Source organism: Miscanthus floridulus, chromosome 8, assembly GCF_019320115.1.
Source record: "Miscanthus floridulus cultivar M001 chromosome 8, ASM1932011v1, whole genome shotgun sequence".
In the NCBI taxonomy this organism is placed as follows: domain Eukaryota; kingdom Viridiplantae; phylum Streptophyta; class Magnoliopsida; order Poales; family Poaceae; genus Miscanthus; species Miscanthus floridulus.
The window spans coordinates 88068266-88140354 of record NC_089587.1 but is presented as its reverse complement, the minus strand read 5'-3'; the positions used below and the strand labels follow the sequence as shown (position 1 = coordinate 88140354).

The 72089-nt window shown below is 47.4% G+C and overlaps 3 protein-coding genes and 2 pseudogenes across 4 annotated transcripts; 3 read left to right on the top strand and 2 right to left on the bottom strand.

The window, feature by feature from the left end:
- Window positions 1-7361: 7361 nt before the first annotated feature.
- LOC136469544 (BTB/POZ and MATH domain-containing protein 1-like) lies at window positions 7362-16018 on the top strand (annotated as a pseudogene).
- A 10234-nt stretch (window positions 16019-26252) lies between these two features.
- LOC136469543 (vegetative cell wall protein gp1-like) lies at window positions 26253-26870 on the bottom strand. The gene has a single exon (XM_066467700.1). The coding sequence runs from the start codon at window positions 26868-26870 to the stop codon at window positions 26253-26255; it is 618 nt and encodes a 205-aa protein (XP_066323797.1).
- Window positions 26871-29806: 2936 nt separating this feature from the next.
- LOC136472874 (BTB/POZ and MATH domain-containing protein 1-like) lies at window positions 29807-43457 on the top strand. 2 transcript variants are annotated; one of them, XM_066470581.1, is made up of 2 exons: window positions 29807-30015; window positions 42228-43457. In XM_066470581.1, coding segments are annotated over exons 1-2 (1017 nt in total). In that variant the 5' UTR covers window positions 29807-30014; the 3' UTR covers window positions 43244-43457. The 2 variants fall into 2 exon arrangements, with proteins under 2 accessions (XP_066326678.1, XP_066326677.1); XM_066470580.1 differs by lacking the exon at window positions 29807-30015 and adding an exon at window positions 41726-42050.
- Window positions 43458-54376: 10919 nt separating this feature from the next.
- LOC136475358 (protein FAR1-RELATED SEQUENCE 6-like) lies at window positions 54377-55634 on the bottom strand. Its single transcript, XM_066472883.1, has one exon. It carries the CDS (start codon window positions 55517-55519, stop codon window positions 54377-54379), a length of 1143 nt encoding a protein of 380 aa, XP_066328980.1. The 5' UTR covers window positions 55520-55634.
- Window positions 55635-57402: 1768 nt separating this feature from the next.
- Window positions 57403-59069, top strand: LOC136472873 (BTB/POZ and MATH domain-containing protein 1-like; annotated as a pseudogene).
- The last annotated feature ends 13020 nt before the right edge of the window (window positions 59070-72089 follow it).

Sequence of the window (72089 nt, the reverse complement as noted above, 5' to 3'; positions counted from 1 at the left end):
GTTCCTTATTTTTACCCTAGCATAACTTTGTTTTTTATTCTTTCTTTTTTGCACCTACCCATTTGAACCATAGGTTGTAACCTTAAGAACCTGGGCATGGCCTGCGAGGCTCAGCTGCTCATAACCATAGGTCTTGACAGGGTGTGGTCGGTCGGAATGTTTAAAGCAAAGTTACGTAAGGTAATTAAAGGAACGAAGTACCCTTTCGTTCGGGTAAAAAGGTATTTACCATATGATAGTAAAAAAAGAGAGATGATATCGCACCCCCATGGAGCCCCCTAGCGACTCGGGCTGAAAGTGTTCGGGCCAGGGGCTTTGTCGGAGCAAACGTTGAATGAAAGAAAGCGTTAAGACCAAATTTTTAGGGGAAGAAATGAAGTAACTGATCGATGATCCAAGTGTTGGTGAGAACGTTGCCGTTGTCGTCCTTCAGTTGGTAGGCACCCGGTCGGACCACTTCGATCACCATATAGGGTCCTTCCCATGGTGGAGAGAGTTTGTGTTTCTCCTTGGTTGATTGAGTCCTTTGAAGCATGAGGTCTCCGACCTCGAGGGTTCTCCCTCTGATTTTTCTTTCATGGTACCTGTGGAGAGTTTGCTGATAGTGAGCGAAGCGGATGACGGTCATCTCGCGGGCCTCCTGGAGCAGGTCAGCTGCGTCTTGCCGAGCCTCCGTAGCTCAGTCGTGGTCAAAGGCCTTCACTCTTGGGGTGCCATGGTTAAGGTCGGAGGGCAGCCCCGCTTCAGCTCCGTAGGCTAGGAAGAAGGGTGTGAACCTTGTGGATCGGTTTGGGGTCGTTCTCAGGCTCCAGAGGATCACTAGGGCCTCTGCAACCCATCGTCCGACGTACTTATTGAGTCGATTGAAGATGTGTGGCTTAAGGCCTTGGAGGACCATGCCATTGGCCCGCTCGACCTGACTGTTAGTACGTGGGTGTCTGACCAAGGCCCAGTCGATCCTGATGACGTATCCATCGCAGAAGTCTAGGAACTTCTTCCCAGTGAAGTTAGTTCTGTGGTCTATGAAGATATAGTTAGGAATCGCTACCACCTCCCCGTCGTTGCTGACGTTACCATACCGCCGTGGTGCACCACTGCATGGCTCGGTCGCACGTGACCAACCCTCCTCTATCATCCTTTGCCCCAACTGTCATGTTGGCCTGGTCTAGGGTAGCCTCTTGATGCTCACGTGCTAACCAATTAGGTCTGTAGCTACCCTAGCCCATCGGAACAGTGGCGCCACCGTCGTGGATGACCGCACGCTGCTGCAGCCTTCCCCAGCCAGTCGTGCCACCCTGCACCATCGCTTAGCATAACCGCTCGGGTCAGAGATGGTGATCGACCTGTTAGGTGGTCCCACACAGGTCCTAGGTGGCCGGCGTAGGCGCTCAGTGCCGCCGCTCGCTATGCCGCCGTGCACTGAGTTGCCGAGGGTGTGTGCGGGTGAATTAGGAAAAGGCTACGGGTTAACTGAGAAGTTCTGAGAGGGGGGGGGGAATAGCATTAGGACTTAGTTGTAATTTAGGAGAAGTGTGATGTCTCTTTTGCAAAGTCGTTGACATGCGTGGGATTCCCCAGCGCGAGCTATCTCCGTGTGGGCCGCATCGCGGGCCGCCGTGCGCTCGCGTACGAGCGCACTGCATCGCGTGGGCCGCGTGTGTGGGCTGCACGGGAGAATTCACTTTTCTTTTTCATAAGGAATTAGAAATAGTTTTCTATTTTAATTTTTGAGCTAATCTTTGGTAAATCATATAAAATCATGTAGGTGTTCAAAAATTATGAAACAAATTTTGTTAGGTTCCTAAAATTGTGCTCTATCTGTTAGTGTATTTAGTTCATATATATACATGTTGATACCAGGAGCTTTTAAATCATTTGAGAGTGCTCAATATTATTAAGTTAATTATTGTAGGAATTTTTGTGGTAAATTGGTGATAACTTTAGTCCTAAAAATTTTATAGTAGCTTCATGGTATTATTATGTGCTCACTGTAATTTTTGTAGCTTTATAATAGACTAAGCATTAGGGTAGTGAAATGCTCCTTGTTTCAATATACATTAAATCATTAGTAGAAATAAAGATATATCCTTCATTTGTAAAGCTAGGTGTTTGTTAGTTGAACCCAACACTTTGCTTGGTAAAGATGATAGTTAGCTTAGTACCTTAGTCATTAGAGATAGCTTAGTGGCTTAGTGTGCATTTTCTTAAGTTTAGGAGTTGTTATTGCTTAAATGCTAAGTGTTGCATCATCATCGCATGCATGTAGAGAATGAGTTGACGGAGATCGTGACCACTGACGATCACGAGTTCGAGAAGATCATCGAGGAGTACGAGGAGGATATTCTTGTGTAGGATGAGGTCCCGGAGCTGCTACTGACTGAATCAGCTGACACCGCGCCTGCCCAAGGCAAGCCCTGGTGCATAACCCCTTATTTTTAATCACTTTATATATATGTTATGTGCATTTATGTTACAAGAATTTTATGAAAACCACATGCATAGATATAACTGTCCTATGAGTCCTACTAGTATAGGTTCAAGTAGCTGCTATGCTTAGGTTTTTGGTAGCGTGAGTAACCTGCCGCTACTCACAATAGGTGATTATTATAATTACTCTCATGATTAAATGATGAAAGGAAAAATGGAGACAGGGCAGGGATATGGTATGGGTATTGGTGGGTGTTATAGGTTGTGTCCCGCGGCCAATGGAGCTTAGCTTGGTTATACTGTTTTCCCTATTCGTGTCAATTAAGGACCATCTGTTGTTGTGGATGGTAGTCAGGTCACATACTTATTATCCTAAGCACATACTTGCTTATGGGAGCGAGAAGGCTCGTTACGCTCTTGTCGTGGGTTCTGGCTCTTTCTGGACTAACTGATTAGAGGTGGGGAAAGGTGGAGGTCTAAGCACTATACTGAGATCGAGTCTCAAGTGTGAGGACTTAGAGTCCAAGTTTGGATGGAGACCTGGACCCCTTGACAGGAGTGGAATGGGTTGGTCTTGTTTGTGCCTAGGGTACAAATGTGGCGTATGTTTTGGGGTACCTAGCTGGGATACATTGGTTCACGAATTGCCATTTCCATGAGATGGTACAACTTGGCTATGGTCTAGCACCATAGTAAGAACTGAAAGACGAAAGATGGTAAAATGGTTCTGATGACTCAACCCTTGCTTGAAAGTAGAATAGGTGCTTACCTAAAATGGTTAGCTAATGAAGTAATCATGACTCCTAATAAAACTTGACTGTAAGGATGAACTATTAGTAATGCTTTTCGCAAACAAAAAGAAAACAACAAACCCATATTGCCTATCATACTCCTCTGAGTCGGGAAACTATTCCCACTAGTCGGGTAAGTCTTGCGAGTACATTGTGTACTTAGGGTTTATTTTACCCTAGTTGCAGGTGTAGCTTGAGGAGTAGCTCTTGTGTGGAGGATTCTTCTAGTGGGCATAGACGGATCCTTATATCGATTCCGCTAGATGTTTATTTTCATTCCGCTGTTTAATTATCGTACTTTGAACTCTAGTATTATAATAAATAATTTCTAAGAACTCTTGTTGTATGAAATGGACTAAGTATTATATGCTCGTACTCATTATTGGATTCTAGATGTAAAACATGGATTGTTTTGAGTTCTCCCTTGAGGTGTGCTCAATGGAACTGTCCGATGTAGCTCCCTTTTGAGGTGCTTAGTGTCTAGTGGAAGATGAGCGCCTTCGAAAACGAGTTATTTCGGGTGGTTCTACCACATGGGCTCTATCTCGCTCGACCCCTCAGGCGCGGGCTCCATCTTGCCTGACCCCGAGGGCATGGGCTCTGTCTTGCTAAAACCCTCGGATGCGGGTTCTGTCTTGCCCGACGGGGATCCATACCGCCTCCAACCACGACTAGTCTAAGAGTATGACCCTAGGATCAAACTTCTAACACCAGGAGGGAAGCAGGCGCTATGCTGCCTAATCCCCACACGACTTCAGACAGGAGTACCTGTTGATCGGCTGACGACGCCTACATATAGCGCAAGTGATGAACAAGGCCACGATGTGGAGCCATCCCCATCATCATCTACAGGACCGGCGGGACCCGCATAAAGGAGATAAAGGACGCCACGACCTTGGAGTCCTTCTTCTCCCTTGGATGGTGTGCTTAAAGGACACAAGGTTATGAACGGCGCAAGAGAGGGACAAGTCCCAAGTCTCTAATGGAAGGAATGAACGGGTGCCGAGAGCTCGGTTGCTCCTTAGCCATGTGCTTGTGTTATGATTGGTTCGAGGTTCGATGGGTTCATGATGGTTCAATCGGGTCTGGCCTAGATTGATAGTTCGATTATTTAATGGTTAGATGCCCCTCATGTTACGCCCTACTTTCCCTTTTATAGGCCAAGGGAAAGCATGAGTTACATCAGAGGAAAAGAGGAGAACGAGAGAGAGAAATAAAGTCCTTCAGGATCTCCGGGTCCTTCTTATCCTTCATGCGAGTCCCGCTGACCCTATAGATGTCAACAGGGATGGCTCCATGTCGCGGCCCTATCTGTCACTGGCGCCATGCGTAAGCATCGTCTACCAGTCATGGTGCTCCACTTTGTCCTGGCGGACATCGTGGTGAACTGATGCTCCTATTAGTGTTCGTACGAGGGTTAGGCAGAATAGCATCGGTATGCCCAATGTTGTTCCTGATGTGAACCCTCGGGTATGGCCCGTCGTGGCCATGGGTTACATCGGGGCATGCCAGTCTCTTCCCTATTGTCAGAGCTTTGACCTAGGCCCATACACTTAGACCTAGAGTGGTTGGCGGTGGCATGGGTCTCCATTAGGCGAGATGGAGTTTGCCGACTCAGGGTTAGGCGAGGCGGAGCCCTCGGCCTCAGGGTTGGGCGAGGCAAAGCCTATGGCCATGGTGTCGGGAGAAGTGGAGCCAGCCCTCAGAGGTCGGGCAAGGTGGAGCCCGCGACCTTGGTGTCAGGTGAGGTGGAGCCCGTGGCCTTGGTGTTGAGCGAGTCAGAGCCAGTCCTCTAAGGTTGAGCGAGGCGGAGCCCGCGGCCATGCTATCGGGTGAGGCGAAGCCCGTGGCCTCGGTGTTGGGCAAAGCAGAGCCCTAGCCTAGAGGTCGCACGAGGCAGAGTCCGCCCCCAGAGGTTGGGTGAAGCAGAGCTTGCACGACTGGGGGTCAGTTGGAGCCGTAGTCGTGCTCTTGACTACTCGGATGTATCAATGTTGATGGCCATTAGCTCCTCCTCTTTGGGTACCCTAGTATTGGTCCCCGATAGTAGCCCTCGAGCCTACAGAGGAGTAGAATACTCCTTCGGAGGCTTTTCTGAATGGTAGAACTCTAAGGGCCTTGGTCTTCTATTGTCGCCCACGGTGTGACCTGAGGACGGTGATTCCCTTTCATTGAGATCAGACCGCTTGAGGGTATAGCCTTGAGATCTGGTAGGTCAAAAAAGGTCTTTCCTAATTTCAACCCCTATGGGGGTCTATCATTCTGCGACTGAGCGTTTGGCCTTTGCGCGTGTCCAACTTTCCTCGAGCCCCCGCCCGGAGTAGGGGTTCGTTTTTCCTCAAGCATTTTTTCTGATGAAAATGGTGGGGCCGAGCCATGTCATGATTTTCTTCCATGGACGAATCATGGCTCTCGGTGAGCTATCAACGGGCTAGTCCGAGTAGGGCCCCAATATCCCATTCGTGGGGATCCAACTTTGGTCAGCAGGTGACAAGCTCCAGATTCGCAGCGGTCAATCCATATAGTTCTCGAGTATGTTCGATTGGTCCTGAGGGTTCTACGCCTTTCTTCAAGGAAAAACCATGGATCGTATTCGACCGAGACTCAAACGTGGGCGGGGATGCCCGCGGTGCTCGCGCGCCTAGGTACTGGCCGCTAGCGGGCCCATCCCTTTCCACCCCTCACTCTAAAGGTGCCTAGAGCGGTTGTCAAACCCGTCGGTGGGCCAACCTTCGAACTCCTAGGCCTAGATAGGCCATAGTAGAGTTTTTAGCTCCGTATCCCTTACCTATGATGGGTTGTGGCCCATCCGGAGAGGCAAAACGTCTGGTGAGTTTTCTAAGGGAACAAACAGAGGTTGCGTGTGTGCATCCTATGGCGAGACATGGTGGCAGATCATGGTAGGCACAGAGATCTAGGTGGGCGGTTGGTTTCTTCACACCCATCACCCCTATAAAACCAAATGGTTAGCCCTCGGGTTCCATACCTTGCATCCTATTCTCCACAGCCATGACCACCGCCGCCAATCGCTTAGGTTTGCTGCCTCCACATCCTCTCCACTGCTGAGCCCGCATCCATCCACCCCCACCTCCAATGGATCCATGGTGCCATTCTGACATCACCTTCCAGCGTATGGAGGGCCTCGTCCATCGTAGTCTTCTCCACATGCGGACCTCGGTAGAGGAGTGGTTGTTGCCCGACGAGGGGGACTTGCCATCACCGCTCAATGGCTATGTGGTTTTGTTCAGCCATTTCCACGAGCATGGGTTCGCAACCCTCGCCCATAGATTTCTTCGGGGGCTGCTGCACTACTACAAGATCGAGCTGCAGCATCTCAATCCCAACGGGATCCATCACATGGCGGCATTCGTCGCCCTGTGCGAGGGATTCCTAGGGATTAGCCCCCACTTTGATTTATGCAGGCACTTCTTTACCGTGACCCTCTAGAAGAAGAGGGAGAAGAGCAGTAGGCAGGAGCTACACATGCTGATGGGGTGCGCCGACATCCAGCTCTAGAACAATTGGGTCGGCGAGTACCCGTCCATGTGGCTTTCCACATCCAACAAGGGGTGGCACTTAAAGTGGTTCTACCTCAAGAACGCCGTCGTCGCCCCTCTACCGGAGTTCACCGAGCGCCTGATCGAAGAGGCTCCAGAGTCATGTAGGAAGTGGGGCATCCCGAAGAAGGACAAGAAGAAGATTCGAGACCACATCGCTGCTATCCACATCCTGAAGGAGAATGGCCTGAGGGGGTCGGGCGTCATCGGGGCCTACCATGCAAGGAGGGTGACACCATTGATGATGTGCGCGCTCCCACTATATGCGATGGTGCCTGAGGAGTTGTTCAACGGAACAACGCTCGTCGAGGGGATGCTCCCCAACTTCGAGATCTAGCAACGCATCACGGAGGCTATGGAGCCTTTGTGGGATGATGTGGGTGCTACCCTTGACTTCGTTTACACGGTGTCGGGGCATCCTCCGATGCGGTCGGAGCCAGTCCATGTCATCTTCATAAGTTTTCTTTTTCTTGCCTTCTCTTCAATTGATTTCCTGACCCCTTGATACTAACTTTGAGAGGGACGGGACTAGCCGAGGGACCTCATCCTCATGAATCACCAGGCGCCATTGCCGAGGGATTCGACCATGAGGATGGTGAATCATGCCAAGGATGAGCCGCTGAGGAAGGCGAAGGAGGACATGAAGAGGATGAGGCAGCGGCAGCTGCAGGCGCAGAAACAAGGGGAGGACACTGACAACGATGATGATGATGACGATGGAGATGACAACGAGGTAGTCGACGATATCGAGTGGGACATCCTAGAGAACGAGTATGCGCTGACAGGTATCAGTTTGTTCTTGTAGGCGTCGGGACCCTTTCCATTCCTTGGAGGGGAGGGTACGTCTAGGGAGCCAGCAAAGGCAGGCCATACCGTCGGCCTGCCCCAGGAGTTAATAGGGGTGAGGGGCTCTGCCCTCATGCCCGAGGTGCCATCGGAGGTGGGCGGCTCTGCCATCATGCCCCAAGAGCCAAGGGGAGCGAGCCCCTCTGCCCAGGAGCAGGGGCTGGGATCAAAACGGTTTTGCTCCGATGAGGAGGAGCAAAGGCCGGGCGGTTCACCCCCCAAACGCATCTGCCGCCCAATGGCGCTGAGGTGAGTTACCAGTTCCACTATTTTTTCTGTTTTGATCGGATTTTATCGTGACTTATGTTTTTCGTCCCTTGCAGCGTCGGTAGGCAGCGGAATCCTTTGGTGTTGGCGTCGAAGAAGAGCATCACCCTCCAATTGATGTGGCGGCCGTCGACTAGTGTCATGCCCATTTCGGGTGGGAGCGGCGGCGCTATTATCGCGTTCGCTCAAGGGGCGCCTTTGGAGGTTGTGAAGCAGCCGGTGATGGCTGTGATACCGCTGCTGATAGCGGGGCGGATGGGGCTGCCTACCATGCTTGTGGCCCTGACCATAGTGGGCATGATGCAGTCGGTCGTGACCTCGCCGACGTAGGTGGAGGTGGCGGTGGCTGTGATAGACAGGTCATAGTCAGCGCAACAGCAGCGGTGCCTAAGGTACCGGCATGACCTGTGCCATCGGCGGCCCAAGTGATGGTGCCTGGCGTGGGTATGATCGAGGGGGACATGGCTGAGGGGTCCCTAGGAGTCGTGGTGCTGGGAGAGGGGTCAGCGTTCGTACCGCTGACCCCTTCCATCACCAGAGGGGGCGTCCCGGCGGGGACGTCATGGCGAGAGGGACCAGCGGTGCTTAGAGCCGGTGGGGAGTCATCCCTAGCCATGACGTCAGTGGGCAGTGGCTCACTCATGCGGGGCAAGCCCCTGCTCCGGTGGATGAATCCGTAGGATCCAACGTCGACGTTGTTCACCCTTGATGCCACCGCTGAGAGCATGGAGCGGGAGAGCCTCGACATGGTGATTGCGTCCGTGATCGAGGCCCTAAACCATGCCACGGGCGCATTATGTGACATCATCGTTCCCTCTAGACGGGTATTGTCTGGACCTGCTTTTTGCCCTTATCTTCCTTTATAAGCTTTTTGTATGTTGACCATCGTCTTCATGCAGTCCCTCATAGCTCGTAGCTAGGAGAAATCTTAGTTCCTTCATCAGCAGAAGGAGGCCTAGGACCACCTCATCAAGGAGGCATGGCTATGTGGGGAGGTAACAGCTTAGCTTGTCGCCGCCCAACAGAGGGTGGCTGAGTTGACTCCCCTTGCCGAGGAGGCAGACAATCTTCGGTCATGGGTGGCCGAGGCCTGTTGGGATGCTGACGAGGCTGAGAAGGTGTTCGAGGCCCTGTTAGTGAGGTCATGGAAGGACGACGAGGAGGCCTCCTAGGTCAGTAAGGAGTGGGATGAGCTGCTCTAGAAACACGCCAAGACCCGCTAGTGGATCCTTGACCTTTTGGCCGAGGTTGAGAAGGAAAGGGAACTGAAGCTAGGGGCCGAGGAGAAACTCGCGACCCTAGAGAAGAGGGCGAGCCTGGATGCCACAGTGATCACTCAGCTGCACAAAGTGTGAGAGTGCTTCATCATCCTCGATGATCCTCTAAATCAAGTCGTGGGCCATGGAGCGTGCATGCCCATCGTCTTCGTGGCGCTCGATCTCTCGATCAAGCTCCACGCATTCCTGCTTGAGCTAGAGTCGTGCTTCCTCGAGCTCTTGGTGTTGGGCCTTCAGCTGCTCCACCCGCAGGCGAGGTGGGGCCCCTGCATCCCCCCTGACCTCATCATCGAGGTTGTTTGTTGGGGTAGCCTCTTCCTCGTGGATGCTTTCGACGTGTCCCTTGAGGGTACCTGCCATGAAACAATCACGAGAGGGGTGATGGCTCCCTCTGCTGGAGTCAGAGCTAGAGGGCGACTCCGATTCTTCTACGAGGAGAATGTGGAAAGACTCCATGATATATTTGGTCATCCCCACGAACTCATCGTTCGTAGGGAATGGGGGAGTGCGTTGCGCCACAAGGTGGCCAATGGTCTATGCAGCATTGCGCAGACCGAGCAGGAGCATCGTCGGGATGCTTCGGATGAGGTATTCCAGAGAGAGCGGCTCTCCTCCGGCAAGCTACGTCATGATGTTAGCGAACGAGAAGGTGAGGTGGCGCAGGTCCTCCCGGATTGGTCGGGGTCCTAGGAAGACACCGAGCTGGCGCTCTAGCCTCCCATAGTCGAAGCCGAGGAGCTGGTCGCTCCTAGGGGCGTGGGCCTTCGGTGCGTGCAGCTGCAGCTTCTCATGCGCCTCGGCGATCGTGTTGAGGCTGGTGAAGTGGAGAGGTTGGGAGGCGGTGGGTGCCAGCACCAACCCTCCTTCTGTCATAATGGTGAGGTCTAGGTCCCTGAAGCGCATGTGCGCACCCGGGACCCAGCTGATGTTGTGACTAGCCATTTAGGGCCTGGTGTGGATGTCGAAACGCACAAAAGGCCCCTACCCGGCGCTCCAACTATCGGTGTTTCGAGTCACCACCAACATGTAAATTTCTAATATTGCACGTCTAGCTCGGATGGTGTGCTTAGAGGACATGAGGTTTATACTGGTTCAGGCAGAATGTCCCTACGTCCAGTTCATCGCTGCTGCTCGTGTTACTAGCACTGAAAGTTTGTAGTAGGGGTTATAAATGGGCGAGAGAGGGATAAGTCCCAAGTCTCTAATGGAAGGAATGAACGGGTGTCGAGAGCTCGGTTGCTCCTCAGCCATGTGCTTGTGTTGTGATCGGTTCGAGGTTCGATGTGTTCGTGATGGTTCGATCGGGTCTGACCTGGATCGATAGTTTGATTGTTCAATGGTCAGATGCCCCTCATGGGATGCCCTGCTTTCCCTTTTATAGGTCAAGGGAAAGCACGGGTTACAGCGGAGGAAAAGAGGAGAACGAGAGAGAGAGAAAGGAAGTCCTTCAGGATCTCCGGGTCCTTCTTATCCTTCATGAGGATCTCGCTGACCCTATAGATGTTAACAGGGAGGCTCCACGTCATGGCCCTATCCGTCACTGGCGCCATGCGCAGGCGTCGTCTACCGGTCATGGCGCTCCACTCTGTCCTGACGGACGTCATGGTGAACTGACGCTGCTGTCAGTGTTCGTATGAGGGTTAGGCAGAACAACACCAGTACGCTCGATGTTGTTCCTAATATGAACCCTCGGGTATGGCCTGTCGTGGCTATGGGTTACATCAGGGCGTGCCGGTATCTTCCCTAGTGACAGAGCTTTGACCTAGGCCCATACACTTGGACCTAGAGTGGTTGGTGGCGGCATGGGTCTTGGTCGGGCGAGACAGAGTCCGCGGCCTTGGGGTCGGGCAAGGCGGAGCCCGTGGCCAAATGCCAGGCGAGGTGGAGCGCAAACCCAAGGGTCGGGCGAGGCGGAGCCCGTGGCCTTGGAAGTCGGTCGAGGCGGAGCCAACCCTCAGAGGTCGGGCGAGATGGAGCCCATGGCCATGGTGTCAGGCGAGGCAGAGCCAGCCCTCAGAGGTCGGGCGAGGCGGAGCCCGCGACCACGGTGTCGGGCGAGTCGGAGCCAGCCCTCAGAGGTAGGGCGAGGCGGAGCCTTCGGCCACGGTGTCGGGTGAGGTGGAGCTCGCGGCCTTAGTGTCGCGCGAGGCAAAGCCCTACCCCAGAGGTCGGATGAGGCGGAGCTTGCGTGCCTGGGGTTCGGTTGGAGACGTAGTCGCGCTCTTAACTACTCGGATGAGTCAATGTTGATGGCCAGTAGCTCCTCCTCTTCGGGTACCCTAGTATTGGTCCTCGACAAACCCCCACTACAAACTAGTGCCGGTAATACGAGCAACAGCAGACTGGACGTAGGGACATTCTGCCCGAACCAGTATAAATCCTTGTGTCCTCCGAGCACACCATCCGGGCCAGATGCGCAAACTAGAAATTTACTAGTCGGTGATCCGAAACACCGACAGTTGGCGAGCGAGGTAGGGGGTTTTTGCGCATCTCGACGTCCACATCAGACCTCGGATGGCTAGTCACGGCGTCAGCTGGGTCCCGAGCTCGCACGTGCGCTTCGTGAGCCTAGACTTCGTCGTCACGATGGAGGGAGAGTTGGCACAGGCTGCCGCCGCCGTCTAGCCTCTCCACTCCACCGGCCTCGACATGATCGTCGAGGCGCTTGAGGAGCTACAACTGCACGCGCCGGAGGCTCGTGTCCCCTGGAGCGACCGGCTCCTCGGCTTCGACTACGGGGGCTGGAGCGCTAACACGACGCCTTTCTGGGACCCCGACCGCCCCGAGAGGAGCTGCGCTGCCTTACTTTCTCCTTCGCCAATGCCATGGTGTAACTCGCTGGAGGGGAACCGCTCTCCCCGGAACACCTCACCTGAGGCGCCCCGACAGCATTCCCGTTCGGTCTACGCAATGCTGCGGGGACCGTTGGCCACCTCGTGGCGCAGCGTGTGTACCCATCCCCTACGAACGACGAGTTCGTGGGGATGACCGAATACGTCAAGGAATCTTTCCACGACCTTCTCGCGGGAGATGCAGAGTCGCTCTCCGACTCTTCCAGCAGGGGGAGCCATCACTCCTCGCGAGAATGTTTTATGGCAGGTACCCCCGAGGGACGCGTCAATAGCGTCACAGGCAAGCAAACACTCCTTCACACAAACCACACATTAGGTTTTTATTCCTATGTGAAACTATTTCTAATAAATTAACACCTATGCTAGCGGTATTTATTAGTTCCCATGCTAAGTTTTAAAAAGTTTAAATTTTTAGTGATTTTAAAATTAGGTCAAAAATTTAGGGTGTTACATAGCGGCCCACACAATCTTTTTCCTTTTTGTGAGCATGACGGCTGCCCACACAATTAGGGTGCGTTTGGTTCGAGGACGAAGTTGGATGGGATATGACGATGCATAAATATTGGGATAAGGATATCCGTGATGCATGTTTGGTTGGATGGATGGAATGGGCCATTTTTCTGTTTGGTTGGATGGATGAAAGTGGATGAGACGAGAATAGTTGACTAATTATATCTATTATTTAAAAATAATAACAAATAATAGACACTAATAAATATGCACTAATATAATTTTGTCATGATAATCACTAATTTAAAATAAAATATGTTAATTAGCACCTCTAATATCTTATTAATTAGCACATGAAACATGCATTAATCAACGTATTAACACTTATCAAAACTAATCCTATCATCATAATAATAATATAACATACTAATAACCCTTAATTTATTTACTAATGACAAAGATCAGAAGACATGGATAAGCTAGTCCGCTAGATTTTTTCGGCCCATAAAATTCAGTATCTGGGATTATATTCCCTGTACATGGATTTGCTTGTTCTAATGATCCACCCAACCAAACGCTGCATATCCATATATGATCTCATCCCATCCATGGATATTCGAGCAACCAAACACACTCTTAATCCACGTGAACACGTGATGACCTAGATAAACCGAACGCGGGACGACGCACCACACATAGCAGATCGCACGCCCTCGCGCAAGTCGCAACGACGTACGACGGCCATTGCGTCGCCACACCCGCCAAGCTTAAGCACCGCGAAAGTGCGAAACGCAGGTAGGTTGTTTGTTTGCTTCTTTTTTCCGTTGCTTTCAGACCTACTGGATTACTCAATCCTGGTGAGTAAATAGGATACGGATACGGGAGAGATGGTCGATCTGGCTAGCAATTTGAAGGGTAATTTACAATACACTTTACAATCTGTTTTTGAGATCGATGAAGTTTATGTTCGGTTTGTTGCTAGCTTCAGCTATAACTCAGCTAGGCATGCATGGGAATTGATTTTGGCAATCCCAAAAACTAGCTAGCCTGGGCCAATCGTTTGGTTTGACACGAATAATTTTTTGTCTGGATCGAAACACCCACCCTAGATGCTTTGCTAGTTTCTTTTAGTAATTATTACCCCTAATTTCGTGGTATGTATGATTTGCTAGTTTTATTGATAATAGGTAGCTTGAAACTTTTTAGGTACACATGGTTAAAGAGAAACCTAGTATATTTGTCAATTTGTCAAAAAGAACAGTTGTTTTATTTCAACCGGAATATTTTTTTTGATAACCCTGTTGTATTTTTAGGACTTGGAATTTCAACCGGTTGTTATTTGTACTGTTTGTAGTTTATTTTGTTGTATATATGTGCTTGTCTGATAATGGTCACTTGCATTTGTGAATTAAGACCTAAATGTCGACCTTATATTCATATGCATTGTATATATAAGTTGCCATCCTTAGTGCTTCCGGTCTTAATTGAGCCTTGCTATGGTAATAATCCGATTATCTTCTACTCGCTCCGATCCAAATTATAAGATATTTTGGCTTAAATTTTCTAGATACATAGTTTCTGCTATGCACTTAGATATATGTCTAGATATATAGTAAAAACAATATATTTAAAAAAGTCAAAACGTCTTATAATTTGGAACGTGGATGGAGTAGGAGGTAAGAGTTCAAATGAATTGAGTCCTTTATTTTAAGAAAGGGTAAAACAATTAACTAAACATTAAAAAAGAAAATAAACAGCAAATTATTAGTTTTAGATGGAAAATTATGTCAACATTATTGTTCATTCACCTAATTACGGGAATGAAGTACGTATGATTTGACATGTGCACTGCAAATGCACCTTCACGTAATCTGAGTATTGGAAAATTATATTACCATGATTGGCCATGCACGACTATTACATCCCAAATACCACCCGAATTTTCTCAACCAATTTATTTGCTCAATGTTTTTTTTTATCTAGAAACTGTTAATGATGAACTATCTGTTCGGACAACTGGTTTGATCACGAGTCAAGGCCTATCTACAATCATGTCACGTTTCCTGTTTTGATTAGATCTAATCTAGTTAACATGTTTCTTGTATTTGCATTCCAAACTGTAACATACATAGTTTAAATATCACTTCCTCAAAAACTTGGATGTAAGTGACATTAAAAAAAACATTCCAACTAGGACTGGCGTTGGATCAGTCAAGTATATTACTTTAAAAAGATGTTACAACTAAGACTCTGTGCTAGTGCTACGTGACGCATGCATGTATGTTAGATCTAATTGCAAGATATTTTACCAAATAAATCTAATTGCAAGATGTTTTTTTTCTATTTTAAAAATATGTAAATATATATTAATCCTATTTCCTTATAGGAGATAATATATGATAATTGCTATTCAGATTGATGGTTCACATTATTTAGACCATAGCAAAACCGTCTAAATTACATTAAGACACTTACTGATCTGACACTTGTGTACATATTTGTTGATTCAAATAGGCAAATCGCCACTTGACATTTTGCTTCAGTCTCTGCCAATGGGTGTGAGTACCAGCGCGTTTGATACTTAGCTTGTTCCACGCATCAATTCAAACTCAACTATTTGGAGACGGAGAACGTTGCCATCGGGCACTCAGTCAGCTCGGAGGACATCTCCGCTGGTGGGCACCTCTGGAGGATCATCTGCCTACCCGCATGGGGAGAAAAAGGACAACTATGAGTACTTATCTATCTTCCTCTGACACGAGAGCAAATCCAAAGGAGTCAAAGCTGTCTTCGAGGCCTTCATCTTGGACAGAGATGGTACTCCATCATCGTCACGTTTTCGCACCAAAGGGCAGCAGGAAGAGCACCTGGGGTTGGGGTCATTTCGTGAAACGGAGCGTCCTCCAGTCATTCTTTGTGACGAATGGTTCATTCATCATTGTGGCAGAAGTCAAAGTTTTGCACGGCGATTCTCTTGATGTGCCCCCCTCCAACATCAGAAGCCATCTCGGCCTCCTACGGGACTCCACAGATGGTTCTGATGTTTCATTCTCCGTCAACGGCAGGGTGTTCCCTGCTCACCGGACACCGGGCTGTGCTTGCCGCTCGCTCGCCGGTCTTTAAGGCGCAACTCCTAGGATCCATGGCGGACGCTAAGATGCCATCCATCACATTGCATGACATAGCACCGGCGACGTTCAAAGTCATGCTTCGGTTCATATACACTGATGCTTGTCCTGAAGAATCCGAACTCGGAGACTCCCCGATGCTTCAGGACTTGCTCGCTGCCGCTGACCGGTTCGCGTTGGACCGCTTGAAGCTTTTTTGTGCTCGCTAGCAAGCTGTGGGATAAAATATCAGTGGATATGGTAGCTACCACTTTGATGTGTGCTGAAACATACGACTGCCCGGAGCTGAAAAAGAAGTGCATTGATTTCTTCGGAGAGGGGAAGGACTTCAAGATAAAGGATTTTTTGACCGAAGGCTTTGCTCAGTTGGTGCTAAATTTCCCATTGATTGTTGATGAACTGAAGGAGAAGATCGGAGCATAGACCATATATAGGGGTATGTATGCATGCCAACCTAATACCCACTACAAATAAATATAATAGCCTTATGGTATTTTGTGCTCGGTGAATGCTAGCCAAATCTATTAAAAAGTGCTAGTGTTTAAACGGTTTGCAATAGTGTGGCGACTATTACTACTATCTTGCAAACTTTTATTATCCGATTAACAGTTTGCCAAATGAAGTCGTTTTGTATATTATTCGCGCTGTGCCTTGCATTGTATCACAATGCAACTCCATATGTAATATATTTTTGTTTTTGTTAAATTCGTTTGAAATGTATTCATGGTAGCATGATTAGAAAAGATTTCGAGCCATGTCGGCATTCATTGCTGAAAAACAATTTTTGAAGGCAATCTCTTTTTAGTTAATAGAGGGGCATCCATGGAAGACGTATCTGCAAATGTTAAAACGACCCAGCCAAATGCCCCCCTCTGTTAATTATCTCAACCATTTACAATGTCACATGTTTCTCAAAACAAAACAAAAAAAAATACAATGTCACATTGTTAGAAGTGTATGAATTGCAATTGTTTTAATTTCACATGTGTGGACCTATTGTTGTCATCGATGGTGTTGAGAGAATTGTGTGCATGCAAGTGATCGAATCTCAAACTACAAAACAAAAAACAGTCTCGTAGAAATCGCAGTCAGAGAATAATCAAAACCCAACTAGATAGACAACTTTGGCCCAATACTTGAAAGCGTGCTAGGATACGTACGGGGCGGGTGGTCGGAGCATGACTTGGCTCCAATCAATCAGCCACTGACAGCACCCAGTGCACCATCTCATCATTTAAAAGGGGCAAAAACCATAGCAGCCTCTCATCTCTCCAAAAAAGACTTGTCACCGCCCGCTTACAGAGCAGGTACACTTGCTGTGTATAGCTTCTTCCCTTTTTGTCTAACACCGCTATACCAGATTGCCTCAGTATAGTCATGCTAAGAGGGCTTACATCATGGTGGCGTGCTGTCCTAGGATCCACCTATGGGTTTAGATTCCATGTCACATAGAGTGATGGTCTGGTAGAATAGCCTACAAAAGTACCGGTGCTCGTGCCTGGTATTCAGCGGAACATAAGTCTACAACTGACAATTGTTTAAGTCTACGTTGCTACTGACCTAGCTAGGCTCCGGTTTCTTTTAGCTAAAAGACACAGTGCATCGTCTTTTCCCTTAGAGCATGATAATAATACAGTCTATTGTTGGCTATATATACATTTATAGCCTATCTATCAACATACACATATAATAGTTGACTATTTGACATACCCATCCTTAATACACGGCCTATTTTTCTTTTTATAAAACTTCGGTCCACTTTTTTCTCTGTTCTCCACCTCAACATAAGGCTATCGTTAATACACATCTTCAAGATTCATGTCAACAATCCTCCCAAGGCGACGGCAATAAGAAATTAAGGGTTACTTATAGAGCTTTTGTGTTCTTTCTTTTTTGGGCCTGAATGCCTTGTATTCCCCTTCTTTTTTTCAGCCTTTGTACATAAACATTCTTTCATTTAATTGAAAAAGAAAAAAATAGGTAGGGGAACTGCTATTCATGACCACGGCTATTCTACCGAGGCTCCTGCCGAGGCTCCAACGGCTATTCATGACCAAGGAATCCGCGAAACAGATGACATGGCACAAAAACGGCACACGGTACAATCCTGAGAAGATGGTACATCCATCCGATGCTGATGCATGGAAGTACTTCAATTCGCGGCATCCTCTCAAAGCAGAGGAGGCTCGTAATGTATGTGTCACGCTGGCAACAGATGTGTTCAATCCATATGGCATGATCCTGCACCATACACATGTTGGCCCGTGTTCGTCACCCCCCTGAATCTCCCCCCGACGTCTCCTTTCAACGGCATACCGTGTTCCTGTCGTTGATAATCCCTGGACACCCAGGGAGTAATATGGGTGTCTTCATGGAGCCTGTGATAGATGAGTTGATCGATGCTTGGGTCAAAGGGGTGTGGACATATGACCGAGCTACGAAGACTAGCTTCAAAATGCATGTCTGGTACCACTACTCCCTGCACGACTTCCTGGCGTACGGGTTAATGTGCGCCTGGTGTGTTCAGGGGAAGTTCCCATGCCCAATATGTAAGGAAGCTGTGAGGTTCATATGGTTGAAGAAGGGTGGCAAGTATTCGTCGTTCGATAAACATCGTCAATTCCTCCCTCTTGACCATCCATTCAGTGAAGACGTCAAGAGCTTTACGAAAGGTGTCAAAGTGACGGACCCTAGACCGCGCTTGAGGACTGGGGCAGAGGTTCGTGCTCAGATAGATGCTCTCGTGCCCAACGAAGATGGTGGTTTCGTGGGATATGGTGAGCAACATATGTGGACTCATAAGTCCGGCTTGACGAGGCTCCCCTATTTCGATGACCTCCTACTGCCCCATAACATTGATGTCATGCACACTAAAAAGAATATCGCCGAGGCACTTTGGGCAACGCTCATGGACACTGACAAGTCTAAGGACAACCCTAAGGCTAGAGTGGACTTGTGGACTTGAAAGAGGGGAGGTGGGAGCCGGCCTAGTCGTGGGACAGGTACAAGCTCGGCTCGGATGACGAGCAGGACAACAAGCAGGAGCGGGTTTTGGTGGACTTTTGGGTAAGTGTCTCACAACATAGCTCAATACATCTCCTCCATTGGTTAAGTCTTTTATTGAAATAATGAACGAATACATCATGTTTGTATGCAGAGGTACTTCAAGGCCGAAGAAGGTCGAGAGACCCTGGTGAAAGGTCCTTGTTGGTTTTGGTAATTGAGTGACAACTTAGGTGGACTAATTGTGTTTATATGAGATACACAGGTGATTAGTCCACAGGTACATGTGTGTGAGCAACATATGCCATGAAGGTGAAAATGGCTTGGAGATGTTGCAAAGCTCACACATGTGATGATGAAGAAGCTTAAATGCATATGAGACATGACATTGAGTCATGTGATCAAGGTGGAGAAGATCAAGACAAGACTTGGCTTGATGGACCAGTTGCAAGCGTGAAGGGCAAGTCAAAGGCTTTGGAGTGATGGACCGCGTGGCGGTGAAGCTTGAGCAAGACTTGGCGCCGATGGACGATGGCAACGGTGAAGAGCAAGTGAAGTCAAGATCGATGAACCAATATGATCACGTGATGATATGAAGTGGATCATATCATTGTTGATCGTGTTGGTGCATGTGTTGCATCGACATTGAAGGAGATGGAATGGAATGCGCAAGGCAAAGGTATAACCTAGGGCATTTCATTCCACCGGTCATAGGTGTGTAGAGAAGTTTATGACCGGGTTTAGGATAGATGGCCGTACTATCAAGAGGGGCAAACTTGTTTGCATATCGGTCATCTAGTGCCACTCGAGTGATCTAACTTTGCATTGTCGCTAGGATCGAGTGACGTGGCAAGTTGAGTGGCTAACATCCTTTGGGAAATGATTGTGAAAATGCTAACACACATACACATGGTGGTGTACACTTGGTGGTGTTGGCACATTTACAAAGGAGGTGGTGTTTGCAGGGTTGAGATGGGTTTGGGTCCCTCTCTCTCTCCCGCCGAGCTTGTGAGGTGGGATTCGGCGCTTTTGGGAAAATGGAATGTCTATTTTCTATTACGCCGGATGCAAATTCTAGTGGTTAGCACACTTGAGCGAGGGTGAAGAGAATGGAGAAGATGCTGGCGTCGGTCAACTGACCGGACGCTGGATCTGAATGCACCGGACGCTGGAAGGCTGCGTCCGGTCGCGCTGTCATGGAGTGTAGCAGTAGCTGGAGAGTGACCGGACGCTGGCTGCGTCCGATCGCGTTCGACCGGACGCGTTCGGTCATGCTCGGGAGCTTACTGGAAACGACCGGACGCTGGGGGTTCAGCGTCCGGTCAGTTGAAGCTGGAGCGTCCGGTCAGGTCAAGTGACCGTTGGAACCGGGACACGTGGTCGTCTGTGGGCGACCGGACGCTGAGGTCCAGCGTCCGGTCAACACGACCGGAGCGTCCGGTCGGCCCGACCGTTGCCTAGTGAAGGGGTAACGGCTAGTTTAGCCCTTGGGGCTATAAATAGAAGTGGCCCTCGGCCATGGCTGGTGCTGAGCACCTCAAGGGACTTAGTGTCCATGCTTGTGAGTGCTTGGGAGCCCTCCATCACACATATACTTGATAGTGATCATTCGATTGTGTGAGTGAGCGATTCTAGTGCGATTGCATCGTGAGGTTGCATCGAGTGGCACTAGGTGATCGAGTTGCAAGCTGGTGGTGCTTGTTACTCTTGGAGGTTGCCACCTCCTAGACGGCTTAGTGGTGGTCTCCGTCGAAGCGCGCAAGAAGCTTGTGCGGCGCTCCGGAGAAGTGCTTGTGAGGGGCATTGTGCTCACCCCGCGGGAGCCGCGAAGAGCAACTCTAGTAAAGCGAGACGCGAAGGGCGACAAGTGGTCCGGCCGGGTCAAGTGCTAGAGCTTGTGGTAAGCACTCCACGTGGGAGAGTGTGACTTGCGAGTCACCACTAGCAAGAGGACCGGCGGCAACCTTGAAGCTTGTCTCAACGGGGACTAGCGTGTTGGCAAACACGTGAACCTCGGGAGAAAAATCATCGTGTCAACTTTGTTCTTCCCGTTGGTTTGCAATCCCCTTACACAAGCTTGTAATTACTTTCACATACATTGTGCTTGTGTAGTTGCTCTTGTAATTAGTTAGCTTGTGTAGCTCACTAGTTACCTTCTAGCTTGTGTAGCATAGAAGTAGCTCCCTTGAGTGGCTAATTTGGTTTTAGTAACCTTGTTAGTCACATTGCCTAGTTTGTGTAGCTAAGTATTTGCGCTCTCTAATTAGGCATTGGTTGCCTTGTTATTGAGCTTTGCTAGTGAGCTTAGTTGGCTTTGTGCTTTTGCTTACTAGCATGTGTAGGAGCTCCCTTGTTGCTTAAAGTACTAGTGGCATAGGTTTGTGTGACCTTGCTCCTAGAATTGTTTAGGAGAGCTCTAGCTAGCCCAGCACCTTAGTGGCATAATTAGTATCTTTGCAAGGTGCTAGGAAACATATATAGAGGGGTGTAGTCTTGGCTAGACCGATTGTTTTTATTCCGCATTTATATCGGTTAGCCGACGCGATTAATTTTAGAAAAGACTATTCACCCCCCCTCTAGTCCGCCATCTCGACCCTTCACCTGGCGGATCAGACAGCACACAGAGCCTGTAAGAAGTACGTCGGTGACATGATTCACGAGGCGCGACTCCAGGCCCACGTCGACTACTACAGGTCCATCAAGAAAGAGCCCCTCAACAAAACCGGCGCAAGAAATGTGGCGCTGACCAAGGAGCAGTACCTTCAGGTAGGTGAATAATATTGATTCGTTTTGAGATTTAGTAGGTCCAGAATTGATCTTCTTATATGTCAAACACTTGATGATGTGTAGGTACCGGCCTCGTGGTGCATGTCGCATAGATCGGCATGGTCGAGGATCGTGGACAGGTACCTTGACCCAGCGTACATCGCAAAGCACGAGCAAGGCAAGCGGAAGCGGGCACTGACCGGTCCAACTAACCACCAAGGCAGCCGCAACCTCCCCGCATTCAAGCGGGCACTTGTACGAGATGTCATTTATCTATTCTAACGCTCAATTTTGCCTGATTTCTAATCATCTTGCCATCTTTCTCGTAGGAGGTGGCACACCCGGACGTGCCGGTGTCAGAGTTTGGGGCATGGGCTGTGTCCCACATGGGCCCGATGAAATCTGGTGTCGTCTTCAACCCGGATGCCACTGCCCAGGCTTACTCTGACCCGAGCGTCCACGCTAAGGTCAGAGACTACGCGGAGGCGGTTAGGGCGCTCCGTGGCTCAGATCACAATCTGAGCACTGAGCCCCTTGAGACAGAGGTGATCGTGAGGCTGGGGCAAGGCAGGAAGCACGGGCGGTTGTGGATTACAGACGACGCTGACTCCTCGAGCTCTGCACCCTCTCTCTCTTACATGAGGGCACAGAGCACGGCCAGAAGCCTTCCCATACGTGCATGGCCTACTCCAACACTGTCGCGGGTCGACGAACTTTAGGTAATTCCAGTTTCACTTGTCGTACATTGAACGTTACACATATTGATCAGATTTGCAATACTAAAACATGTGATTGAAACACTGCATGCCGAGCTGGCAGAGACAAGGGAGACGCAGGCGCACCTGACCGCAGAGCTACAGGCCACGAACAAGCAGATGGCGGACATGTATCAGATCATGCAAACCATCGGGCAAGCATCGGGTGTCCAAGTGCAGTTGCCAGCTCCAGCTCCAGTTTGACACTTCACTCCTGTGAGTATGAAAGTTTAATGCGTTCGTGCCGTTGGGATTGTCGGCCTTCGTGCCGTTGTGATTTTCGGCCTTTGTGCCGTTGGGATTGTCGGCCTTCATGCCGTTGTGATTGTCGGCCTTCGTGCCGTTGTTTCTTGCAGGTTAGAAACCTCCCCGTGCAGGGGAGGTGCTACCGAAATTTTCAATTTTGAGTCTAACACATGCAATCTCTTCTCTTTTGTGCAGCCTCCGTCGACGGGTTCAAACAATCCTGCTACCGTGTCATCGGCGGCTGATCGCGTCAACCCTTCACCGCAGTTTGGTCCTTCACCGTAGTCCAGGGGGGCACACCTATAGTCTGCGTTGCCGCAGTAGGGATGTTGAACTTTATGATGTTGAACTTGTAATAATAAACCTGTGATGTTGAACTTTGGTCATTTGTGATGGATTTTCGATGGATTTATTAAATATGCGTGTGCTTGTGATATATAATGCATGTTGGTGATATAGATGTGATGATTAATGTATATATATATTGTCTGTTACAATGGAATGTAAAAAAAATGTAATTCTCAGGGTCTTTACCGAGTGCCATGGGCAAGGCACTCGGCAAAGATTTTTTTTTTAAAATATATAAAATTTCTTTGCCGAGTGCCTTGCCGCGGCACTCGGCAAAGTATTTTTTTAAAAAAATCCAGAAATTCTTTGCCGAGTGCAAAGGGCTCTTTGCCGAGTGTAAAAAAACTCAGCAAAGAATTTCTGGATTTAAAAAAAAAATACTTTGCCGAGTGCCGCGGCAAGGCACTCGGCAAAGAAATTATATATATATTTTTTTTAAAATCTTTGCCGAGTGCCTTGCCCATGGCACTCGGCAAAGACCCCGAGAATTACAATTTTTTTTACATTCCATTGTAACAGACAATATATATATATATACATCAATCATCACATCTATATCACCAACATGCATTATATATCACAAGCACAAGCATATTTAATAAATCCATCGAAAATCCATCACAAATGCACCAAAGTTCAACATCACAAGTTAATTATTACAAGTTCAACATCACAAAGTTCAACATCCCTACTACAGCGACGGAGACTACAGGTGTGGCCCCCTGGACTGCGGTGAAGGACCGAACTACGGTGAAGGGTTGACGCGATCAGCCGTCGGTGACACGGTAGCAGGATTGTTTGAACTCGCCAACGGAGGCTGCACAAAAGAGAAGAGATTGCATGTGTTAGACTCAAAATTGAAAATTTCGGTAGCACCTCCCCTGCACGGGGAGGTTTCCAACCTGCAAGAAACAACGGCACGAAGGCCGACAATCCCAATGGCATGAAGGCCGACAATCCCAATGGCACGAAGGCCGAAAATCACAATGGCACGAAGGCCGATAATCCCAACGGCACGAATGCATTAAACTTTCATACTCACAGGAGTGAAGTGTCGAACCGGAGCTGGAGCTGGCAACTGCACTTGGACACCCGATGCTTGCCCGATGGTTTGCATGATCTGATACATGTCCGCCATCTGCTTCTTCGTGGCCTCCAGCTCTGCGGTCAGGTGCGCTTGCGTCTCCCTTGTCTCTGCCAGCTCGGCATGCAGTGTTTCAATCACATGTTTCAGTATTGCAAATCTGATCAATGTGTGTAACGTTCAATGTACGACGAGTAAAACTAGAATTACCTAAAGTTAGTCGACCCACGACAGTGTTGGAGTAGGCCGTGCACATATGGGAAGGCTTCTGGCCGTGCTCCGTGCCCTCACGTCGGAGAGAGAGGGTGCAGAGCTCGAGGAGTCGACGCCGTCTGCAATCCACAACTGCCCGTGCTTCTTGCCTTGCCCTAGCCTCACGATCACCTCTATCTCAAGGGGCTTAGTGCTCAGATTGTGATCTGAGCCACAGAGCGCCCTAACTGCCTCCGCGTAGTCTCTGACCTTAGCGTGGACGCTCGAGTCAGAGTAAGCCTGGGCAGTGGCATCCGGGTTGAAGATTACACTGGATTTCATCAAGCCCATGTGGGACACAGCCCATGCCCCAAACTCCAACACCGGCACGTCCGGGTGTGCCACCTCCTGCGAGAAAGACGGTAAGATGATTAGAAATCAGGCAAAATTGAGCGTTAGAATAGATAAATGACATCTCGTACAAGTGCCCACTTGAATGTAGGGAGGTTGCGGCTGCCTTGGTGGTGAGTTGGACCGGTCCCTAGTGCCCGCTTCCGCTTGCCTTGCTCGTGCTTTGCGATGTATGCTAGGTCTAGGTACCTGTCCACGATCCTCGACCATGCCGATCTATGTGACATGCACCATGAGGCCGGCACCTACACATCATCAAGTGTTTGACATATAAGAAGATCAATTTTGGACCTACTAAATCTCAAAACAAATCAATATTATTCACCTACCTGAAGGTACTGCTCCTTGGTCAGCGCCACATTTCTTGCGCCGGTTTTGTTGAGGGGCTCTTTCTTGATGGAACTATAGTAGTCGACGTGGGCCTAGTGTCGTGCCTCATGAATCATGTCACCAACGTACTTCTTACAGGCTCTGTGTGCCGTCTGATCCGCCAGGGTCTCTCTACCTTCTTCGGCCTTGAAGTACCTCTGCATACAAACACCTCCTCCCTGATACGATCGGCTTCACCATGGTGGATCCACCGGTGGTAGCCCGAAGTAAATCCAAACTTCACAATATGTTTACCCATGGTTAACCTATCTTTCCTTCTTCTGTTGTCACAACCACTGCACTGACAAACCACTAGAGAATGGCCTCCAGCACTCTCGCCAAATGCATGCTATAAGAATTCTTCGACCTTGACTATAAACAGCAAGTCGTAATCGTGCTCGTCTCTCCGGAGCATGTACATCCACTCACGGTCCTCCATCCTTTAACAGATGTATCAGCACATATGAGTCACCATCAATTGCATCTACGCGGTGTCTCTACTCTTTAATAGGTGAGGATAGGTCTTAATCCCACCCGCAGATCCGTAGATGAGGTTAGTTTCCATGCTCCGCTCCTATCCGAGACGGAATTTTGGCAGCACCTCCCTGCTGTTCTCCCGATACACGTCCTGCAAGGGAGAGTGTGTATCCGGAGAACAACAGGGGGTGATGCCGAAACACCGTCTCAGACCAGAGTGGACCATGGAAACTAACCCATCTACGCATCCACGGGCTATCCAAAAAACGTCTACAATCCGAAACAGAAACGCTCGCAGATATGCAAAGATCTGCATACCTCCAAAGATAACTCTTTCGGACGGGAGACGTCTAACTAGGCTACATCGATCTACGACGACAGACAAGCGGAAAAAGAGATGATTTATACCTAGGGTGTCGGTGAAGTCAGGCTAGCGAGGCAGTGGTGAGTCGACGCAGTGGCGAGGCGACGCAGTGCAGGCAGACCCGCGACGCCAACGAAGACGATCGGGGACCTCCGGGTCACCTCCGACAGGTCCTCCTCTACAAAAGAAGAAACACGACACTATAAGTTCAAAATTTCGGCAGCACCTCCCCTGCACGAGAAGGTTTCCAAAACCTGCAAAAAACAACGGCACGAAGGCCGACAATCACAAACGGCATGAAGGCCGATAAGCACAGCGGCACGAAGGCCGACATCACAACGGCGCGAAGGCCGACAAGCGGAGAAAGGGTGGATATACCTTGCCCACGCTCGTAGGCGGTTCGGTGACGGTAGGGGCGTCGGCGGGATAGGCACGTGGAGAAGACGGCCGAGGCACCTCCTCTTCCCCTCCACCTCGGCTTCCTCCCCCTCTCCCCTCTCCCCTTCTCCTCCTCCTTCCTCTCCTCCTCCTCCTTCTTCCTTTTTCTTCTCTTTTTTCCTTCTCCTTCTTCTTCCTTTTCCTTCTCTTTCTTTCTCCTCTTTTTTCTTCCTTCTTCTTCCTTCTTCTCCTCCCTTCTTCTTCTTACTGCTGCTTCCTCCTCCTTCTTCCAAGCCGGCGGCAAGAGCAAGGGAGCACGGGGGCGCGCGGGGCTAGCGCGTGCAGGGGAGGACGGCCGCGCGCGCCGGCGGTGGCAGCACGCGTGGACGGGCGGCACAGCCGGGCTAGGGGGTGCTCAGGGGCGGGCGATGCAGGGGCAGGGGCGCACGGGGGTGGGGGCTCGTCGGGGAGCCATGCGGCCGGGTAGCGCGGCCGAGCAGCGCGGCCGGGCAACGCGGCCGGGCTGGGGGGTGCTCGAGGGCGGGGGCACGCGGTGGCGGGGGCTCGCCGGCGTGGGCACGCCGGGGAGCCGCGCGGCCGGGCAGCGCGGCCGGGCTGGGGGGTGCTCGGGGGCAGGGGCACGCGGTGGCGGGGGCTCGTCGGCGTGGGCGCGCCGGAGAGCCACGCGGCTGGGCTGTGGGGTGCTCGGGGGCGGGCGATGTAGGGGCGGGGCGTGTGGTGGCGGGGGCTCGCCAGCATGGGCGCGTTGGCGCGGCGGAGCGGGGGTGGCGGGCTAGGGATGCGCGGCGGGCGTCGGGACCAAGCAGAGCGGGCGGGCGCGGAGGGTTCTGGGGTGGGGGGGATTTTGGGCCGGCGGCCCATCTTCTATTGGGCCTTTGCCGAGTGCTCTAGAAAGGGCACTCAGCAATTTTTTTTAATTTTTTAAAACTTATTTTGCCGAGTGAGGCACTCGGCAATTTTTTTTTTACTTTTGAAAATCAACTTTGCCGAGTGCCCCCTGGGCCGGCACTCGGCAAAGCCCACTTTGCCGAGTGCCCCCCATGGCACTCGGCAAATTTTTTTTTGATTTTGGGCCCAAATTTTTTTCTGTGGCCTTGTGACAGTATTTCAAACTGTATTTTAAAATTTGGGGCAATTTTGACTTTTTTTATATATTTCATTAGTTTATTTCGTTTCGTCGAATTTTTTGGGATATTTCAAATTTGAACTGTAGGTACATGGAATAATAGACTTTGGTCATCCAAAAATTGATACTCATGATATTTAGGGTATGTTTAGGCCGTATCCAGGAACTTACATGAAATCTCGAGCATCTCGTTGACGTAACATGTCGAGGTACTTGCCGGAAATATGATTTTAAATTATATAAAATGCAAACGAAGTCCGAAAATCACGAAACTTGTCGAGGCGTCGTGTTATCGCATGTGGAGGCTGTGGTAAAAAAATTGTGAAGGTTTCGAGCAAGTTGTGACGTCGGATGCCAAAAACCCAGACATCTCCACATGGCCACATGCGATAACACGACGCCTCGACAAGTTTCGTGATTTTCGGACTTCGTTTGCATTTTATATAATTTAAAATCACATTTCCGGCAAGTACCTTGACATGTTACGTCAACGAGATGCTCGAGATTTCATGTGAGTTCCTGGATACGGCCTAAACATACCCTAAATATCATGAGTATCAATTTTTGGATGACCAAAGTCCATTATTCCATGTACCTGCAGTTCAAATTTGAAATATCCCAAAAAATTCGACGAAACGAAATAAACTAATGAAATATATAAAAAAAAGTCAAAATTGCCCTAAATTTTAAAATAGAGTTTGAAATACTGTCACAAGGCCACAGAAAAAAATTTGGGCCCAAAATCAAAAAAAAATTGCCTATGCCATGGGGGACACTCGGCAAGGTGGGCTTTGCCGAGTGCCGGCCCAGGGGGCACTCGGCAAAGTTGATTTTCAAAAATAAAAAAAAATTGCCGAGTGCCTGGCGCCGGCACTCGGCAAAATAAGTTTTAAAAAATTAAAAAAAAATTGCCGAGTGCCCAAGGCTTACACTCGGCAAAATAAGTTTTTAAAAATAATTTTTTTTTGTCAAGTGCCATCCGTTAATCACTCGGCAAAATCTGACGGCAGGTGGCCGCCGTCACGGGCCGGCCACCTTTTGCCGAGTGGGACTTTTGCCGAGAGCCAGGCACCTTTGTCAAGTGCTTTATTTTGCCGAGTGCGGCACTCGGCAAAATATTGCTTTGCCGAGTGCCCCGATAAAAAGCACTCGGCAAAGTCTCAGTCACTCGGCAAAGTACAGTTTTCTAGTAGTGGACCCCGGGTTTATGAACCCGACACTTATGGTGTCTAGCTTGAAATTATTTTGAATCTTAATGGACTCATATTAGTGTTTATTTGCTAGTAAAAGTTTTCATTATATTATAATTAGTCGATAATGATCGTCCGGACTATGTAAAAGTGCTGATGAAGTGTCGTTACTACAGTGTGCGATAGTTCCCTGCGCTGGATAAATTTTCAAAGTACATGTGTTAACATGTGTGGTTGCAAGCACTTGCGTTTAATATATTTGATTAAATTTTATGAATTTAATTAAGTTTGAATACAATGACTTATGGAGCGTAGTGTGGCAGAAAATACTAGACGGTAGCATACTGGACACAATAATGTTTGTACAAATAGGATCAACTGACATGAACATGATCGAGTGGCACTTATGTTTCATACTAAATAGTATTAAGCATGAGGTGGTTACATGGCAATTGTGTTGTCATCAAGGTCACTTGGTCATTAACAGAGACTATCTATAATAGATAACTAGAGCATCTACTAGCAAATAAGCACCAAAAGGAGTGTATATAATATTTAATTAATCCCAATTTATGCACCACAATATTGAAAATGATTTTAGACAAAATATTCTGAGATAACTCAAATTTTCTATGAATTTTTAATATGATTATACGGGAATTAATTGCATAACTTTTCAAAAAAAATCTGGATGTTTTTTTGGAAAAAAAAATATAATCCTAACTTACCCTTGAACTATTAGCTTAGTTTGATTTACCCCTCTCCTACTCTCTCCTCTTAGCTGATGTGACATAGGGAAAATATGAGACGATTTTATTTATTTATTTACTCCATGAACTACCAAAAAACGGTTTTAAGAATAGGAAGTTTTATAGATGAGGAAGAAATCGAACGACTATAAAAATTGAGGGTGAAAAGGACTTTTTCCTCGTCGAAGTCATGTCTGAAGTCTGATCATTGTCATTGTCCAGCCCAGCCTACCTAGACGCCTTGGACTGAAAAACTTGGCAGCCGGTAGGCTCATCCAAGTCACATCTGAGTTTCTTATTTGAAAAAAAAAGTCACATCTGAAGTCTGAACATTGTCCAGTCCAGTTCAGCCCAGCCTGTCTAAGGCCCCGTTTAGTTCCACCTAAAAGTCAAAAAATTTTGCATAATAACCGTCACATCGAATCTTGCGGCACATGCATGGAGTACTAAATGTAGACGAAAAAAAAAACTAATTACATAGTTAGTTGAGAAATCGTGAGACGAATCTTTTAAGCCTAAATAGTCCATAATTGGACAATTTTTGCCAAATACAAACGAAAGTGCTACGGTAGCCCAAAGCCAAAAAATTTTGAACTAAACACGCCCTAAATGGTCCGTGGGGTTTAACGCTTCTCTCACTCGCACGGCCCCCCTACTCTTGCGCCGGCAGCCCACGCTGCCGCAAGAGGATTAGAAGAACCCTAGCGGGCGGCGAGAGACACGAGGTCCGGCGAAGGTTTGCTGCTGCGGGGGGCAAGGCATTCGCCGTGAGACGCCGTGGGGGAGGTGCCGAGGGTGGGGACTGGGCCGTGTACGCGACCGGAAGACCTAAGTTGGGAGCCGGGAAGACAGAGAGGACCGGCCGGCGCAACATCTCCGCTGCTCGGTCGATTGAACCAGCAGACAAGCACCTTTCCACCGTCACCTCCGGCGGCTAGATAGTGAGTGCATCTGCCCCTTCTTGTTCTCTTCAGTTCTTGCAGCTTAGGGGATCGGAACTGGGGGTTTAGTTTTTCAGTCTGAATTTCTGTTACATTAGAAATTGCTGACATTGTGATGCTTGATCGTGAAAATTGTGGAGTGGACAAGCGACTCCACTAGGCTGTGCCTGTGTTACAGGGCCGGCATTTCTGTTTCCACGAATTCAGATTAGATTACGAGCAAATGAAGAACCTCGCTGCTGGCAAGATCGTCTACGGTCCCTTCTCTGCTGGCGGCCACATGTGGAGGATATGCTACTTTGGACATGGAAAACTACGTTCTGACAGTGACAACGACGACTGTCTTTCTGTGTTCGTCCAGCTAGTGAGCCAACCCAGACCCAGGAGCGTCAGTGCCATCTTCGAGGTCTTTTTGATGAACAAGGATGGGCAACCATCTTCAACTGCTCAGCAAAGGACAAGGGTTTATTATCTGTTCGAACTGCGAGACCAGGCTTGTTCTCGGTTTGTCGCAGAGACTGATCTAGTAGAAAATCACGTAACAGATGGACACATCAGGATCATATTTGGCATTATGGTCGTAAATGACAGCTCTATTCCTGTACCACTACCACCTTCGAACATTGTAGAACATCTAGGCACCCTGCTGGACAGTGCAGATGGGGCGGATGTGTCCTTCATCGTTGGCAATGAGACGTTCCACGCACACCGAGCATTGCTTGCTGCTCGCTCGCCAGTCTTTCGAGCGGAGCTCCTTGGTTCCATGGCTGAGGCTACGATGGCATCCATCACCTTACATGACATTGCTCCTGCCACATTCAAACTCATGCTCCAGTTTATGTACACAGACACCTACTGTCGGGGACCAATACCAGGATACTCGAAGAGGATGAGCTAATAACCATCAACGTTAATTCATCCGAGCGGTCAAGGGCACGACTACAACCCTTGCTGACCCCAGGTACACAAGCTCCGCCTCGCCCGACCTCTAAGAGCCGGTTCCGCATCGCCTGACCTCTGAGGGCTGGCTTCGCCTCGCCCCATCTCTGAGGGCAGGGCTCCGCCTCGCTCGACCCTTGGGTCCGCGCTCCGCCTCGCCCGACCTCTGAGGGTCGGTTTCACCTCGCCCGACCTTCGAGGGCAGGCTTCGCCTCGCCCGACCTCTGAGGGTAGGGCTCCGCCACGCCCGACCTCCGAAGGCCAGTTCCGCCTCGCCCGACATCCGAGGGCCGGTTTCACCTCGTCCGACCTCCGAGGGCTGGCTTCGCCTCGCCCGACCCTTGGGTCCGCGCTCCACCTCGCCTGACCCATGGGTTTGGGCTCCGCCTCGCCCGAGCCTTGGGATTGCTCTCTGCCTCTCCCGGCCTCTGGGGAGGAACTCCGCCTCGCCCGACCCCAAGGCCGGAGGCTCCGTCTCGCCCGACGAAGGCCCATACTGTTGTCAACCACTCCAGGTCCAAGCGTATGGGTCTGGGTCAAAGCTCTGACGCCAGGGAAGTGACTGGCACGTCCCGATATAACCCATGGCCGTGATGGGGCATACCTAGGGACTCATATCAGGAACAGCGTCGGGCGTACTGGTACTGTTCTGCCTAACCCTCGTAGGAACACTGATAGACGCGTCAGTTCACCACGACGTCCGCTAGGACAGAGTGGAGTACCACGACCGGGAGACGACGCCTACACATGGCGCCAGTGACGGACAGGGTCGAGACGTGGATCTATCCCTGTTCACGTCTACAGGGTCGGCATGACCCATGTGAAGGAAAAGAGGGACCCATCGACCCTGGAGGACTTCTCCTTCTCATTCCCCTCTTTTCCTTTCGCTGGAACCCCTGCTTTCCCTTAGCCTATAAAAGGGAAAGCAGGGCGTCCCATTAAGGGGACCGATCCGGCATCCGAACATATCGGAGCTCGACTCAAATCCAAACGGATCGAAACTCGTCGCAACACACCACCAGAGACTTGGAACCTGTCCCTCTCTCACCCGTTTGTAACCCCTACTATGAACTTTCAGTGCTAGTAACACGAGCAGCAGCAATGAACTGGATGTAGGGATATTCTGCCCAAACCAGTATAAACCTTGTGTCCTCTTAGCACACCATCCAGGCCAGACACGCAATATTTGAATTTTACTTGTTGGTGGCATCTCGAAACACAGACAGTTGGCACGCCAGGTAGCGGCCTTTTGTGTGTCTCGACATCCACACCAGGCCTCGAATGGCTAGTCACAACCTCAGCTAGGTCCCGGGGGCCTACGTGTGCTTCAAGGACCTAGACTTCATCGTCATGGTGGAGGGAGAGTTGGCAATAGCTCCCGCCGCCGTCCGACCTATCCACTTCGCCGACCTCGACGCAATCGCCGAGGCGCTTGAGGAGCTGCAGCTGCATGCACCGGAGGCCCGCGCCTCCGGAAGCAACCAGCTCCTTGACTTCAACTACGGGAGGTTAGAGCGCCAGCTCAGCGCCTTCCTGGGACCCCGGCCATCCTAGGAGGACCTGCGCCACCTCACCTTCTCGTTCGCCAACGTCATGGCGCAGCATGTCGGAGGGGAGCCGCTCTCTCCGGAATACCTCAACCGGAGCGCCCCAACAGCGCTCCCGTTCGGTCTCTGCAACGTCACAGAGACCGATGGCCACCCTATGGTGCAATGCACGCCTTCATCCCCCGCGAACGACGGGTTCGTGGGGAAGACTGAATATGTCGCGGAGTCTTTCCATGGCCTTCTCGCGGGGGAATCGAAGTCGCCCACCGGCTCTGACTCTAGCAGGGGGAGTCATCACCCCTTTCGTGAGTGTTTCATGGTGGATAACCCTGAGGGACACTTCAAAAGCATCCATGAAGAGGAGGCTACCCCGACGAACGACCTCGATGACGAGGTCGAGGGGGAGACAGGGGCCCACCCCGCCTGCGGGTGGAGCAGCTAAAGGCCCAGCACCTAGAACTTGAGGAAGCACGACTCTAGCTTGAGCAGGAACGCATGGAGCTCGATTGGGAGATCGAGCGCCACAGAGACAGTGGGCGCGCGTGCCATGGCCCGCGACGTGAATCGGAGGATCATCGCGGACGATGAAGCCCTCCCACACTTCACCCGGGCAAGCCAGAACATCGCCGTTGTGGTAGCCTTGCTCCATGGGCTTTCGGGGTCTGCAACGCTCAAAGATCGTTGGACCCACCGCGAGATTCGCACGCTACTCGAGCGTGCGGCGGCGCAGCAGGCCAAGATCTCGTTGTCTCGGCGATACGAGCTCAACGCTAGCCAGCGCACGCCCTTAGAGCGACCTAACAAGGACGCGTCAGTCCACCAGGCAACACAAGGCGACAGGCAGTGCACCGTGATCCTGGTGCATGAGCGTCTCGGCCACGACCGTGATGCGCGCGACATCCTCAATGCCCACAGATGTACCCGCGATGATCCGAGAGAGGGAGCTAGCCGTGGCTATCACCCTCATCATGGTGGACGCTATGACAGTGGCGAGCTCCGAAGCCCAAGCCTCAGCCTACCGGGGTCTTAGGCCTTCGACCGACACATCCTTATCGCCACCTTCCGGCCAAGGTACAGGCCACCAACCAACATCCCAAAATACTCTAGGGAAATGAACCCTGGATTGTGGCTCGAGGATTATCAGCTTGCTTACCAAGATGGTGGAGCGGATAATGATGATTTCATTATCCGCAACCTTCCATTGTTCTTGGCCGATTCGGCGCGAACATGGTTGGAACACCTTCTGCCCAACAGAATCCAAAGTTGGGCGGACCTGAAAGATATCTTTGTGGGGAACTTCTAGGGCACGTACAAGCGCCCTAGGAACCCATGGGATCTCAAGAACTGTTGATAGAACACCGAAGAAACCCTTCGTGAGTACATCCGGCGCTTCTCTCGACAGTGCAACGTGCTGTCCAACGTCGTCGACGCCGATGTTATAGGAGCTTTCCTGTCTAGGACCACCTGTGAGTCCCTGATTCATAAGCTGGGACGTAAGGGCCCATGAACCACCAAGGAGCTCCTTGACATCACCACCAGCCACGCCTCAGGCGAGGAGGCGGTAGGAGCAATCTTTGACTGCCTCAAGGGAAAGGCGAAATGGGACCAGGACGCCGGTGAAGGCGCCTCCAATCGTCCCATCAAGAGGAAGAACAAGCAGCGGCACAAGGGCTCGCTCGTGGCTACCGCCAACCGCAGGGCGGTCGGAAGCCTGCAGAGGGCACCTCGAACCACTTTGAGAAGCTACTTGAGGGGCCATGCTCGAACCATGCCTTCCCCATTAAACATCTGTACAAGGACTGCGGCCTCATGAATCGGTTCTTGTCCGGAGGTTCCAACAAAGGGGAGCATGGGAAGGACCCCGAGCCGACCGCGGATGACGCCAAGGGGAGGGACGGTGGCTTTCCAGTGCTGGATGGCTGCCTCATGATCTTCAGAGGGTCGATGGCCTATGACTCCAAGCGCCGCTAGAAGCTTACATGCCGCGAGGTTTATACAGCCGAGCCGGCCAAGCCTACCTTCCTTCAATGGTCGGAGTCCACCATAACCTTCGATCGGACCGACCACCCAGAGAGCGTCCCACAACTGGGGAGATGCCCGCTCGTGGTTGACCTGATCATCGGCATGAAGCGGCTCACTAAGGTACTGATGGATGGAGGCAACGGCCTCAACATCATGTACGCCGAGACGCTCAACGCTATGGGCATGGACCAAGTGCACATCTGACCGACTAGAGCGCCTTTCCACAGCATCGTGCCTAGAAAGTAGGTCGTGCCACTTGGGTAGATCGATCTGCTCGTCACCTTCGGGGGTCCATCCAACTATAGGATGGAGACCCTCACCTTCGAAGTGGTTGGGTTCCACGGAACCTACCACGCCATCGTGGGATGACCATGCTACGCGAAGTTTATGGCTATCCTCAACAACACCTACCTAAAGCTAAAGATGTCGGGCCTAGGTGGGGTCATCACCATCGGCACCTCCTTCTAGCGCGCCTATGATAGTGAGGTCGAGTGCTGCGATCACGCCGCGACAATCGCCTCCGAAGAGCTCACGGCCATCAGAAAGGAGGTCGCCGAAGAAGCACCCGACCCCAAGCGGTCGGTCGGGTCTTTTGAGCCAGTGGAGGGCGACAAGGAGATCCTCATAGACCCTAGCAACCCTATGGCCAAAGTGGCGCGCATTGGCACCACGCTTTCCTCCAAATAGGAAAGTACGCTCATCGGCTTCCTCCGCGTCAACAGAGACATCTTTACAAGGAAACGCTCGGACATGCCGGACATTCTGAGGGAAGTCATCGAGCATGCCTTGAAGATCCACCCAGGCTCCAAGCTAGTGAAGCAATGCCTGTGTTGCTTCGATGAGGGGAAATGTAGGACCATCGGCGAGGAGATCACGAAGCTTTTGGTGGCCGGGTTCATCAAGGAAGTGTACCACCCCGAGTGGTTAGCCAATCCCGTTCTTGTATGAAAGAAGAGTGAGAAATGGAGGATGTGTGTTGACTACATGGGTCTCAACAAAGCATGCCCAAAGGATCTGTTTCTTTTGCCACGCATAGAACAAATAGTCGACTCTACCTCAGGGTGCGAAACCCTTTGCTTCCTTGATGCGTACTCCGGGTACCATTAAATCACGTTGAAAGAGTCTGACCAGCTCGTGACATCTTTCATCACCCCCTTCAGATCATTCTGCTATGTCACGATGCCGTTCGGTCTGAAGAATGCTGGGGCTACGTACCAGTGTTGTATGCTCAAGTGTTTCGGAGACCTCATTGGGTGGACCGTTGAGGCCTATGTAGACGACATCGTGGTCAAGTCCAAATGGGCTGACCAGCTCGTAGCGGACCTTCGCAAAACTCTGAGCAAATGGCATTAAGCTCAACCCCAAGAAGTGCGCTTTTGGGGTCCCAAGGGGCATGCTGCTTGGTTTCATCGTCTCCGAGCGTGGCATCGACGCCAACCCAAAGAAGATCTCGGCCATCACGAGGATGGGCCCAATTTAGAATGTAAAGGGGGTATAGCGAGTTATAGGGTGTCTCACCGCACTCAGCCGCTTCATCTCGTGCCTCGGCAAATGAGGTCTCCCCCTTTATCAACTTCTAAAGAAGGCCAACCACTTCGAATGGACGTTCGAGGCTCGGGAGGCACTTGACATAGTCAAGCAGCTTCTAACGAAGGCCCTGATCCTGGTTCCTCCGATCAATGGAGAACCCCTTCTGCTCTACATTGTGGCCACCATGCAAGTGGTCAGCGCCACCGTAGTAGTGGAGCGAGAAGAAGAGGGACACGCCCTCAAAGTACAACACCCCATGTACTTCATTAGCGAGGTCTTATCTGATTCTAAGACCCGCTACCCCCAAATCTAGAAGCTCCTATATGCCAAACTCATCACCAAGAGGAAGCTACGCCACTACTGCGAGTCACATCCGGTGATGGTCATGACGTCCTTCCCCCTTGGTGAGGTCATCCAAAACCAGGATATCACAGGAAGAATCATGAAGTGGGCACTCGAGCTGATGGGTCAGGGCATTACATATGCCTCCTGGATGGCCATCAAGTCCCTGGTGTTGGCTGATTTCGTTGTAGAGTGAACCGAGGTTCAAATACCACCAGCGGTCGTCGACCAAGAGTACTGGATGATATACTTCGATAAATCGCTGATGAAGAAAGGCGCTGGTGCGGGGCTGGTCTTCGTTTTGCCCCTCGGGGTACGCATGAGGTACATGGTCCGCATCCATTTCCCCTCCTCCAATAATGTGGCCAAATATGAGGCGCTCATCAATGGCCTACGCATCACTATCGAATTGGGCATCCAACACCTCGATGTCTAGGGCGACTCCTAGCTAGTCATTGACCAAGTCATGAAGGAGTCGACCTGCCACAATGCCAAGATGACTGCATATTGCTGAGAAGTTCGCTAGCTGGAGGATAAGTTCGATGGCCTTGAGCTCAACTACATTCCAAGGCGTCTCAACAAGGCAGACGACGCGCTGGTAAAAGCGGCGTCTGGCCAAGAGTCAGTGCCAACGGGCATCTTCGCCAGCAATCAGCACAAGCCCTCGGTTTGCTATGAGGAGCCGGAACAAGCCGGTGATGAGATGTTCACCCTAGGCTTGGGGGCTGACCAACCATCGACTCCATCCGCCCCTGAAGTCATGGAGCTCAAAGAAGACCCAGCGACAGAGCTCGACCCTCTGGTCGACTAGAGGACGCTCTACCTCGACTACCTCCTCCATGAGGTGCTGCTGACGGACAAGACAGAGGCTCGATGGCTCGCGTGTCGCGCCAAGTCCTTTGTCCTTGTTGAGGGCGAACTCTACAAGTGAAGCCACGCCGGGATCCTATAGCGCTGCATCCCCATTGAACAGGAGAAGCGTTTGATGAGCGATATCCATGGTAGGGTCTATGGTCACCATGTCATGCCTAGAACCCTAGTCAAAAACATGTTCCGACAAGTCTTCTACTGGTCGACCGCAGTAGCCGACGCCGAGTAGATTGTGCGCACCTGTGAAGGGTGTCAGTACTACGCTCGGTAGACTCACCTACCGCCCCAAGCGCTCTAGATGATCCCCATCATGTGGCCGTTCATGGTCTAGGGGCTCGATCTGGTCGGACCTCTCAAAAGGGCGCTCGGGGGCTACACCCACTTGCTTGTCACCATAGACAAGTTTACAAAGTGGATAGAGACTCGGCCGATCTCCGTGATCAAGTCCGAGCAAGCCGTGCTATTCTTCCTCGACATCGTCCATCGCTTTGGGGTCCCAAACTCCATCATCACGAACAATGGCACGTAATTCACCGGAAAGAAGTTCCTCCGATTATACGATGAGCACCACATCCGGGTCGATTGGGCCACCGTGGCGCACCCCCGCATGAACAAGTAGGTCAAGCGCACGAACGACATGGTCCTACAAGGCCTCAAGCCTAGGATCTTCAACCAGTTGAACAAGTTTGGTGGATGATGGGTCGCTGCGCTTCCTATGGTGCTCTGGAACCTGAGGATGACTCCCAGCCGAGCTACCAGCTACACACCATTCTTCATGGTCTACGGTTCTGAGGCTATCCTCCCAACCAACCTCGACTATGGAGCGCCAAGGGTCAGGGCGTACAACGAACAGGGAGCTGAGGCGTCCCTTGAGGATGCCATGGACCTGCTGGATGAAGCGCGCGATGTTGCCATCCTCCGCTCGGCCAAGTACCAGCAAGCATTGCGCTAGTACCATAGCCATCGAGTGCGGGGTCAGGCCTTCAACGTCGGAGACCTGGTCCTCCGCCTTATCCAGAGCAGCAAGGACCACCACAAGCTCTCTCCGTCATGGGAGGGACTATATGTTATCGCGGAAGTGCTCCGACCAGGTGCCTACAAGCTCAAGACTATCGACGGTGAAGTCTTCGCCAATGCCTGGAACATCGAGCAGGTACGTCACTTTTACCCTTAATAAACGCACACTTTCTTTTATCAGTTTCGTTATCGAACTCCCCGATCTTTTATGACACCTGACCCCAGCAACGGCAAGGAGTCGAGCCTCACTTGGTGGCTAATAAGAGTGTACCTATCCGGTAGACATTCTCTATGCCCAACCTTCTCTCACATTAAGACCCAGAAGTGAAGTTTGCAGAAACAAACACTGAGTAAAACTAGTCGGACTGCGAGAAACCTACGCCTCGACGGCTAAGGCGTCTTTGCTCACCAGCGTGATCAGAGTTTTTTTCCACACCCTGAGCTTTTCGGCCTTAGCCACGGAAAGGGTCCGTACACATTTAAGAGTATGTCCGCCTGGCAAACACTTCTCTGTGCCAGACCCCCTATCACGTTAAGACCTAGGAGCTAGGGTTGCAGGAACAAACTCTGAGTATAACTGGTCGGCTTGTGAGAGACCTATGCCTCGGCGGCTACGGCGCCTTTGCTCACCAGCGTAATCAGAATTTGCTCTCCCGCCCCCCAAGCTTTACGATCTTAATGACAAAATGGGTCGGAATGCACTAACCTTTTTATCCAAAAAAGGGGAGAAGGGCTAAAAAGCTATTTTGTTATAATAAAATTTAAGAGCTTGTCCATTTATTACAAGTTCTTCGCCTGGCTTATCTGCCTAACTAAATTCTTGTGCGGGATGTTCTCATCCTCTATCTCCATAGGTAAGTTTTGTCTCAGCGGGTAACACAAGTTGATTGAACGGCTTGGCCACTGCCGAGAAATGGGTAGGGAGCAACAGGATGCCCCACGCAGGTTATGCCAACCCTATCACAAACGACGGACCTGGATCCCGCTCGATCATATCCGGTAAGAGCTCCCTGAACCCATCACTCTTACCATCGAGGTAAATCCTGTGCCTAGGTCGATCGAATGGCTCAAGGCCGCTACCGAGAGACGGGCCACCCTTACTTTACGTGCATTAATTTCGCTACTGAGCCTCTGACCCCAGCAACGGCAGGGGGTCGGGCATCGTTCGGGGGCTGGCAAGAGTGTCTATTCGGTAGACATTCTCTATGTCTGACCCCTCCTCACGTTAAAAAACTAGAGGCAAGGTGTGTGGAGACAAGCACTGAGTAAAGCTGGTCAGACTACGAGACACCTATGCCCCGACGGCTATGGCGTCTTTGCTCACCAGCGTGATCAGAGTGCTTATTCCCGCACCCTGAGCTTTAGCCTCCACCTTCTCGAAAAGGGTCTGAAGGGCCCCGCCTATGGAATCTCCATCAAGGAGAGACCGATAGGTCACCCAGGTCGGTCGGATGGCTCGGGCCACTGCCGAGAGACGGGTATGGAAAAGTGGGATGCCCCATGCAGGTTACCCTGGCTCCATCACGAACGTCGGACCTAGACCCCACACAAACATATCCGGTAAGAGCTCCCCGAACCCGTCACTCGAGCCATCGAGGTAACTTTACCGACCCCCATTTTTTCTTTTCCATTACATAATCATTCATTCATCCATTCTCATGCATTCATACATTCATTCATTCAATCATTCATCCAAGTATTGCATATGCAATTGCTGCATCACAACGCTTCGCGTCGTGTCATGAAGCGATAGTCGTCTCATTCGATATGAGCGGCGATCGATCGAGGTTCAAAGGCCGGGCCGCGAAGGGCTCGAGGCCGCCTCGTGTCAAATAGAGCCAGGGGAGAAAAACCGAGATGAGCCCTAGCGGCCTTGCCCGACCTCGCTCAGATGCGGATTGAGACATCTCGACCTTTCTCGTTCGATTCTAACCTCGAGTGAAGCCCACAGAATCTCCATCGAGGAGAGGCCAACGGGCCACCTGAGCCTATCGAACGGCTCAGGAATCTGCTGGGAGGCGGGTTAAGGAGTAGTGGAATGCCACATGAGGGCTCTACCGACCCTGTCAGCGGATGACGGACCCGGATTCCACTCGAACATGCCCGTTAGCGAGCTCACCGAGCGCGACACTCGAGCCATCGAGGCAAGTGTCATTAACTCGACCCCTCCGGTTACAAAAACCGAGGTTGGGGTGGCGCATGAAACATGGCCGACCCCTACCGAGCCCCACGGGGCTCGGGGGCTCGAGCCGCCCGACCCTAAATAGGGAGACCAGGGTTCAAAGGCTGGCCCGCGAAGGGCCCGAGGCCGCCTCATGTCGAACAAGAGCCAAGGGAGAAAACACAGATGAGCCCCAGCGGCCTTCGCCCGACCCACCTAGAAGCGGACATGGTCATCTCAACCTTCTCGTTCGATCATAACCTCCAGCCGAGCCCACAGAATCCCCATTAAGGGGAGGCCATTAGGCCACCTGAGTCGTCCTCCGGAACAGCTCGGACATCTACTGAAAGGCGGGTTAAGGAGCAGTGGGATGCCCCATGCGGGCTTTGCTGACCCCGTCACAAATGATGGACCTGGATTCCACTCGAACATGCCCATTAGCGAGCTCACCGAGCACGTCACTCGAGCCATCGAGGCAAGTGACGTTAGATCAACCCCTTCGGTTGCTGAAACCGCGGACGGGACAACGATCACAAAGACAAGCCGACCCTCGACCGTACCCCTGCTACGCGCGGGGGCTCGAGGAAAGTTGGACTCACAAGGAGACCGAACACGCGGTCGCAGAATGATAGCTCATATTCTGGGAAGGGGTTACGTGCGAAAACAAGAGACGCTTTCTCCTACTAGTTTCGCTATCCTCTTCTCGATCTTCAGTGACACCCGACTCCAGCAATGGCAAGGGATCGGGTCTCAATTGGGGGCTGATAAGGGCATATATACACCCTTTCTGAAACAGTCGCTGCGCCCAATCTCTCCCTCGCGTTAAAAACCTAGCGACAAGGTTCGCGGAAACAAATGTCTGAGCACGACTGGTCGGACTACGAGATACCTACGCCCCAGTGGCTACGGCACTCCTGCTTACCAACGTGATCAGAGTTTTCCTCCTACACCTCGGGCCTTACGGTCTTAACAAACAGAAGGGTCGGACACACATAAACCCCTTTTCACACATAAAAAGGGAGGAAAAACAAATTCGATCAAACGAAACAAGATGATAAGTTTGTTCGGATAGTAGAGAGGGGTCGGAACTTTTCCGCTTGTTTCATGAAATACGCGTGGCCAAAAGTGTTCCTTTTGAAGAAAAAAAAACAGTGTTAGAATTAAGAATAGTTTTAAAAAATGTTAAAAAAATCACACCTGAAGTTGCATATATATAAAAAAAAAGTCACATCTGAAGTCTGAACATTGTCCAGCCCAGTTCAGCCCAGATGGTCCGTGGGGTTTAACGCTTCTCACTCGCACGGTCCCCCACTACTCTTTGCGCCGGCAGCCCACGCTGCCGCAAGAGGAACCCTAACGGCGGCGAGAGAAGCGAGGTCCGGCGGAGGCTTGCTGCGGGCAAGGGCGCTACAGAGTCGGGGAGGGATTCGCTGTGAGTCGTGGAGGGGGAGGTGCCGAGGGTGGCGACCGGGCCGTGTACGCGACCGGAGGACCTAAGTTGGGAAGCCGGGAAGATAGAGGACCGGCCGGCGCAACTCATCTCCGGTCCTCGGTCGACTGAATCAGCAGGCAGGAACCAATCCACCGTCACGTCCGGCGGCTAGATAGTGAGTACATCTGCCCCTTCTTGTCCTCTCCAGTTCTTGCAGCTCAAGGGAACTGGGGTTTAGTTTTTCGCTTTTCAGTCTGAATTTCTGCATCAGAAACTGCTGACATTGTGATGTTTGATCGTTAATTTTCCTTGCCATTTTGGTTGAGACTCAGTTTGGTTTGCGATTGTGCAGTGGACAAGCGACACCAATCGGCTGGGATGCAGGGCTGGCCTATTGATTTCCATTTCCACGAATTCAGATTATATTACCAGGAAACTAAGCACCTCGCTGTTGGCAAGGCTGTCTACTCTAACCCCTTCTCTGCTGGCGGCCACATGTGGAAGATAAAATGCTTTCCACGTGGAACTGGGAGGTCTGACAGCGACGAGCATCTCTCTGTGTTCGTCCAGCTAGAGAACCAACCCAGACTTTCTGTCAGTGCCATCTTGGAGGTATTCTTGATGGACAAGGATGGTCAACCATCTTCAACTGCTCAGAAAAGGACAGGGGTTCATCTGTTCCAATTCCAAATGGGGGACTGGGGTTGGTCTCGGTTTGTCACACGGACTGATCTAGTAGAAAATCATGTAAAAGATGGACACATCAGGATCATATGTGGCATTATGGTTGTAAATGACGGCTCTATTCCTGTACCGCCTTCGAACATTGTAGACCATCTAGGCACCCTGCTGGACAGCGCAGATGGGGCGGATGTGTCCTTCATAGTTGGCAATGAGACGTTCCACGCACACCGAGCATTGCTTGCTGCTCGCTCGCCAGTCTTTCGAGCGGAGCTCCTTGGTTCCATGGCTGAGGCTACGATGGCATACATCACCTTACATGACATTGCTCCTGCTACATTCAAACTCATGCTCCGGTTTATGTACACAGACACCTACCCTGGAGACGACGAATTTGTTGAGTGCCCCTTTGAAATGATTCGTCATCTACTTGTTGCAGCTGACCAGTATGCTTTGGATCGGCTGAAGCTTTTCTGTGCACGAAAATTGTGGGACATTGTGTCTGTTGAAACAGTTGCTGCTACCTTAGCTTGTGCTGAAATGTACAACTGCTCAGAGTTGAAGATCAAGTGCATTGACTTCTTTGCAATGGAGAAAAAATTCAGGAAGGCTGTGTTAACTGATGGTTTCGTGCAGCAGCAGTTCCCATCCATTATTGCTGAGTTTAAAGAGAGGCCTGTGGCATGATATCGCTGTGATTCATCTCCATGTATTTAGTTCAGGCGTTCATGTCTATTATCAGTGTGGTGTTCAGATATTTTGGTGACTGCTACCTTATATATATTTTCAAGCGTACTAGAGCTTAGAACTTGTTTTATCGCATTATTGTTTAAGTATGCAATGTGGTAATGATACATGTGATGGTGATGCGTTGGAGCTTATTTTCCACTGCTCAGGTCAGGTGCAAATGTATGGTCATTATGCATCAGTAGCCTAATTGTGTGTTTGTATGGATGTTTCTGTGTTTTGTTAGTCCTGTTTGCTCATGCAGCTGAGTTAGCTTTTTCAGATATTTACTTTGTTATTATCACCTATCCGCATCAATTTGATCACTGAACTATGTTGGCATCATCCCCATATGAACCATGCATTTAGTTCAGTGATCAAGCGTATAGCTTTAGCATCATGCTCTGCTTATATATTATGGTGTTTGTTGTTTGATAAGTTTTTGAGCGTTTGGAAATTTAAACTTGATTCCTTGTAGTATTTGAAGTTTTGAACTAAGTTGCTGCCTATACTGGTAAGGGAGGCGAGGTTGACGATATGGTCACAGAACTCACGACATGGATAGTGGCAAATTCATATAGCTTAGTTAAACTTTTGTTTCTCTGTTCTCTTTTCCCTGCTCTGCCAGTCTCTCTGTCCTGAAACTGGGTTATGCTTGAAGTATGGGTTGGTTTAGTTTTGCTTATGTACCTTATCTCCATGAGTTCTTTCTGATCTATTCAAAAGCACGTTGTATGTACTTGTAAGTCGTATATATAGCACTATTGCACCATTTTTGTTGCCGATAAATTTCAAGCTTAGCTTCTACCGTTTAATTCATTTTGGTAACTGAATGTCATTAAGACGATACTCCATGCACGTACTATGGTTTTCAACTTGAAGTGCACTTACTTTTGGGCAAGTTCTTTCGTAGTTAAAATTGCAATGTGTTTTGCCGATTCATACAGAGAATCGATCAGCAAAGTTTTTTTTTTTAAAGATCTGGTTGCCCGGCTATATGTTAATAAGATAGAAGAGAGTTTGCAACTAAAAGCACAAGGAGTGTAGCCTCTTGCAGCAGACCACTGCAGGGGGGCTAGGATACATGAGCTAATTACTCTCAAAATTAGATCCAACAAAGAGGGGGGTGAGGACCCTTCCTCCAGCACTAGCCCACAAGGATGATTCGTCCTTAATCTGAGCAAACACCTGCATCGCCGTACTCGTGGAGTTATTGAAGAGAGCAGCGTTTCTTTGCTTCCGTGCCATAAGATGAGGATTGCCAAAGTGTGAGCCATTTTGCTTCCCCCCTCTATCATCGACAGGAAGCAGTCCTCGACATCAACAGCTTCAGTCCATTGCGAAGGGCTAAAATTCTGGCTGTTACCCCATACGGCACTGGAGAAGGGGCATTCGAAGAATAGGTGCATGGTAGTCTCAAGGTTTCTAATGCAAAATCCGCAAAAGTAATTGTTTTCCCAGCCACGCACCTATAAACGTGCCGCTGTGCAGCAAGCTGCAACTGGCCTGAAATTAGAGAAGTCATTTCAAAGTTTGTAAAATATGTACGGAAAAACTGCAGCAGATTACAGCATTTCTGAATCTTAGCACATGATGTCTCGTTTTCTACCCTGTCCCAAAACCTGATGTCAAGCAAAATGACTGCCACTACTTGTATCTACACAAAACATGGCAAGTAGCATCCCTTTTTCTAGGTTGTCTTTTACTCTTTTTTCCTTCCTTTTCTCCTCATGGGAGACATCCATTTTAGAGAAAAGTTGTTCTCTACATAAATGTGTTTTCAACACATTGGTCAATGACATATCATGAAATGATATATCATGGAGAAGGCATTGGGCTCTTGGGCTGACTTGAGCCTTTATAGGTGAGAAACATACATCCCAGTTTATCTATCTAAGGTGCTCTGGACGTTACATCGGTCAATTGGTCCGTGTGTTTCTTAGCTGGAAGTCCAAGTCCAGCCAAAGAGCCTAAATGTCATGATAAGTGCTCTAGATTCTAAAACGTTTTCCCTTCCTGTTTATGTGCTAGTCTATACTCCCTTCATCCCAAAATAAATCTCCATCCTGTATTTTGAGAAGTCAAACAATTTCAACTTTGACCAAATATATATATAAAAAAGGCAAACAATACTAATATTTATGATACCAGATAAGTATTATTAGATTAATCATGTCATATATAGTAAACTTATTTAGAGATACAAATATTCATACTATTTTCTATAAACCTAGTTAAAATTAAGATTAGTCGACTCTTCGAAATGTGAGTTTTGGGACAGAGGGAGTACTTCATAACAATAGCAATTGCCCCTAGCGTCCATCCAGCCCAACAGGCCAACACTACCATTTCTGGCCACCGGTGGGTGTCGGCCTTCCCTGGTTGGACACGCCAGGCTGCAGCCTGCGGCACAATTCCAAAATACAGACAGAAATCTGGCCCCATTTCAACTTGTGTGCATGAGATCTTTCTCCAACTCCAAGCCCATGGTACATGATTTCTTTCATACAGGGGATTATAATTTTTAACTTTAGTTTAAGGCTACTTTATTGAATTTGCCGGAATTTTGCCTATAAATATTGCACTTTTGAGATTTGAGGTCGATACAGTAAGCTTAGTGTTATATGCTATATAGTTTTGTGCCTTCAGAATATGCACACGGTCAGGACCTATAAAATAGAATATCCACTGCCTATTCTACTTCTCATTATTCTCATATATGAAAATATTGGTAGGAGATTTAATTCCGGTGAACCTCTAAACAGTGACAGTAAGGGCGACGTTGCGTCAACACAACAACAACAACAACAACAACAAAGCCTTTAAGTCCCAAACAAGTTGGGGTAGGCTAGAGTTGAAACCCAACAGAAGCAATCAAGGTTCAGGCACGTGAATAGCTGTCTTCCAAGCACTCCTATCTAAGGCTAAGTCTTTGGGTATATTCTATCCTTTCAAGTCTCCTTTTATTGCCTCTTCCTCTGCCTCTCTACGTCGAACAAAAAAAATACCACTCCACGATAAGGAGTAGCGGTTGTTCACATTTTTTTTGCGCATGGATGCCTCTGTTTTTCTAGGCACGGATAGATTGAGCAGGGAGCTGTTGAAGGAGGGAATAAAGTCCGCGTTACCTCCCTCAACTTTTGCGAAAATCTGTTTTTCCTCCCTGAACTCTAAAATCGGGTAAACCACCTCACTGAACTTTTAAAACCGTTTGTTTTACCTCCCTGACTGGTTATAAGCGGTTTTCAAAGGCGGTTTTGTCTTTTTTTTTATTTATTTCAGCTGAATCTTTAAAAAAACATAGTAAATCACTGAAAAACCACAAAATGGAAAATCCAATTATAGAAAAACATAGATCTAAAGTTATAACAAAAAATTTATACTAAATCATACCATATTATATGTTCACTACGTAGATATACTCACGTGGAGTCCAACAAAATTAGAATTTCTATTTTATGTTTTTTTTCTATTTTACTATTATTTTTCAAAGATTCAACATATATAAATAAAAAAGGAAAAGACAAAACCGCCTTCGAATACCATTTATAAGCGGTCAGGGAGGTAAAATGAATTATTTTAAAAGTTCAGGGAGGTGGTTTACCTGGTTTAGACTTCAGGCCAGTCGCTTATATAAAAAAAAGTCACATCTGAAGTCTGAACATTATCTTGCCCTGTTCAGCCTAGATGGTCCATGGGGTTTAACGCTTCTCACTCGCACGGTCCCCCCTACTCTTTGCGCCGACGATTTTTTTAACACTTTTTGTAAACTAATTTTAAATCTACTACTGTTTTTTTTAAAACTAACACTTTTGGCCGCGCCTATTGTTGTGGCGCGGCGAAACGTCTGTGCCGCGTCATGCATGGTAGCGCGGTGGGAGCATGACGTGGCGACGACCGGGACTGCTGACCGATGACGTAGCAAGGTCTGCCGCACCATAGACCACGGCGCGGTAGGACCTAGACGCAGACAGAAGATCGGCGGCTGTCGGTGAGGATCAGCAGCGACGCGACCATGGACCCCGGCTTCGCGTCGCAGCTGAACGGCACCTGCAGCTTCGACCCCAACGCCTTCGCCTTCCTCGACCCCTCGCCGGTGGGCTCCGAGCAGGTGCTCTAGTTCGACATGAGGTCGCGCAGCACAGTCGACTACTGCGCGTCCAACCAGGGTGCCTTGTTCGGCGATTTCGTGGTGGCGATGACCAAGCTCGGGAGGATCGGGGTCAAGACGCCGGCCACCGGCGGCAAGATACACTGGGACTGCCGGTTCCCGAACTAGTTGCTAGTTATGAAGCAGATAAATGAAGTACGTGCGCAAGTTGACAAGCTGCCACATAACATTTTCATTGGTTCGACATAACATAACCAACTAAGCCTGCAAGTTTTGGACGACAATATTCGTTCGCCCTAACAAACTAAGACCCAGGAGTATAAGGATCCCTCGGACGCCTCTGTCTCTTCGGATTTGTTGGCAACACATTGGGAGTGTAGCCAACATCGGAGTGGTCATGTTGCCGGTGCGTACGGCTTGTACCCTGCAAGTATATAATATGCATGATTACTTATAATCTTTATGATCGTTAGTTCATGGAGCCTATGTATTTAAAGAAACTTCCTTTGTTACTACCTGTGAGGCTCCTTGGGTACTAAGTGGGGCACCACCTAGCTGAGACATGCCGATCTCGTCCTGCGGCCAATCGTCCCACTGGTGGTGTTGTCTGCGGAAACTCGGGGGGTCGTCGTCGTCGTCATCATCGCCCTCATTTGCAGGGTCCTTTTCAGTGCTATGATGTGGTGGTAAAGATGGCAACGGGGACCCGATCCCCGATTCCCCGCGGGGAATTCCCCTATTAGGGGACGGGGATGGAGTCAAATATGCCCCCACGGGGATCTAAACGGGGAGAAAACGTCCCCCGTCGGGTTTGGCGGGGACGGTTCTGGGGGAGCATTCCCCGTCCCCGATACCCGCATCCCCGCCCCGTTTATATACAGGCTTTGCTCTCTTTCCTGATGGCCCAACCAGCCCACAAAGGCCCAATGTCTTCTGAGTATATATAACAGCAATAACCCTAGTTCTACACCTTTGTGATGATTAATATCCTGCTTCTTGCTATTTAGCTATTTTTGGATTGTGATTCGTGGTGTACTCTAATATTGTGTCGATGAACTCATGTGAATGATGATGAATTAACCTGAATGGTGATGAACAAATGCGGGGACGGGGATCCCCGACGGGGATTTTTCCCCTCGCGGGGGCGGGGATGGGGGAGAAATCGTCCCCGTGAGCTTTGGCGGGGACGGGGACGGGGATTTTTTCTCCCCGCGGGGACGGGGATGGGGAGGCAACCTCCGACGGGGAATTCCCCATTGCCATCTTTATGTGGTGGTGTACACACTGTAGAAGTGGCACCTATCACTGGCTGAGAAGAGTCGGCTAGTATCCTCAAAGAGCCAGAAGACGTGTCACCCGACCGCGCCGGGACTGCCTATTCCACCCAAGGAGTGTCCATGCAGCTCAGCTTCTGAGTTAGCATCCTGCAGCTCTGCTTCACCTTCTACATAAATAGACGTTAAAATTAGTGCATTTCTCAAACGTATATACACTAAAGAAACATTTTCGGAACGGACAAGTTTATGTTTACCTCCACAAAAGCCTCGAGAACGCATGGCCCCTGCCCTCTAGACTCATGAAGCCGAAACGCTGCTTCGTTGGACATCCTTGACAATTGTGTCGCCTGGGTACATAAACGCGGTTGGACAGTTTTAGTACACATACTTAATACTAAATGGATAACAAATTATACCATTCAAGTATCTTACCACGTATCTTTGAAGCGGGGCTCTCTGTAGTTGTGTGTCGTCTCTAGTGGCAACGTCATACACATCTTCGATCACATCTTCCTCTGAGTCCTCGTCAATCGCCTCCTTAGTATACGGGGGTTTGATATGTGTCCTCGTAGACCTGTGAAGCCACCGTAGGTACTTGTTGAAGGTGTGCTGGTCATGTGGGGGACCTGCATAGACCAGCTACCGTTCCCTGTTCTGCCATAAGTGGATGTACGTGTTGTGTGTCACGCATCAATCCTTGGTCTTGTACCTCTTCCTATGATCATACCTACAACAAAACGATGTTAGTTGTACCACACACACATCTGAAGTGTAGCTTTGTTATTAATCGATAACGCACCCATGCAATTCTTGGTTGGTGGAGTAAAGCAGTGGTGGGTAGCCTATCATTCTTCCAAACTGCCTGCAAACCTTGATGGGCAAGTGAATCTCGACCACATGGAAGAAAATAAGAGGGACGTTGCAGCGATACTCGTCTGACTCATCCCTAATGATAGGACTCAGATAGTACTCGTGCTCCGGAGCATTCTAAGGACACCAATGCACCTGAACATTTCATAATTGAGTTAGGTTGTGATATAGTATACATCGAACAAGACACATGTGTGATAGTAAAGAGAGCGTAACCTGGTGCTGTGTCAGGATGTCGAGACCGTCCGTGTACTCCCTGTACTTGCGCCTCGCATTCCCTCTAACTAACTCTGCTTCCGTCCAGATATACAGAGCTGTAGGGAGTGTATCCTACCCGTTCCAATGCTATATTGAACACGATAATGAATTAGCCATTAATAATTTCATCATATGTAACTGCCTCGAAGAATATAGTGAACCGAAGTACTTACCGGTAAACCAGTATTAAGGGGACTCCCAATGGGCTATTGTTCCCAACACCAAACCTGGAGTATGTAGGACTGCGCTGTCCCAGCTGTACGTCGCTATGTTCTCCCACGGCTAGCGTAGTATGTCAAGAAAGATCCAGCTGATGGTGTTGCCTGAGGCGTCTAGGAATAGAAAAGCACCAAGGAAGTGCCAGAGCCACACTCTAGCGAACTTGTCGATCTGAGCCTCATCAATCTGTGGGTCCAAATAATCAAAGCGCTCTATGATCCAGAACGATGAAACACCGAAACTTTTCTTGAAATTCACCAAAGAAAATGAGACCCGATGGCTGCAGAAAGCAATTCAAGTATTAAATAGGCTTGAATTGCTCACGTATTTTTCTTGGAAACCTCGTTGTCCGGTGGAAGAAAGCCAGTGAACTGAGCCACCAGCTCTCTCTAGTGATCATTGTCAACTATACCTGTCACTGGAAGTCCTCCAACCGAAGGTCAAAGATAGCCTTCATGTCCTGCATGGTCAAGGTCATCTTGCTGCAAGGTAGGTGAAACGTGTGGGTCTCAGGGCTCCACCTGTTATAAGAATAGAACGACTGTTAGTTGCCTCAAATTTGTTATAAGAATATTTATGTACAAAGAAGGCATTCACACCTGTCTATAGTTGTAGTAAGTAGTGTTGGGTCAAGAGGCGGAAGACCGTAGTTGACAACACGGACAAGATCAAAGAAGCTGACACGCCGTATGTACGGCACGTAAGGCTCGTCCCACAGGTGCGCCCTGGTGTGCGTGCGGGGCCTCAAAGGAGACAATGCCACCTCTACGTTGGTATCACTCAAGATGTGTGCTCGATGCTGGTCGTCGTATTCCACCTCAAGAAGGAGATACAACGGGTGCTACGTGAGAGAGGTTATCCTGTTACAAATTGATAAACAAAAGGTTAGAGTATTCAATTTAACAATATTCAAATTAACATTATGTAGCATTGCAAATTTTGAACTACTTGTTATGCAATACGAACACAATATGAAAGCACATGTATATATTCAAAGTAATATTAACAAACATATTAAACAACTTCACTAGAAAAATAAGCAACTTCTATGTAAGGACCTGCTGTCCACCAGTGTTTCTTATTAAATTATTACAATAGCTTGTCTGCATCTGCTAGAGCAGCTCACTATAATTTACCTAGGGATGAGTAGCCCAATATTAGATGAATTGATTGAGAACTATCATGTGTGTCATACTTAGTCCTATACTCTATACTAATATGTCTAAAAATACAAGATGTCTACTTTTTTCGCACAATGCTACGATGGACTCATAGCAGTACGATATCGACGATGTTGTGCATGATTTTGGAGGTTATAGTGCTTTCAATATATGCTTGAGTAAAATGATTATTTGGATTAATATTTCCATGTAAGAAAACAAGTATATAACAATTTAAATCATAAAAACTCAACCAATTAAATTTGTCGCTATATATATGTATGTCTAGTGCACAAAAAAACACATAAATAGATTTATATTTCGCGTGTCTTTTAATTAGACATTTGTTTTCGCTATAATTAATAATACATTGTAAGAACATTAACAATTAAAGTATATAAATAATAATACAATGTAAGGTAAATTAATGGCTAAAGTATATTTTAAAAGAATCTCTCAATCTAATGGCTAACGATTAATATAAAGGGGTAGTGAAGGTATGAGGGTTTTGATTATGAAGAAATAGGCACCAAATTTCACCTCAGTGAGGGTTGAACTACAGTGAGGGCATCCGTGTCGCGCCAGTGTGCGTGGCACGACGGGCGCGACGGTCGGCATGCAGGTGCAGCGGCGCCAGGCGCGGTGGCGGCGTTGCAGGCAGGAGGGTAGGGCGGGCGGCTCGTGGGCAGGCAGGAGGGAGGGCGGCTCACGGGCATTATTTATCTGGTTTTGCCGTGTCGTGGGCTATGGCGCATCACTGCCGCGCCAAGATCGGTGGCCCGGTAGACCCTGCCACGTCACCGGTCAGCGCCCCGGTCGTCGTCACGTCATCCTCCCGTTACGTCACCATGCATGACGCGGCACAGGCGTTTTGCCATACCATGGCAATAGGCACGGCCAAAAGTGTAAGGCCCTGTTTGGTTTCCATAAGTCAGGTAACTTATTAAGTCAGGTGACTGAAAACCAGTGACTTATAAGTCATGCCTGTTTGGTTGTAGATGACTTATAAGTTCATTAGAGGTGTGGGCCCCACGCGAAAAAGGGTGACTTATAAGTTTTAAGCAGGGGTGAACCAACTTAAAACTTATAGGGCTTTTTTGGATTCCTGCCATTGCAATTTTCCAATATTTGAAGATTGCCATTACAATTCGTCTTATTGGAAGATTGCCATTACAATTCTCGATACCCCTGTTCGTTGCCCTCATCTACATCTTCCTTGTACATGACCCCACATGCAGGCTACATATTTGCGTATATGATTATATTGCCCCTGGCTTCAGGATAAGGCAGAAGCCCCCATTCATCTCCTTTCTTCTTCTCGTTCGCCCGCACGCCATTGCCGTCGTCTGTCTGCCGCTACCGCGTACCGCACCACCGACGGCCGCCTGGCTTTGACGCTTGCCACTGTTGAGGATGAGTGGCACCCATTATAGGCCGCCGCCAGCGACTGCCTCCAGCTCGTCGCAGAGCCTGCCGTTGCCCGCGCTCGTGGATTGCCCCCACTGCTTCATCCAGCTCATACGGATCATAAGCAAGAAGAAGGATACTTATGGCCAAAGCTTCGTGAAGTGCCCTAACAACATCAAAGTAAGTCAATTTCTGTCGAATTTGTGTTCAATTTTCAGTTCTTGGTTGGTGTTCATGCGGCTAGGGTTTCGTTGGATGCAGGACGACCCAACAACATGTGGCATCATCATGTCCGAGGACCAATATGTTGCATTCTTACGCAACAAAGTGCAACTCCCAACTCAGTGGAAGAAGGCGATTCCTCATAGTCCTGGGCACCATGTTGGTGGTTCTATTGACCACATTCTAGACATGAAGCGAGAGGTGGATGCATTGAGGCAGAAAATTGACAGTGCCGTGAGTGATGTGGATGATCTGAAGATCCAAGTACAGAGGGTGAAAATGGATTATGTTGTGATAGCAGCATTGTGTGTAGGTGTAGCTTTAGGATGTCTTATGAGCAAAATATGGACCTAGTTAATTAAGAATTATTTTGTTAGTCTCTCATGTTGTATGACAATTCCAAGAGGATGAACTGGAATGTATGTATGCTGCCTGCTATATGTCAATGGAATTTAGTTTCAAAAATTATTTGTTGGTCATACCTCATGTATGTTGTCATACCATGACTGAAACTGAGAAAAATTCAGATTGACAGTAGCATTATTCAAAGGAAACTGAAATATTACAAACTGAAATGGCACATCTTGATATTACCATGATTCTACTTCAAACTGACAATAGCATTCCTTACAAGAGCATTGAAGCTTGTTCAAGTTTACAAGCATTAAGAAATTCAGCAAATAGTTTGCTCAAGTTTACAAGCAGCACAGACCATTCATAGGCACCAGTTCACAGTTCACAGCATCCAGTGCACATGTCACAGGCCATTGTAGGCAGCAGTTCACAGTTCACAGCCATCTACAAATTCACAGGCCATTACATAACCAAAACAAGTTCACAAAAGGTTTCACATTCACCAAAAGGGTCATTATCCATCATCACAACCAAGAGGGTCACTGTCCACCATCACAGATTAAGTCCTTCAGGCTTCTGACGACCTTTGGTGGAGGAGCAGCAGCATCTCTCTTCTGCTTCTTCTTCAAGGGAGTTTTTTTTCTTCGTAGGAGTTTTCTTCTTCTTTGTTGCCTTCTTTTTCTTCCCATTTGATGGTCCAACTTCTTTTTCAAGGGTGCAATCTGTCCTCTTCCTGTACATGTTTTATCCACTAATTAACAGGCATAAACAATTAACAGTCCTAGATAATTAACAGCCTCAAATAATTAACAGCACTAGATAATTGAACTGAAATTCAAGGTAAAGCTAACCTTTTCTTTATTGTAGCAGTTTCGCCATCCTCTCCAACCATTTCAAGTTTGCAGGTCTTGGTGAAGTGTCCAAAACCTCCACATCTGCTGCATCTCACTTTCTTTTTGTCTGGATTTTTTTCTAGGCACCCTCTTTGTCTTTGAACCTTAGGCCTACCTGCTGCTCTTCCCAGCAGAGGTGGGTGAACCTTAAACCCAAGATCAATTTCTGGCCACTGCGATCTGTCTGGCATTGGTTCAACTCTATCCTCATAGGTAGCTTTGAACCTAGCAACAGAGTAATATTCATGCACAAAATCATCTATGCGCATACCTCTGTTGGATAGTATCCATGCCAAGGCATGCTTGCATGGCTTGCCAGTTACCTACCATTCCCTGCATGAACACTTGTTATTTTTAAGATCTACTGTGTGCCTTCTCTGGTTGTTCCAGTCATCCAACAGTGTCACCTCTGCAAAGTCATCATCACTAACTTTAACCTTCACAACTTTGAGGTTCTTACTTATAAGGTTCAAGTCCTTCATGACTCCAGGTAGGATTCCTTCTGCCCATTTCTGTGCAATCTTCTTTCTTATGTACCTTTTCTCCATTATCAACTCTCTTATCATGTCAACTAACTCATGGAGATGAAGTCCTTTTAAGTCCTTGATCTGAGCATTGAAGGACTCAGAGACATTATTAGTTAAATAATCACATTTACTATCCTCAGAGAAGCCACTTCTGTACCATATCCTAGGATGATACTCTTGAAGGTAGTCAATTGCAGCTGGAGCAAACTGAAAGATTTTCTTCATATGCCACTTGAACATGCCTTCTGTGTAGCTCCTTGCAGCAGGGTACAGGTGGTCAGTGAAAACATCCCTTGAGTAGTGTTTCATGAAGTTGTTGTACATGTGCCTAGTACACTCTCTGTTTTCAGCTTGTGGAAAAACAGCCCCCACAGCTTTCTCTAATCCTTTACAAGCATCTGAACATAACACAAGTCCTGGAGGGTCTCCTATGGCACTGTGCAAATTCTCTAGGAACCACTTCCAGTTGTCCTCAGTCTTTGAGTGAAACACACCAAATGCAATATGATATAACCAGTTGTGCCCATCTACACCTGTTGCAGAAGCCAATTGTCCAGTATACTTTCCATTCAGAAAAGAAGCATCTACTCCTACAAAGGGTCTACAACCTGCTAGGAATCCATCAATGCAAGGCTTCAAAGCAACAAAAATCCTCTTGAACCTATTCTTTTTACCAACCTTCTCTAACTCTATCTCTACTCTACTTCCAGGTGAACTTATTTCTAGCTGTGCAAGCCAGTTGAAAAGAAGGTGAAAGCTTTCCTCATACTTACCATGTATTTGATCCAAGGCAACCTTCAAACCAGACCAAGCTTTTGAGTACTTCAGCTTAATTCCATAGTCACCTTCCAATTTGTCCTTTGCATCCTTTGCTCTCTTTGTTGGGGTTTTCTTAATCCAATCTCCAAGCCTATCTGCACACCAGCCCTGACTAGCCATCCTTCCTACTGTTAGCTTGGTGGTAGCACACTCGTGGTCTGCAGGCAACACTTTGATCTGTACAACAGGGAATAAAAAAATTAATTAACTAAATAAAATATCCAAAGAAATGATAACAGAGAGAATGATACATCACAAATCTGAAAACAAATGTACCTGTATAGTTTTCTTATCAAAAATGGTGGAAGCATGTATACGCCAAGGGCACCTCTCAGCAGCACACTTAGCTATGAACCTTGACTTGTCAGATTTGTAACCAGCAGCAGCAAACTCAAACCCAGTCTTCACAGCATAATGTCGAATTGCTTTCCTAAATGAAGTGATATCAGGAAACAACGCTCCCTTCATAATCTTTGGGTTCTCAGGGTGACATTGATCTCTAGAGGATCAGCATCATCCACCTCTGCTTCAACATTTACAAAGTCAAATGATGGATCAGCAGTAGCATTAGTGTTAGCATTGTCAAACGATGGATCAACATGTGGCTGTGGAAACTCAGTTTGGTGTGTAGGTTCTTCATCATACATGGCCTCATCATCAATTCCCACATATTCTTCTTCGTTATAAAAAATATCTGGTTCTCTATCTGGTTCTAACTCAGAAGCTGCCTTTGGATTCTTAGGAGCAGCATGCGGCTCATTTGTTGGCTCAGTACCACCACTAGTATGTTGTGTAAGAAGGTTAACATCATGAGTGCCTAATTCTGCGACATCATCAGGAGGAACCATACAGAGAGGCTCCAGTGCATCAAACTCATGCTCCACACAGATTGAACTATCAAATACACCTACTACAACCTAGCAAGTCATCTCCTCCTTATGCATTTCAAACAAATCAACCATCTGTATCTCATCAACTAGTCTGGCATCCTTATTCAATCTTTTGTCAAAGAACCAAACTGTAGGCGTCTGGTTATTGCACAGATTCAATTCAGTTGCCAGATGTTTCAACAGCAAGTCTAGTGTTAGTGATCCATACTCCACATCCAACTTAAACACTCGGCCTTTTGTGTATGATTTCCTACCACTCAAGTCTTTTGAAGCAAAAGCTTCAACTTTGACCTCTAGCGCAAACATCCCATCCCTAACAAGCAGTAAATCCATCCCCAGTCGAAGTGTATACATGCACAGTTCATCAACAATACAAGGAAATTAAACGCCTAATCGCCAACTTTGATGAGCAAACGGAGAAGAAAGGCGAAGATTGGGTACTTGCTACCGCGTTCCTCCATCGTCGCCGCAGCAGTGGATGCGCACGGAGGCGCGGAGCCTACGCTTCCCGCCATCACGGTGCCTCCAACATCGCCGGTGGCCGCCAGGTTAGGGTTCGACGTTGACTCCAGCGGGTGGAAGAGGCTCCGGCGGTGGCTGGTTTCTAGGGTTAGGGTTCCTGAGGAGGGGGACGGAGATGGAGAAGAAAGCTCAAGGGGAATGGAGATGACCGGGGGGTAACGAAGAGGAGCCGCTGCGGCTTCAAAGACTTAGGGAGGAGGGGCATCGGCGTCCATACGCATTGCGTATGCATCCGATGGCCTGACAATGGGCCCTAGCTGATCGGATACGTAGATGAGGGCAACAAACAGTGGTATCGAGAATTGTAATGGCAATCTTCCAATAAGACGAACTGTAATGGCAATCTTCAAACCTTGGAAAATTGCGATGGCAGGAATCCAAAAAGCCCAAACTTATAAGCAGGGGTGACTTATAAGTTGGTGGTGTTTGACAAAATAAGTCATTTTTTTTACTTTTTAACTTATAAGTAGGTGACTTATTTGGAACCAAACAGGACCTAAGTTTTGAAGAAAAAAAAAGTTAGAATTAAAATTAGTTTAAAAAAGTGTTTAAAAAAATCCCGCCGGCAGCCCACGCTGCCGCAAGAGGAACCCTAACGGCGGCGAGAGAAGCGAGGTCCGGCGGAGTCTTGCTGCGAGAGGCAAGGGCGCTACAGAGTCGGGGAGGGATTCGCTGTGAGTCGCGGAGGGGGAGGTGCCGAGGGTGGCGACCGGGCCGTGTACGCGACCGGAGGACCTAAGTTGGGAAGCCGGGAAGACAGAGGACCGGCCGGCGCAACTCATCTCCGGTCCTCGGTCGACTGAATCAGCAGGCAGGAACCATTCCACCGTCACGTCCGGCGGCTAGATAGTGAGTACATCTGCCCCTTCTTGTCCTCTTTAGTTCTTGCAGCTCAAGGGAACTGGGGTTTAGTTTTTCGCTTTTCAGTCTGAATTTCTGCATCAGAAACTGCTGACATTGTGATGTTTGATCGTTAATTTTCCTTGCCATTTTGATTGAGACTCAGTTTGGTTTGCGATTGTGCAGTGGACAAGCGACACCAATCGGCTGGGATGCAGGGCTGGCCTATTGATTTCCATTTCCATGAATTCAGATTATATTACCAGCAAACTAAGCACCTCGCTGTTGGCAAGGCTGTCTGCTCTAACCCCTTCTCTGCTGGCGGCCACATGTGGAAGATAAAATGCTTTCCACGTGGAACTGGGAGCTCTGACAGCGACGAGCATCTCTCTGTGTTCGTCCAACTAGAGAACCAACCCAGACTTTCTGTCAGTGCCATCTTTGAGGTATTCTTGATGGACAAGGATGGGCAACCATCTTCAACTGCTCAGAAAAGGACAGGGGTTCATCTGTTCCAAAATGGAGGACTGGGGTTGGTCTCGGTTTGTCACACGGACTGATCTAGTAGAAAATCATGTAAAAGATGGACACATCAGGATCATATGTGGCATTATGGTTGTAAATGACCGCTCTATTCCTGTACCGCCTTCGAACATTGTAGACCATCTAGGCACCCTGCTGGACAGCGCAGATGGGGCGGATGTGTCCTTCATAGCTGGCAATGAGACGTTCCACGCACACCGAGCATTGCTTGCTGCTCGCTCGCCAGTCTTTCGAGCGGAGCTCCTTGGTTCCATGGCTGAGGCTACGATGGCATCCATCACCTTACATGACATTGCTCCTGCTACATTCGAACTCATGCTCCGGTTTATGTACACAGACACCTACCCTGGAGACGACGAATTTGGTGAGTGCCCCTCTGAAATGATTCGTCATCTACTAGCTGCGGCTGACCGGTATGCTTTGGATAGGCTGAAGCTTAGCTGTGCACAGAAATTGTGGGACATTGTGTCTGTCGAAACAGTTGCTGCTACCTTAGCTTGTGCTGAAATGTACAACTGCTCGGAGTTGAAGATCAAGTGCATTGACTTCTTTGCAATGGAGAAAAATTTCAGGAAGGCTGTGTTAACTGATGGCTTCGTGCAGTTGGTGGTTGGTGCAGCAGTTCCCATCCATTGTTGCTGAGCTGCGAGAGAGGCCTGTGGCGTGACATCACTGCAATTCATCTCCATGTATATAGTTTAGGCATCCATGGCTACTGTTAGTATGGTGTTCTTATATTTTTGTGACTGCTACCTTATATATGTTTTCAAGGGTACTAGAGCTTACAACTTGCTCTATCACGTTATTTGTTTGAGTATGCAATGTGCTAATGATACATGTGATGGTAATGCGGTGGAGGTTATTTCCACTGCTCAGGTCAGGTGCAAATTTATGGTTATTATGTATCTGTAGCTTAATTGCATGTTTGTATGGATGTTTCTGTGTTTTGTTGGTCCTGTCCAGTCATGAAACTGAGTTTATGCTTTTGAGATATTAACTCCGTTATTGCCTGTCCGGATCTATTTGTTGGTCGTGATCAATCGTAGCTTTAGCATCATGCTCTGCTTATATATTGAGGTGATTGTGTTTCATTAGTTTTCAAGCGTTTGGAATTTTAAACTTGATTCCTTGTTGTATTTGAACTAAGTTGCTGAATATACTGGTAAAGTGAGACGAGGTTGTTGAGGATATGGTCAACAGAACTCAGGACATCGATGGATAGTGGCAAATTCATATAACTTAGTTAAGCTTTTGTTTCTCTGTTCTCTTGTCCCTGCTCTGTTGGTCTGTCTGTCTGCAAACTGGATTATGCATCGACTTCTTTGCCATGGAAGAAAATTTCAGGAAGGCTGTGTTAACTGATGGTTTCGTGGAGTTGGTGCATCCCATCCATTATTGCTGAGCTGCGAGAGAGCCCTGTGGCATGACATCATTGCGATTCATCTCCATGTATATAGTTCAGGCTGGCATTCATGTCTATTATTAGTATGGTGTTCAGATATTTTGGTCACTGCTACCTTATATATATTTTCAAGCGTACTAGAGCTTAGAACTTGTTTTATCGCATTATTTGTTTAAGTATGCAATGTGCTAATGATACATGTGATGGTGATGCGTTGGAGGTTATTTCTACTGCTCAGGTCAGGGGCAAATGTATGGTCAGTATGCATCAGTAGCCTAATTGTGATGTATGGATGTTTCTGTGTTTTGTTAGTCCTGTCCGGTGCTGGTCATGAGGCTGAGTTCGCTTTTGGGATATTTACTTGATCACTTAACTATGTCGGCATCCCCATATGGACCATGCATTTAGTTCAGTGATCAAGCGTATAGCTTTAGCATCATGCTCTGCTTATTTATCATGGTGTTTGTTGCTTGTTAAGTTTTTCAGCGTTTGGAACTTTAAACTTGATTCCTTGTAGTATTTGAACTAAGTTGCTGCCTATACTGTTAAGTGAGGCGAGGTTGAGGATATGGTCACACAGAACTCAGGACATGGATAATGGCAAATTCCTATAGCTTAGTTAAGCTTTTGTTTCTCTGTTCTCTTGTCCCTGCCCTGAAACTGGATTATGCTTGAAGCTGTGGGATGTTTGGTTTTGTTTATGTAACTTAGCTCCATAAGTTCTTTCTGATCTATTCAAAGCATGTAGGATGTACTTGTATGTCGTATTGAACTATTGCGCCGTTGTTGCTGGCAAATTTCCAACTGGGCTTCGACTGCATGCCAGGCTGTTTGAAGGCTCTGAATGTTTTTGTCAAACTTATGAGATCCCATGATTTTGTTGGCCTCTGTTTTTACATTACCTGAGAAATCACATATTGAAATTATTATGTCATTGATCAATCATATAACTACTGATATTGAACATTATGTTGGGTTATTTTTTCGGACATTCTGTGGACAACAAAAGAACAATGTTAGATGTTTATTGATCACTGGAGCCTGAGGGTCTCCCGAACAGCTATTAGATACAACTGTCCCTTCCGTATATTTTGTAAGATCTGAGTTGTATACTCTTTCTCTCCCTCCCTCCCCCTCCTCCCTCTCTCTCTCTCTCTCTCTCCCCCCCCCCCCCCCCCCCCCCCCCCCCCCCCCCCCCCACCCCCACCCATTTATATTTTCCCACTTTTTGTTCATTGACACACTGACACGTGTGTTGTCACCACTGTCAACTACAGATTCTTTGGAATCTTGTTATTGATAAAAACACTTGACCATAGTGAGGAAGAAATAGATTTTGGAAACATAAGAAAACTCATTTGACATGGGTCTAGACGGACCCGAGGTGGTGAGCCCAGCATGGCCCAGAGGAGAGCCAGGACATGTCAGGCCTAATAAAATTTGGCCCAGCCCAACCTGAGCCTATTGGGTTTGGTTCAGTCCATGAGCCGTAGTGGACCATGAGAGTGAGACCTTTAATCATTACAATATCAAATTTCACAACTAAGCCATTAGCAATTCAGACTAGTCGATTAATCATTTTATTGACAGATTTAATCATTACAGTATCAAATTTCACAACTAAGCCGATTTAAACTAAACTTAACTAATCCAACCAAATAAATAGCCTAATCAAACTTAAACTAAAAAAAAAATCAAATTTGGTTACCAACAGATCTGTTTGCCAATAACGAGTGGAAGAGTAACAATAGGCTTTGTTTTTTATTTATTCCTTCTGGATTTGTACTCTTTTTCCTCATATTTATTGTTCAGATCAGCCGATTGAGCTGAAAATGTTCTGAAAGCTTGGTTGTGTGTGTGCAGTCGATCGTGGAGACCAAACAGTTCAGCCGATTGAGGTGAATATGTCATTTTTTTCTCCTAACTAACACTACTAGAGAACAGACTTTAGAACGATGTTCCAATTTAGCATTAGCCTCGGCATTTTTTTTGCCCCCGGGACTAAAGGACCCTTTAGTCCCGGTTGGTAATACCAACCGAGACTAAAGGTCCCTACCCAACGGTCGTCCGCGGGGCAGGGATCTTTAGTCCCGGCTTACCTTTAGTCCCGGTTGGTAATACCAGCCGGGACTAAAGCTTTTAGTCCCGGTTTGGGTGATTCCCCGGGAATAAAGATTAATCTTTAGTCCCGGTTTGGACCCCTAACCGGGACTAATTATCCCGGCCTATAATTCTGCTCAATTCTTCCTCCCCGAGCCCGAGCCATTCCATTATTCAGGCCCCGTTTGGCAGGGCTTCTCCACCGGCTTCAGGAGCCGTTTGGAGCCGTTTTCTGCCAAACGGGGTAAAATGAAACGGCTCCATCGATGAAGCCCCTAAAAACGTGCTCTCACAGAGCTTTAGGGTGGGAAGGAGCCAAAAATAGTGGCTTCTCCCGGCTTCACCTCATCCTATATGGCGTTCTGTGAGAGCATATTTTAAGGAACTCTATATGTGGAGCTGTTTTGCCAAACAATTTATCAAAACGGCTCTATCTCCACCGATAGAGCTGTTCATGGAGCTGAAGCCCCCCAAAACGGCTTCCTTGGTGAAGTGGAGCCGTGCCAAACGGGGCCTCAAACTCACTGCCTCTGTTCTTCAGCTTGCTGTTGTTCTTGCACTCTCCCCCTCCATTGGTGTTGCTCTTCGATTTTGGAGGTAACAAACTTAATCCTCTTATGTTTTATCAGTAGCTTATCTCATTTTGCGATGTAGATGCATGTGTAACTTTATATGTTGGACTTTATTATGATTTTATATGTCATTTTTAGCTCAAAATCACATGATGATTTGCATATATGTTTGGATAAACAAAAGTTAAATTAGTTCATCAAAATCACACCTCGCTCGTCCTCGCTGGAGCATGCGCCATCCTCGTCCCCGGTGGCTTACGTAATCTTAGAATTAATTTTTCCATGAAATGAAAAACTTAAAAAATTATTAGAAAATTGTAGAAAATCCGTACTAGTTGAACTTGCGGACCGTGTTCATCTCGGCGACCATATTCTCTGCCGAGCGGTAACGGACGTCAAGGAGAAGCTTTGATTCTACGAGGGAGAGCGGCAACGGTCGTGGAAGACCGTGTTCCCTTTCTCGTAGAATCGAAGCTCTTCCTTGGCCAAGTACGGTGCCGTCCGGTGGAGAAATGCTCGCCGAGATGATCACGTAAGCAAGGTCAACTAGTACGGATGGTTATTTATTGAAACATGTTTTTGAGCTATAATTTGATGGATATTTGATAACTTCAGACCTACAAATGTCATCTACAAATGTTACTATCCTCAGCAACCTAAACGCCCACGAGCTCACCGATATCGAGCAGGTCACTTAGAATTATTTTTTCCATAAAATAAAATACTTAGAAATCATGCCTTTTATTTTTTAGAATTAAATTTTCCATGAAATGAAAAACTTAGAAAATGGTTAGAAAAATGTAGAAAATCTGTACTAGTTGAACTTGCGGATCGTGTTCAGGTCGGCGAGCATGTTCTCTGTCGAGCGGTAACGGACGTCAAGGAGGAGCTTTGATTCTATGAGGGAGAGCGGCAACGGTCGTGGAAGGCTGTGTTCCCTTTCTCGTAGAATCGGAGCTCTTCCTTGGCCAAGTACGGTGCCGTCCGGTGGAGAAATGCTCGCCGAGTTGATCACATAAGCAAGATCAACTAGTACAGATGGTTATTTATTGAAACATGTGAAATCCGTACTAGTTTTGTTTAAATATATCATTTTAGAAAATATGAAATTTACACTAGTTTGCAAAAATAAGTATAGAAAGTAGATGACAACTGTTATCGGATCCTCGGCCTCTCGTTCGGTTGCGAAACGACTGAGGCCAGAACTCCCTCTTATTATCTGCGGCAAGTGTAAGCAGAAGATTGTGATGGAGTACCGAGTCAAGAGACAGGGACCCAACAAGGGTCGTATTTTCTACAAGTGCCCGGATCACGATGTGAGTTTCTTACGCATTTTATAATTATGGCTAATTGACCTGCTTTTCTTGAATATTTTTGACTAAATATTTTTTGGCTTTAATTTCAGTGGGAGGGCAATGGATGCGATGGTTGGTACTGGGAGGAAGATTATGCTACATATGTGCAGAATTTGGGTGCGCTTGAGGTAGCGGCTGCTGATGATGAGGCAGTGAGCCAGCAGGAGATGCTTATTGATATTCAACAGAAGAATGATTTGCCTGTTTTAGTTGCGTACGATCATAAAATAATTATATTACTGAAGTGCATTGTAGTTTTAGTTTGTTTAGTGATAGTTGGGATTGCTTACGTTGTAGCCAGGCTTAGTTAATTAATCAACCATATGTGTGTCATTTATGTTGTGTAATAAAATACTTAATTATGTTCAAGGTTTTCATAATTTGTCGTGTAATACAGATTATGTCACGCCATTGGATGTACAATGCCGATCGCCGCTCCTAAGACTTTATAGAGGGCTTGCACTATTTCTTAGGTGTGGCCGAGGCAAATAAGCGGGATGGTTTCATATGCTGTCTATGTGCCCTATGTAAGAATTTAAAGGAATATTCAAGCTCAATGAGTCTTCATTCACATTTGCTTAAGTCAGGTTTCATGTCAAACTATATATGTTGGACTAAGCATGGAGAAAGCGGGGTCATGATGGAAGAAGGTGAAGGAGAAGATTTAGACATTGATGACATTATTGCTCAGTATGGTGCCTTTGATGATACTACAATGGGGGGAGATGAAGAAGAGGTAGCGGTAGAAGATGATCTCGGTGATGCTCTTGGCGATGCCATTCGTGATGCACAATAAGAATGGGAAAGTGAAAAAGAGAAAGTTAAGTTGGAGCGTATGCTTGAGGATCATAGGAAGTTGCTATACCTGATGGCCGAAGAGGGGCAAAAAAAGCTGGGTACAACACTGGAATTGCTACAATGGAAGGTAAAGAATGGTGTATCCGATAAGGCATTTGGGAATTTATTAAACCTCATAAAGAAGATGCTTCTGAAGCCAAATGAATTGCCCACCACTACGTACGAAGCAAAAAAGGTTGTCTGCCCTTTGGGATTAAAAATCCAAATGATACATGCATGTCCTAATGACTGTATCCTCTACCATGGCAATGAATACGAGAATTTGGATGAATGCCCGGTATGTAAAGCATCACGGTATAAGATCAGGCGCGATGATCCTGGTGACGTCGAGGGTGAACAACGTCCTAGAAAGAAAATCCTTGCTAAGGTTATGTGGTATGCTCCTATAATACCACGCTTAAAACGTTTGTTCAGAAATAAAGACCACGCAAAGTTGTTGCGTTGGTATAAAGAAGACCGTAAGGTAGACAATATGCTGAGACACCCAGCTGATGGGTCCCAGTGGAGAGCGATAGACAGAGAATTTTCAGAGTTTACAAATGAGACTAGAAACTTAAGGTTCGCCTTAAGTACAGATGGTATGAATCCTTTTGGACAGCAGAGCACTAGTCATAGCACTTGACCAGTTACTCTATGTATCTACAACCTTCCTCCATGGTTATGCATGAAGCGGAAGTTCATTATGATGCCGATCCTCATCCAAGGTCCGAGGCAACCTGGCAACGATATTGATGTATATCTGAAGCCATTAGTTGAAGAACTTCTAGTTTTATAGAACAAACCAGGTGTACATGTCTGGGATGAGTACAAACAAGAACACTTTGACCTACGAGCAATGTTGTTCGTAACCATCAATGATTGGCCTGCTTTAAGTAATCTTTTAGGTCAGACAAACAAAGGATATAATACATGCACACGTTGTTTTGATGACCTTGACAGTATATATTTGAAAAGATGTTGAAAGGTCGTGTACCTTGGCCATCGTCGATTCCTTCCTTTGAATCACCAAGTAAGAAAGAAAGGGAAGCATTTTAAAGGTAAGCCAGACCACCGGAAGAAGCCTCATAACCGAACCGGGGAAGATGTACTCGCAATGGTCAAGGATGTGAAAGTAGTATTTGGAAAGGGACAAGGCAGTAAATCTGTTCCCAAAGATGCTAATGGACATGCACCCATGTGGAAGAAGAAGTCCATCTTTTGGGAGCTACCCTATTGGCAAGTCCTAGAGGTCCGCAACGCAATCGACGTGATGCACCTGACAAAGAATCTTTGTGTGAACCTGTTAGGATTCATGGGTGTGTACGGGAAGCCAAAGGATTCACTTGAAGCACGCCAGGACTTGCAGTGCATGAAAGAATGAGACAACCTTCATCCAGAGAAGACAGGTGATGGACGTCATTACTTAAGTCCTGCCAGCTACACGCTTAGCAAAGAAGAGAGGGACAGCATGTTCGAATGTCTAAGCAGCATCAAGGTCCCATCGGGATTCTCCTCCAATATAAAGGGTATAATAAATGTGCCAGATAAAAAATTCCTAAACTTAAAGTCCCACGACTGCCACGTGCTTATGACGCAATTGCTTCCAGTTGCTTTAAGAGGAATTCTACCTCCACATGTACGTCTAGCCACCGTGAAGCTATGTGCATTTCTCAATGCAATTTCTCAGAAGGCAATCAATCTAGTGGAACTAGCTACTCTACAGAATGATGTGGTTCAATGTCTTGTCAGCTTTGAGTTGGTGTTCCCTCCATCCTTCTTTAATATCATGACACACATCCTAGTTCATTTGGTGAAGGAGATTAGTATTCTTGGACCTATGTTCTTACATAACATGTTCCCCTTCGAGAGGTTTATGGGAGTCTTGAAGAAATATGTGAAAGTCCGTTCTAAGCCTAAAGGAAGCATCGCCCAGGGCTATGGAACAGAGGAGGTCATTGAGTTCTGTGTTGACTTTATTCCTGACATTGCCCCGATTGGCGTTCCCGAATCACGACATGAGGGGAGACTCAGTGGTAAAGGAACTTTAGGGAAGAAAACATATATCGGCATGGAAGACGATTATTTCAATAAAGCACACTACACAGTTCTTCAGAACTCGTCATTGGTGCATCCGTACATCGAGATACATAAGGAGTTCTTACGATCCAAGTTTCCAGGGAAGACTGAAGCTTGGATTAGGCGTCAGCACATGGAAAGTTTCAGTGGTTGGTTGTGAAAAGAATGTCAAGGCGATGATAATATTGATGAGCAACTGTATTTGTTGGCTAGGCAGCTATCGTGGCATATCCTCACGTACCAAGGGTACGAGATAAATAGGAATATATTTTACATAGTTGCCCAAGATAAAAGGAGCACCAATCAAAATAGTGGTGTTCGCATAGATGGCACAGATCCAAATGGGAATATACAAACATATTATGGCCGTATAGAAGAGATATGGGAACTAGACTACGCACCTAATTTTAAAGTCCCTTTGTTCCGGTGCCAATGGGTGAAGCTGACCGGAGGAGGGGTAACAGTCGACAAAGAGTATGGAATGACAACAGTGGACCTCAACAATATTGGATACAAAGAGGAACCATTCGTCCTTGCTGCCGATGTGAGTCAGGTGTTCTATGTGAAAGACATGTCTACAAAATCAAAGAGAGGAAAAAACGAAGACATCAACTCAATGATCAATGAGCCAAAGTGCCACATAATTCTTTCTGGGAAAATAAATATAGTAGGAATTGAAGACAAGTCAGACATGTCAGAAGATTACGAAAGAAATGTCCGAATTCCACCCTTCATAGTGAAGAAAGATCCAAGCATCATGTTAAATGATGAAGACACTCCATGGTTATGACAAGATCATAACCAAGGGTCATACGTCAAGAAGAAATTCACTGTTGTGCCCACATGATACAACAATGCATGTTTAATATATTATGTTTTAGAGACGGATATTATGTAATATGTTATGACTTCACAATCCTTATATAGGCCATTTTTTCATTTGAGATCTACAATTGTTGTTTTGGTCAACTTTCCATTTGACCAAGTTTGTTCATATCATCAATATCTACAATCCTTATATAGGCTATTTTTTTATTTGAGAAAGCTTAAACAAAATGTAGTTCAATTTTCATAAGTGTGTGACATAGTTTTAGAAAGTCTATAAGAGATAAGGAAAGTTGTGACTAGTGTTTGATAAAAAATTCTCAAATGGGAAAATGAGCTATGTAACAATTGTAGATCTTGCTGAGATGATCAAACTTGGTATTCAGAGTTTTTTCATCTGAGGTCATTTAGTGTCTCATTTGAGCAAGTTTGACCAAGTCAAATTTGGTCAAATGAAAAAACAACACTTTGACTCTAGTATTATGAACTCTAAATGACTTCGAATTGAAAAGTTTTGAATACCAAGTTTGTTAAACTCAAAAAGATCTACAATTGTTGTTTTGGTCAACTTTCCATTTGAGAAAGTTTGGACGGTTCAAATTTGTGATTTTTAAATTTCGACGCCTACAAACTAGTTTTCGGAACCCTAGATTGTCTAAAATTGAAAAGTTTTGAATACCAAGTTTGTTCATATCATCAATATCTACAATCCTTATATAGGCCATTTTTTCATTTGAGAAAGCTTGAACAACATGTAGTTCAATTTTCACAAATGTGTGACATAGTTTTAGAAAGTCTATAAGAGATAAGGAAAGTTGTGACTAGTGTTTGATAAAAATTTCTCAAATGGGAAAATGAGCTATGTAACAATTGTAGATCTTGCTGAGATGATCAAACTTGGTATTCAGAGTTTTTTCATCTGAGGTCATTTAGTGTCTCATTTGAGCAAGTTTGACCAAGTCAAATTTGGTCAAATGAAAAAACAACACTTTTAATCTAGTATTATGGACTCTAAATGACTTCGAATTGAAAAGTTTTGAATACCAAGTTTGTTAAACTCAAAAAGATCTACAATTGTTATTTTGGTTAACTTTCCATTTGAGAAAGTTTGGATGGTTTAAATTTGTGATTTTTAAATTTCGATGCCTACAAACTAGTTTTCGGAACCCTAGATTGTTTAAAATTGAAAAGTTTTGAATACCAAGTTTGTTCATATCATCAATATCTACAATCCTTATATACGACATTTTTTCATTTGAAAAAGTTATAGAACAAAAAATACTACATTTTCTTTATTTTTATAGGTTCAACAAAAATTTCCTGTCAGGTCAAAAACCGAGAAAAAATTGAAACATTGACGTTACAATAATGTGATAATAAATTTCCTATCGAATAATATTAGTTTTATTAATTTTAAGTTACAAATATATTTTTGCATTAACAAAATACTTAGTATTAGTAACATTTATATTCTATATTCATAAAAGAAATTAAAAACTTTAGGTTACAAAATTTTCCTATTTACAATAAATAATTAGTTAATCAATAGAATTTTTTAAAATAAATATTGCAAAGTATTGAAGTTGTTATGGAATTAATTGATTAACCTAGTATTAAACAAAATCAAAATCCCAGGTCTTTCCAATTACGCTGGCGGGTTGCCAAAATTTTTAGGCCTTCAGTCCCGGCCCAGACCAAGAACCGGGACTAAAGGGTGGACGGCAATTTCATGCCCGCCCAAAATACTTTTTAGTCCCGGCTAGTAACACCAACCGGGACTAAAAACCCTTTAGTCCCGGCTTGTAAGGCGAGTCGGGACTAAAGGGTTGGGCCTTTAGTCCCGGCTGGTAATACCAGTCGGGACTAAAGGGTTTTTAGTCCCGGTTGGTGTTACCAGCCGGGACTAAAGGGTCCCGGCCTATATATATCGAACGGTTTCATTTTCTACCTTTCGATCTACACGTCGATCATCGCCGCCGCCACCGCCATCTTCGATCTCACCTCCGTCGCCCCAGCCCTGCCCGGCCGTTCGTCGAGCTCGTCTCTGCCGCGCCGCCGTCGTCTTCTACCCCCGCCCGGCCGCGCCATCTGCCCGGCCGCATCCCGTCTCTGCCCGCACCCGAGCCCCCTCCGTCGACCGCTTCCCGCCCGGCCTCGTCGTCGAGCCCCGCCGTCTCCACCGTACGTCGTCCTCGCGCGAGGTGCTCAGCTCGGCCCCGCGCGTGGCCGGCCAGCACGCCCTGCCGGCCCGCGCCATCCGCCTCCCCAGCCTGCTAGAGCTAGCTTGCTCTCGGCCGGCCAATATTAGATTAAAATGTTTGATTTAATTAGTAGTTTTTGATATATGTTAGATTTAAATGTATTAAAATTTAATTAGTACTTTATTTAGATAGTTTTTTAGATAGTTTTTTATTATAGTATTTGATATATGTTAGATTAAAATGTATTAAAATTTAATTAGTACTTTATTTAGATAGTTTTTTATTATAGTTTTCGATATATGTTAGATTAAAATGTATTATCTATTACTAGTTTATCTAATTTCATGTTAGATTTATTTAATTGAATTTAGTAATTATATATTCTATCTCTCTATATATATATATCTAGAGAGAGATTCTATATGTATACATATGGTACTTAATTATTTCTATATGTATATATACATGTACTTATTTTCATGTGTTGAGAGAGAGAAAAAATTGTATCTACAGAGACATTCTATGTGTTATCACATGCATATCTAGAGATATAGACATATGCACTTATTTCTATGTGTTGAGAGAGAGAGAGAGAAAATATATTGTATCACATTCTATGTGTATATATATACATGTACTTATTTCCATGTTTTTGGATCGAAAGTGTTTTTGATTCGATTCCAAAGCCTATACCTTATTATTGTTTATCCTTATGAAATATTATGTGTTATTATATTTAATTGGATTTAGTAATTCTATATGTGTTATCACATGTACTTTTGTTATGTACCATAATAATTCTATCTATGTGTTATCTTGAAGATACAAATGGCTGCTCCGGATGATAACTTGAGTGATGACATAATGGCGGATATTATCAACGCCGACACCAATGTGGATGTGATGACATGAGTCAGTACTTTGCTGATTATGAGGATATCCTGAATATGCCGGTGGTTGAAGATCAACAAATTGTCGCGCAAGAAAATACTGGCGAGGTATATTCGATTATCTATCATCTCTTATAGATGCATGCGTACGTATATTTGTTGTTAATCGTTGTGTTTCTACTCATGTAGCCGGTCTCTGGATCTACATCAACCACCGACAAAAGTAGGAAAGTCCGAGGGCCAAAAAAGCCATTAGAGGGCCGTTTCATAATATCAGAATTCGACACCGACACCGGCAAACCATTGGGACCACATGCTCAGACATATATCAATCAATGTGGGTTCATTGTAAGGGATAGGATCCTAGTTAGTGCTCGTGAATGGAAGCAAAAGATATCCGCTCCTAATGTTAGTTTTGTATCTGATCGTGATAAGAACCTAGCTTGGAGAGATATCACTCAGCATTTCACATTACAAGCAGATGATGCTTTGAAGGAGCTAGTGAGGGATTGGACAATGAAGAAGATGGCAACATTGTTCCAGAGTTGGAAGAAGACATTGTATAAAAAGTTTATCTTGAAGAATGCTACGCCGAATTTCAATGCTAAGGCGTTTGTCAAGTTGGAGTCCCATTGGGATGCCTTCGTAGAATACAAGACATCTCAAGACAGTGAGGAACGTGTGATGAGGAATCGGCAGAATGCCCGATAAAAGCAATACCATCATCGCATGGGATCAGGTGGTTATAGGAGTGCTATTCCCAAGTGGCAGAACCTAGAAGCAAAGATTACTGCCAAGGGAATCATACCTGAAACAATAGAAAAGAACTGGCCTCAATGCGCGAAGAATTGGTTCTACGCTCATGGGGGAAGCCTAGACCCAGACACTGGCAAGCTAATTTTTGGCCAAAAAATTGAGAGAGCAACACAGAGACTAGCTCGTGCTAGGGAAGGAGCTGATAGTGGTGTTTTCAAGCCCAACAGAGAGAAGGATGAATTGACATATGCCCTAGAGAATTCTAAACACGGTGGTCGAACAAGAGGCTATGGGACGGTTCTGTGGCTACACGCATTCCCAGCAGACAAGGATACCTACAGAAGCCGCCAGAGAAAGAAGGATGAGGAGGCAGAACGAATTTGTGCATTGGAGCAATTTGTTGATGAGTCACGACAAGCATTGCTTGAATCACGTGAACGAGAAAAATCTCTTGAGGCAAGAATGCAGGAGGAGATCAAGAGGCAAGTGCAGCTAGCAATGAGTCAAATGCAATCGCAATCAACGCCGGGAGTCACCATTAGCCCCGTTGGTCAGATGAAAAGCAGTTGTGCTTCTACGGAGCTGCCAGTTATTCAAGACGACGCTGGGTTGCGCTTCCCTGTTGATGACATTACCGAGCCTCTAACAAAATGTGAGCTGCACATTCCAAATGGTAATGCATCAATCATGGTGGCTGTCGGGGTTGTATCTCCAATAGACCGAACGAAGACACCAAGAATCTATGGGTCAGTTATTCAACCTGGATATGCTAGCGTCTCGGTCGATAGAGTGCTCAAAGGTTACAGCAATGTTCCTCTTGACATTGAAGGCGGTGATGGGGAGAAGACACTAGGAGAAACAGAGAAGACATTTATTCAATG

Excerpts from the sequence above, each read along its gene's own strand:
- LOC136469543 (XM_066467700.1), bottom strand. The coding sequence starts at position 26,870 with ATGGGCCGCCGGCCCAAAATCCCCCCCACCCCAGAACCCTCCGCGCCC.
- LOC136475358 (XM_066472883.1), bottom strand. The coding sequence starts at position 55,519 with ATGGCTAGTCAGGGCTGGTGTGCAGATAGGCTTGGAGATTGGATTAAG.